The 72,089-nt window shown below is 35.7% G+C and overlaps 2 protein-coding genes and 2 pseudogenes across 3 annotated transcripts; 1 reads left to right on the top strand and 3 right to left on the bottom strand.

The window, feature by feature from the left end:
• Positions 1-32,426: 32,426 nt before the first annotated feature.
• On the bottom strand, positions 32,427-48,520 carry LOC145638078 (imidazole glycerol phosphate synthase hisHF, chloroplastic-like). Its single transcript, XM_081689037.1, has 20 exons — positions 48,387-48,520; positions 47,354-47,533; positions 47,169-47,251; positions 45,486-45,580; positions 44,254-44,357; positions 42,831-43,000; positions 42,616-42,730; positions 41,377-41,429; positions 41,244-41,282; positions 40,734-40,832; positions 39,765-39,827; positions 39,619-39,681; positions 39,355-39,437; positions 39,166-39,274; positions 39,028-39,081; positions 37,142-37,229; positions 36,365-36,402; positions 34,171-34,276; positions 33,344-33,510; positions 32,427-32,970 (listed from the first exon to the last, which is right to left on the bottom strand). The coding sequence occupies exons 2-20, from the start codon at positions 47,529-47,531 to the stop codon at positions 32,911-32,913; spliced, it is 1,767 nt and encodes a 588-aa protein (XP_081545163.1). The 5' UTR covers positions 47,532-47,533; positions 48,387-48,520; the 3' UTR covers positions 32,427-32,910.
• A 1,770-nt stretch (positions 48,521-50,290) lies between these two features.
• On the bottom strand, positions 50,291-54,939 carry LOC145638077 (FBD-associated F-box protein At5g60610-like; annotated as a pseudogene). Its single transcript, XR_014114612.1, has 5 exons — positions 54,812-54,939; positions 54,311-54,416; positions 53,316-54,209; positions 53,039-53,180; positions 50,291-52,123 (listed from the first exon to the last, which is right to left on the bottom strand). The product of XR_014114612.1 is annotated as an FBD-associated F-box protein At5g60610-like (transcript).
• A 3,216-nt stretch (positions 54,940-58,155) lies between these two features.
• On the bottom strand, positions 58,156-64,546 carry LOC145639170 (uncharacterized). The gene is made up of 10 exons (XM_081690338.1): positions 64,350-64,546; positions 62,266-62,357; positions 61,882-62,094; positions 61,481-61,702; positions 61,272-61,411; positions 60,575-60,871; positions 60,149-60,439; positions 59,728-59,991; positions 59,322-59,594; positions 58,156-59,149 (listed from the first exon to the last, which is right to left on the bottom strand). The coding sequence occupies exons 1-10, from the start codon at positions 64,350-64,352 to the stop codon at positions 58,353-58,355; spliced, it is 2,592 nt and encodes an 863-aa protein (XP_081546464.1). The 5' UTR covers positions 64,353-64,546; the 3' UTR covers positions 58,156-58,352.
• A 5,195-nt stretch (positions 64,547-69,741) lies between these two features.
• LOC145640473 (L-type lectin-domain containing receptor kinase S.6 pseudogene) lies at positions 69,742-71,739 on the top strand (annotated as a pseudogene).
• Positions 71,740-72,089: the final 350 nt, after the last annotated feature.

Below are 72,089 nucleotides of genomic sequence, written 5' to 3'. Positions count from 1 at the left end.
CTAATCGGACTAGGGAGGTCACTCGTGAGGAAGTTAGCTAGTCCCTCAGGAGTGGTGTCAGAATCTATCCCGATTTTATCCAAGGCATTCATCACAGCTAACCTATGTTCTCGAGATGTTGCCAGAAGCTTCCATACGTTCATCTCGACTTTTGTCTTCTTGAATTGTTTAACAATGTCATTGTCTTCGATGATAGGTATGGGAACTTGTTGTACAGTAGGCATAGGTTGTGTTGAAACGGGAGGTTGCATCCTCCCGAATCTTGTGAGGACGTCTATTGATGGATCTTCTTCAGCCTAAATGTCGTCCGTGGTGTATGATACAGAAGGTGAAGGTCCCACTATGTCTTTTAGATAGACATCTTCTTCATCACTGTCCCATACTCCACTAACATTTATGTCCTCTTCTTGTTGAACTTGGACTAATTCCTTTCTATCAATCATTTTCTGCACCAAATCTTTGAACTTGAAGCAGTTTTCTAGAGTATGTCCTCCTGACTGATGGTATTGACAGTAATATCTATCCGTCCTTTTTAATGATTCAAATGGTCTCGGTTCGAGAGGTTTGACCTTACCACTCTCGGAGAGCATTTCAAACATCTGTGCATACGGGATCCCAATTGGAGTATAAACTTTATTGCTCTTTTTAGGTCTTTCGGTGACTTGTAAGGGAAAGTATTTTGCCTCATAAGTCGTTTTTACTGGTGTGAATTCTCTCTTAGGTTCTTCATCGTATTCCTTGTGAAGTTCATTCAAAATTTGAGAGTTTCACGTAACAGTTGCGATGTCTCCCTCAGATACAGTGCGAGCACTCGTATCTCTACCTCATTTGCTGGTTCTGGAAGATTATCTTTGACATCGAAAAAGGTCTCTTCTTCTTCCTCTTCGACATTGGTTGCTTTGACAGGCTTAATGAGATATGAGGGGTTAACTTCGCTTTCTTCATCGGAGATAGCCAATGTGTGAGCTAGAGGTGCATTGTCAATACTCGGTTTCTTACTAGCAGGGGGCAACGGCAGCTTGTTACTGTCAATTAGGTCTTGGATAGCTTCCTTAAGCTTCCAACAACTTTCAGTAGAATGGCCCCTACCTTGATGATATTTACAATGTGCATTTGGGTTCCAATTAGACGACCTCTTCTCGACTGGTGGATCTCCAAATGGTCCAATGGGAGTTATAAGACCTTTTGCATTTAGTCGATCAAACGCGGTGTCATAACTCATGCCGATAGGAGTGAAGTTTCTCCTAAACAGTTTCTTTTGTCCTTGATTGTTCATGGCGAGGACTTCTCCTAGGTTAAAGGTGCTAACATTATTTGAGTGGGCGGTTTTGGAAGAAGAAGGATTGTCGTTCTTCTTTCCTTTCCAGCCACTGTTGGAGTTATTGTTGGCAGCTTTGGATTTAGCCAAGTCATCTTCAATATTAATCCCAATATCATAAACAGCCTTAAAGGTATGAAGGTTATTTTGATATTTAAGATGTTTTGAATATTTTTCTTGGAGGTTTTTAATGAACAGTCACACGGACTCTTTTTCACTTGGTACCTCAATCATTTTAGCTGAGGTTTCTCTCCACTTGTTAAAGAAAGATGTGAAGCCTTCATTCTCCTTCTGTTTGAGGGTTTCAAGTCCTCTATGGTCAGTTTCGACTTGAACGTTGCACTTGTACCTATCAACGAAAGCGTTTGCTATGGATTCCCAGGTAGAGGTCTTTTCGTTTTCAAGAGAAAAGAACCATTGTTGGCAAACGGTCTCGAGAGATAGCGAGAACAGAGAAGGGAAGACTTTCTTATCGATACCCTTGATACTCATTATTGTTTCAAACACTCTTAGATGGAAGTATGGGTTGTCGATTGCCCTAAACTTTGGGATGTCGTTGGCACTGAACTTCTGCGGAAAAAGATCTTTATCCACCGAGACCCCTTGGGATGTGAGTTCTTGAAACTTGTAGTCGCTGGACAACTTGCTTAGGCTCTCTTGCATGAGGTCCATTTGTTGTTGCTTCGCGGGATCCTCGATCTTAAGTGCGAGAAGCTTCAGTGCCTCAGTTACAGTAGCCAGTTGGTTCTTGAGATCGTTGACTTCTTCCTGAGTTGCCATTATGACTCTTGCTTTCCTCTTGCGGGCTATAGGTTTGTCGAAAAGTTGGACTTGTACGAAGAGGTTATCTTTGATTAATCGTCCTTCTTTTCTTGACCACGCGCTGTAAATTAAGCCAATTTGCGTTTTAATTACTTGACTCAAATCAATTTGACTTTATGGTTTTTTTTATTTTTTAGAAAAAAGTAAAAAAAAAAAAAAGAAAAAAAGTATGCATATTTTTAGGGAGCAATAATGTTTATGTGTTTAGGGAACTCAAGTATTATTATTTATTGGAGGATTAATATCCGACTTACCCCCTAAAAAAAATGACGAAAAAATGACGCGCCCACACAAGACTCTCTTAATCATGGTCAAAACATGTGTATTGGTGTGTGTATTGAGTGAAAGTGACATGCATGGACTCTTGTGTAAGACCATGGGACTTAGTGCCTAAACTCGAATATTAATTTAATTAAGCATTATAACAGCAAAATTAGTCGAGGTAAACAGAAAATTGACTAAATAGGCAGTAGGTGATGACTCGACAAATAATTCGAACTGTCGGCCAAGCGACAGAATTGGCGTCACAATATGGTGATTGGCGCCAGACTTTTTAGTAAATGTCTGGCGCTACGCACCATACAGTGGCGCTACAGCTCAGATTTTGGCACCAATATTGGAGCCTCGGTCTGGGACTATTTTCGATATTATTAGTCAGCTGGGGTATGCCTAAAGTCGTACTAGGTCAATTCCGATTAAAAGAAGAAAGAAAAGAAAAAACTTTATTGACTCAAATTAATTAACTAATTAATTAATTAGGCAAAGTTCTTTAAGTCATTAATTATATATGCACAACAAATAATGCACAACAAATAATGCACAATTAGTCAAGTAGGCACAACATGATGCAATGAGTTCGCAACCTAACCATGGCTCTAGTTCTCTAAAGTTCGGGATATGGTTTAGTCAAACAGGGTCCATGGTTAATTGTCCAGATGCACCGCGTAGAAGCCTAACCGTGAAGGGTTAACGCGTGTGGATAGAACACCGCGAGTTTTTTAGAAAAAACTCGCTTCCATGGTTTGGTGAATTCAACCTCTCAGATGTACCCTTTGTTGCCAGGAGCGTTCAATCGGGTAGAGAGAGCATGAATTCCCAGAGGGTTATGTCCATATGTATAACACATATGGGTTTCAAAAAACTAAGAAAAAATTCAATCAGGAAGTAGGATCGAGCAAACAACACGAAAACCGATCGAAATTAGAACGCATATTTCTGGCTTAGTATTGGGGGAAATTGGCGCCAGCAAACAGAGATTGGCGCCAACTTTTAATTGTAGCGCCTGGAGCCAATACTGGCGTCTGGCGCTACGGCTAAAAAATTGGTGCCAAGCTCTGGCCCCTGACGCTACTTCCCACATGCCTCAGCAGCTTTCTGTGCTCAATAAAATCATCCAGTTTCGCGCAGTGTGATTTCAATCCTAGTTTTGAAAGACATTTCTCAAATTTCCTACGTGTAAAATCCTATGTTTTTGACTCATTACGGATGGTCTTCTAATGAGAACCTTTTTATGCATATGACAATAATGTTAATCAAAATTACGCACATGAAATACTTAGAACTTTTCGAGATTCATCCACTCATTCTAAATCATTGCCGAAACAAATTCAGGAATTAAAATAGAAATCCTCCCTAGTGGAGTCGCCAAAAAACTGTAGGGAATAATTTCAAGCCTTTAAAATCCCACTAGCTTGAACCCCACTGTGATCATACACTAAAGTACGGTGGCGTCCAAAAGGGAAGAAGATAGAGCAAAAGAGTCGCCAACAAGTTTTTAAGGAACTTGTAAACCGTTCACGAGGTGAAGGCTACACCCCTTAACGATCCAAGAGATCGTCAACTCCATAAGGTCATGAACCAAATAAGGGTTCGGGGATGATGGTACAAATCCAACCGAAAAGAGATTGAACCTGCCCTAATAATAGGCCTCTACTTTATTCTGCTCGTATTCATGTGCGCTTTCTGATTAACATACAATCAATAGGTTAACCCTAAACCTGTTTAATCTATGTTGGTTGAATATTAATGCACACATAAACTATTATTGGCGATCACTTGAATTTATAATCACAATTAACCCTAACAAGATTATTAATTATCTTATTAAGCGTGATTGCAAGTACCAATTCCCTTTAAACATTCAATAAAGCTGATCAAGCAATAACAATAAATATAATATGTATCAAGCAACATAATAAATAATCAACATCATTAATAATAATAACATCAATCATAATTAATAATCATAATCATGTTAAAGCATAGCAAGATCCTAGGCATGATACTAACAAGATTAATAACAAACCCTAGCATGTCACTAAACAATAAAAATCAAAGCTTTAAGCTTTAACCCTAACATGATACTAACATCATAAATATTAGGAAGAATAAAAGGCATCATACTTTTTATCATACTTGATATTAAAGTTACCCTAGACATAATACTATGAATCAAAATAACAATCTAAGCATGATTTCTACATCATAATATCAATTAAACCATTAAAGTACTTACTTGGATGCCTCGTATCTCTTTCTAATAACAAAATACACGCGCTAGTAACTTCAAGGAAAATAATAATCAAAACAATTAAATTAAATAATTGAAAGAGAGATTTGGGACCAAACCCTCAGAAATTAAAACCTTTCACGTCTAGGGCGAAGGCAACTTCGAATATGGCTAGGTGTTTCTAGATCTTGTGAATGCAGAATTTTGTATTAAAAAGCAAGAAAGAATTGAAGAAAGAAAAGAATGCTATAGAATTAATATTATTGATGAATGAGAGAGATGAATGAATTGCGAATGAAGACTTGTGAATAAAGAGAGTTGATGAATGAAAACGGAGTTTTTAATACAATATTTATAGAGAAAATCATCCAAAAAAAATAATTTAACAAAACAGAGTCTGAAGATCGAAAAACAGCATTGGCGCCAGCCCTGGCTAGTTGGCGCCAGCACCAGTGGCTAGCGCCTGGCGCCAAACCTGGTTCTAGGCGCCAAGGCCTGGGGTTGGACGCCAAACTGATTTTCAACGTGTTTTCGAAAATCTGATAAATTTCCCGTACTGGAAGATAAAATAATATAATTCCATCGAAAATGCTATTTAATCTTGATTAAAACTCTGAAGAGTCCTAATTGAATTAGGAATTATAAGGACCTTCTAGAATGTTCTAGAAGACTAAAACCATTCCTAATTGCATTAGGAATGATAAATTATATTAGGCCCTCCCCTAGATCATTAGGCCGTACATAAAGCTCAAACCATGCCTAGTTTAGTAAATTGGCCATAACTTCCTCAATATTCATCGGAATTGGGCTTATAATATATCGTTGGAAAGGTCTTTGCAAGCCCCATCCAAATACACCACTATTGTACCCATATCATGGACCAACCAAACTGGATTGACTATTTTCTTAAAATAAAGTTTTCAAAAACAGGGAGGAGAGAAAATAAATAAAACTTTCCGCAACACTAGACCTTTCCACACTTCGTTTCATTCGATTATGATTCGACGTGAAAGGCATTCATCACCGGGTTTGATTTTGGGGAGACACAAATGGGTGTCTGCAGAAGCCCCCACTTTGACTGAGTTTAGAGAAACGCAAGTTTCGAAAACGAAAGTCAAAGTAACGATAGGGACGGAGAATGATTCAGAACGTTCTGCGATCCTAAATCAATCTTGTAACGCCGATACCTGTAAAACTAGCATTAGTTAAACAGATAAAAGAGTTAAGAAACGCGTATCTTGCACCGTCGAGCACACGTCTCTGAAAGTAACCGATTTGTTTTGATGACCTCCTGCAAGCTAGAGAATGCCATCCCGCTTGAAAATCGCTACGCCCGTAACTGCTTCCAAACTAGAAGATTGCTTCGCCCGAAACAATCCTCCCCGCTATGATAACATTCCACGTCCAAGGGAACATCATCGAAAATTATTTCTCTCGAAATAATTCTCATCCGCATTGATAATATTCCACGTCCAAGGGAATATTATCGAAAATTATTTCTCTCGAAATAATTCTCTTTGCATTATGATCATCTTCCATGCCTAAGGGATTATGATCGAAGACAACTTCGCCCGAAATTACGTTCAGTTGTTCATGACAACTTTCCGCAAGCTAGGGAATGATGCCGAAGATATCTTCTCTTGAAGTCATCCTCATTTGATACGATAATCTTCCAAAGGAAATTACCGAAGATCCACGCCCGTCGATCTTTAAAAGTTCGCCTGAACTTTGCCTTTGCTATTCCTGTACGTCGGCGTTCTTTTGCTTTGAACCTGTATGTCGGTGCCCTATGCTCTTGAACCTATATGTCGGTGCCTTTTGCTCTTGAACCTATATGTCGGTGCCTTTTTCTAATGAGCCAATGTTAGGCTTTAAGCTAAGTGAGACGATTTTTTCATCAGGTCGATCACTTTACGTAATCAAGCCGATTACTTAATCATGTCAAATTGCTTAGAGGGGCTAACTGGCGTACCAAGGAACCCAAAAATATGTTGCAGAAGGCTAGCACAACCCCAACAGGTGGCTGGCTGCTTTGGCGTCGCTGAAAATCTATCAGCGCCAGACTAATGGCATTAGCGCCAGGCGCTGGCATTGACGTCAGGCGCCAAGCACAGAAAGTGACGCCAATGCCTAGAGACTGGCGCCAGCACGGGAATCTCTTTAAATTCCTGTTTTCGTTCATTTCTTGCTCTGTTCGTCGCGAAACTGCTCGAGGGAAGTCCGAAAACTTCATTTGCTCATTGCTTGCTCATTTTTCAACCGAATTCGCTCAAATTTGTTGCAAATCAAAGCTCTTTTCATCTATATTCCCGATCTATGTAAGTTTCCCTCAAACTCACACCGGATTTTATGAATTCTTGGCATGTTTATTCACGAATTTCATGAAAATTCGAAATTTATAATGCTCAATTTGCTTTGTTTATCAAGTTTTATGCCATGAAATTGCTTGTTTATGTTTGTATATTGCCTTGGGAGTAATTTGAGACTTGTTTGACTTAATTTGGTGAAGAAATGAGCAATCTGTCATTGTTGGACCTCTTAAGGTCGTGAAGAAGAATGTGGCTTGTTCTTGATGTTTTTTGCTGGCAATTCTTGTTCAATTTGTCACAATAATCACTATAGTGTTGCAAGAAATTGTTTGATTGCTTGAAAAAATGTTGTCATGCTCAATTTGAATTTGTGCTCTGTTTTAATACTACGTACTCTGTATTCTGCGAACATAGTATCATGCGGCTAGGCGAACCTTAGATACTATAGAACCTTAATTTATGATGATTCTGCACAATGTAGCATGGCTAGACAACGAGGCTCGGGTTCACGGTCCCGAAACACTAGACGGGAGCTTGAGCCCGTGGAGGACGACACCACACCGTCCACTTCGCTTGGTCGGCTCCCAGAGTGGGATGAGCAGACTTTGTTCTTTGCCCCTGTCCACCACATTTCTGAGAGAGTGAGAAGGGGAACCAAGCCTGGGAGGAAACGACATCACGGCTCTGGCTATGATGGTCTAGGCTATTTGTACAGGATGCACATCGCCAGAGACCGCGAGACGAGACTCCTATGGGAGTCCTGCGGGCTAGTTGCTCTGTTCGAGACCTCCGAGGCTATGATCGCTTCTAGCGAGGGTCACCACGTAGTACGCGCTTTGGTGGAGTTCTTCTGGGACACCACCAACACCTTTCATTTTCCCTGGGGCGAGATGATGGTCACCCCTACAGACTTCAGTCTCATCACAGGACTGGAGTTTACTTCTGTGCCGCTGCCGTTCGACGGCGGGATCGACGTCTTTTCTCCAGAGGTCGAGGAGCTGTTGGGGCCGATTGCTGTTCGGGCCCGAGCTGAGGTCGAGACGACTCAGTTCAGTGCTAGAGGGATTCGCCGCTCGACGCTGGCAGCGGCTCTTGATGATGATACGACCACCTGAGAGCAACGGGTGCGAATCTTCGTGCTGATGTTGTTGTCAGGGACATTCTCCCCTGACAGGGGTAGTAGGGCGTTGCTTTACTACCTCCCTGCTGTTCGCGATCTCCAGCGGATCAGGACTTATGACTGGGCCAGCTTGGCCTACACTGATTTCGTTCGCGCGCTAAGGGACTCGTGTCGTCACCGGTCCTTTAGGACGAAAGTCGCTTTGTCTGCTTTCTGGAAGGTCGTAGAGGTAAACATTATTCCCTATAAAGTTTAGCCCTACATGTTAGTTAGCATTTACTCATGCTTTAACTTCTTGTAGATCTGGTTCTACGAGTACTTCCCTTCCGTTGCGCCGGCGAGACCATCGCCGAGGGGATATCCGGTGAGCGCCTCTTGGGGCGGCCACCATTTGGACCTGTCTACTGCACGTGTCCGGAGTCGGATCATCTCGATACGACTTTTAGTGTTCATCTTGCTCTTCTGCGATGTTTTAGACATGTTTTTACCTGATTGGTGCTTTTTATAGGGACCTGAGGTAGTATACCGACCGTGGGGTGGTTGGACAGTCCCTAGATTAGCCGCACAGTACTCTGCGGAGCGCCACTACTTTCTGGAGACCTACGGAGCAGTTGTATACTTAGGGGAGAGAGTTGCTAGACAACACTCTTCTGATGTTTTCGTCGTTCCTGCTCCTCCGCCATGTCATATGTTCGACGAGGGACAGCTGTCGAGCATGGCTGAGGGATCTGGTTCCCTATGACGGTCCCATGTGATCCTTGGGCGGAGTTATGTTGAGGAGCTACTTCCTTTGTTAGCTCCAGCTCCTGTACCGGCTGAGGATGTGAGGGTAAGATCCTTAGCTTTTTATTTTTTGCTAAGTAGCCCCCAAGTAACACCTTATTGATTTCTTTCTGTTTTATCAAGATGGTCCCACTGAGTTTGTGCCGCCCCGTATGTCCATCCACTACCAGGGGACCTACGGGCCGATCGAGGAGATGATTTCTCCGGTTCCTGAGGGCGAGCGCTTCGTGGAGCGGTCGATTCCTCGTCACCAGACCAGGGTAAGCCTAGTTTTAATTCAGAATCTTGTATTCAATTATCATGTATTTTCACTGATTTATTTTTTTGACAGTTCTCACGCGAGGTGGTTTCGGCTATGGCACGATGCATGGATGCCTTCCGGAGCCAGCTCGTCCGGATGAGGAACGCTGTTACCTGTCGTCGGGACAACGTTGTCCGAGAGGTAACTTTTCTTCACTTATTATTTCTGCATTATGGCTTAAGTTTTACCTTGTTTCTTATTGAATTGTTTTTGCAGGGTCAGCCAATCGCTTCTCACACCCGTACGAGACCTGAGGGGCGGAGAGATCAGGCGAGGTCTAGCTCGAGACGTCGTCGTACTTCGTCAGGAGGTAGAGGTGGTCGTTCCGAGGCTGCTCGAGCCGACGTTGCTGAGGGCTCAGGATCTTCTTCCGATGGTGCTCCTGCTGCACCGGTAGGAGAGGCTACCTCAGCTTTCAGAGGTGGTGGGATGTACGAGGTTGGCTCGTCATCGCAGCAGCCTCCGCGGTCTCAGCCTCAGGTTGATCTTGACTGGAGCGGTCCTGTCTTGAGTTTTTCTCCTCCTACGGAGACTGGAGGTGGTGGAGAGGTGACTCCTCGGACGGCGCAGTTTTATAACATGATGGGCCTACGTCCTCCGGCGCCGTTGTCTGTTTCTGTATATGTATTTTATTTTGACTTTTTTATAGAACTTTGCCTTTGACTCATTATTTAGACACTTTGTATTTTTATGTTATTTTAACTTTAATTAATTATTATATTAGTGTATGTTAGTGTGTGCAAAAGAAGTGTGATAACAATTTTGCGCAAAAATTCCGTCATTTTTATTATTGATGGAGGGTATTATCCGACTCTCTCCCCAAAAAGAAAAAATAAAAAGGAAAAATAAAACGGAAAAAATGCTGGTGTTTTGAAAATTAATATAAAATCCAAAAAAGAAATAAAATTAACTAAAAATAATTGCTATATTTAATTAATTAATTAAGAAAAGGATAGAAAAAAATATTTAGAAAAAATTAAAACGGGGCCATAAAGTCATTAACCGACTCAAGTTTAATATCAAAACGCAACTGAGCACGCGCGGCCTCCCTGCTGACTTGGCGCCAGCTGGCGCCAACCTGTGGCGCGTGGCGCCAAGCACTGATGGGTGGCGCCAATGTCGGGGCTGTGACGCCAATTGACGCTGACTCTGTATTTCAGTCAGATTGAAATTCCTCGCAATTTGTACATAAATAGCCCCCTGCTCAGCCGATTCTTCTCATAATTCCAGCGAAAAAAATTATTCTCCTCCTTAGAGAAAAATAATAACCATGTCTTTAGCCACTAAAACTTTCACCCAATATTCTCATGAATGGTGTCGATCTCTTAATGCTAGAGAAAGAAAAGAATTGGATTTATTTCACTTGGGGGGAATTTATGGCATCAAAGGGGTAGATTTAGACATAGACTTCATACATACCGCTTTAGAATTTTGAAACATCGATACACATTGTTTCAGAATAGGATATGATAAAATTAGCCCTTTGCTAGAGGAATTTGGTGCTATTTTAGGCTTCCTTGCAATAGACCTGGTAGTAATCCCTAGAGTAGATGCATATTACTATAGGATTTTGAGCGCTTCTTTAATTTGAAGGAAAGGGATTTATCAAAAATAGTAGATGGCAATGTAGTGAACTTGAAAGAATTCGCATGCTACTATTTTGATAAACCTCTTTCTGAATCTTTTCACATATATAGAAGAAGGGCGTTCTTATTCTGCATGCTTAATCAATATTGTCTTAGTAGTGGTAAAAGTAACGAGGGTCAATCAATTATAACCACTGTACTAGAACAAATTGAATCAGGGTGAAATCCAATGCCATTGATAGTTGGAGATACTATGATTAGTCTAGATGAATTGAAAAGGGACCCAAAAGCACCTCTTCGCGGCTCTCCAGTTTTATTACAGGTAGAAAAATAATATTTTTAATTACAGAAATCAAAAAATATATTTTTGTATTGTAATATTAATTTATTTGCATTGCAATTTTTTACAGATGTGGCTAATGGAGAGGCTAGGATTAATTAGCCCTCCGGACGACATTGAAAATTATACTCCCACCTGCTTCGTGATAAGGAAGAAGCGCATCCCTAAAATTGGGCGCCATGGGTGGAGGAAAGTCTTTGAATCACGTGATTTTACTATCAAGTGGGTCATCCCATGGTGGAAAATAAAAAGGATGGTTGGTGTCAACAAGCAACCTTTCTGCCGTCTCCCAAGCTTGTCTCGTGTAACATACTATAATCCCTGCAGGGTAAAAAGACAATATGGCTTGCTTCAAAATATTCCTTTCAGGGATCTTCGTCCTCCCTATGAGTACCCCGTATCTCAAGAAGTAGATAAATTTGACATTTACTGGAGCTCTAGACCTTTATGGGAAGTGATTACCCAAAAGGTTCCCCCTTCTTTACCTAATGATGTAAAGAAGTAGTTCTTGAAGAAATCTTCAATTGATCAGGGTAGAACCGATGTGAAGAATCGTCTAGGTGACAGGGTGACACTGGCCAAAGAACGCTTAGGTGCAAGAATTGAATTCAAAACACCTACAATGCCTAGGAAGAAGAATACTACTAAAGACAAGGGGAAAAGGAAAGCTACCAACACAGACAAAAAGGTTTGGGTGGAAAAGATGCATGGGGTGCTAGCTGAAGGGGAAACAATCTATTCCAAAATTAAATGTAGGTCCTCTAAAGGATGCCTACTAGCTAAAGTAATGGATGAAGAGGAGGAAACAGAAAAGATTTGGAAAAGAGCTAAAAAGGAGAAGAAAGATAAGAACATTGCTTAGCTTTAGATTTATTAGATTGTTAATTTTTATTTAAAGTTAATTTATTTCAGCCTTATTTAAATTCCATTAACAATGTAGTTTTATTTTATTAATGAAATTTCAGTTTTCAATTAAATTGTTACTTTAAATTTATTTTATTAAAGTAATGTCTCAACTTTGTTGTGGCCCATTCCAAAGCGAGGCACAATTTCTCGAGTGGTGTATAGCGTGTTTCGTATTCGAGCATTTTCTTACTTAAGTAATAGATTGCATTCTTTCTTTTTTTTTTCTACCTCTTGTGCTAGCATGGCTCCCATTGTCTCTTTGGTAACCGTCAAATATAACCTTAGAGGTATTCCAGGAAGTGCTGGCGCTAATACGGGAGGATTTGCGAGATAGGCTTTGATCCTGTCAAAGGCTTTTTGACACTCATCATCCCATATTACTGGTACGTTCTTCTTGAGCTTTTTGAAGATTGGTTCACATATCGTTGTCAGTTTTGATATGAACCTACTTATGTATTGCAACCGGCCAATGAATCCTCGAATCTGTTTCTCGGTCTTGGGCAGTGGCATCGACATGATTGCTTTAAGCTTGGTTGGATCTATCTCTATTCCTCTAGAGCTTACGACGTATCCCAAGAGCTTGCCTGAGGTGACTCCAAAAGCACATTTTGATGGATTCAACCTCATATTGTATTTTCTTAGCCTTTCGAAAAATTTCCTTAAGGCTACTTGATGGCCTGGACGGTCCTTTGATTTCACAATCATGTCTTCGACATATACTTCAACTTCTTTGTGCATCATGTCATGGAGTAAGGCAGTTGCTGCACGTTGATAAGTAGCACCTGCGTTTTTCAACCCAAATGGCATTACTGTGTAACAGTAAGTGCCCCATGGTGTGATAAAGGTTGTTTTCTCCATGTCTTCTTCTGCCATGAGAATCTGATTGTACCCTGCATATCCGTCCATGAATGAGAGAAGCGCGTGATTTGCCGTGTTGTCTACCAGAATATCGATGTGTGGCAAAGGGAAGTCGTCCTTTGGACTTGCCTTATTTAGATCTCGATAGTCGACACACATCCTTACCCTTCTGTCTTTCTTTGGAACTGGGACGACGTTGGCGACCCATTCGGGGTATTTGGATACCTTGATGAAACCTGCAGTTATTTGTTTTTGAACTTCTTCTTTTATTTTAAGTGCCACATCGGGTTTCATTCGACGCAACTTTTGTTTTACAGGTTTCATTCCTGGAATTAATGGTATAGTGTGTTGAGCTCTTTCTCTGTTAATGCCTGGCATATCTTCATATGACCAAGCAAATACATCGATAAATTCTTTAAGCAAGTTAATTAAATCGGTTCTTTCTTGTTTATTCAATGTTAGTCTGATTTTAACTTCTCTTTTATGAGTTGAATCATTTGAGATGTCAACTGTTTCAGTCTCATCAATTACTGGTGTTTTCTTGTCAAGTGTTTCCATTGCTTTAATAATTTCTTTATCTTTTTCATCGTTAGCTAAGCAATGTTCGTCATCTTGGGTTAGGGAAGAACACGAGAAGTAAGGAGAATGAGAGATATTATTATACTCTGAGATCATTACATCAAAGAGTGATATGTCCTCAGGGACTAGATCACTAACTATCCTAGGAAAAGAAATAGGAAAGGGAGGCATTATAGCTAAGGACTTAGAAGATTCTACAGGGAAAGACTCTGACTCAGACTCTGACTCTGACTCTGACGATTCTTCAAACATCGGCCCTTGCCCTGTCGTGATCAATATCTTCCTTCCACTCGGAGTAGTCACCTTGATAGTCTTGCGCCACCCTTACAGCGATCCTTCGGCTGGAGTAATTAGTTTTGAGGGGTCGAAGTTTTCGCTTTGTAGGACCGTTTGAATGAGTGAAGAGTTGTCTTCCTCATAAACTGACTCATTCTTTTCTCACCCAAACAGTAATCCCATGACGTTAAAGTCAAAGCATGGGGGTGCTTTCTCCTTATGGACGGGAGTTGGGATTTCGTCAGTGAAGTAGCAATCCAAGAAAATCTCGAATCCTTGTTGTCGTATGCCATTTACAACAAATGGTTTGGGAAATTCATGGCATGGATAGTTCTCTCCTTCTTTTATAAACTGATCATTAAGTGTAAGAGGGTACTGATCCATTGGAATTGCTTTCTTTTGAATGCGAGCGTCCCTACGTGCTTTCAATTTGTCCTGGGCTCGCTTGAGATCTTTTCGAGTCGGATCGAAACCAAGCCCGAAAGTATCTAGTTTAGGGAGGCCAAGTGACTCTATCGATTTTGCTATCTCCTTCTTCTTTCCTAAGGTCATCCCAGGGAAGTGTCCTTGTTTCTTCAGCATAGTGTTGATAATCATGTTGGAATGGGGGTCGTGGCAAAGAGATGTCCTTTCATCCCCTTGGATTAAGGAGACTTCTTCGTTAAAGCCCCATAGGTATTCATCATCTTCGTCGTGCTCTACATTGATGATTGGATTCTCTATTGATTTGATCCTCATTGGCGAAGCATCAATAGTGATGGGGATTCCTCCAACTACGGCTTTCACTTGTTGGTGGAGAGATGAAGGGACGGCCTTTAGATCATGGAGCCAAGGGCGTCCTAACAACAGATTGAATGAGGCTTTGATGTCTACCACTTGAAAAGTAGTAGCATGTTCTATTGCTCCTGCCGTCACATTTAGGGTTATTTTGCCAAGAGCTTGACGTCGAGTATTATCATAAGCTCTTATTCCTTGTGTGGACGGAGTTAAATCCTCATCCTTTATGCCAAGCATCCTTGCAGTCCTAAGGGGACAGACATTAATAGCCAATCCATTGTCTACAAGAGTCATGGGAACATTCATCCTTTTGCAAACTACCGTGAGGTTTAATGCCTTGTAGTGTTTGTCACCTTCCGGGGGTAAATCTTTATCAGTGAAAGTGATTAGATTAATCGGACTAGGGAGGTCACTCGTGAGGAAGTTAGCTAGTCCCTCAGGAGTGGTGTCAGAATCTATCCCGATTTTATCCAAGGCATTCATCACAGCTAACCTATGTTCTTGAGATGTTGCCAGAAGCTTCCATACGTTCATCTCGACTTTTGTCTTCTTGAATTGTTTAACGATGTCATTGTCTTCGATGATAGGTATGGGAACTTGTTGTACAGTAGGCATAGGTTGTGTTGAAACGGGAGGTTGCATCCTCCCGAATCTTGTGAGGACGTCTATTGATGGATCTTCTTCAGCCTAAATGTCGTCTGTGGTGTATGATACAGAAGGTGAAGGTCCCACTATGTCTTTTAGATAGACATCTTCTTCATCATTGTCCCATACTCCACTAACATTTATGTCCTCTTCTTGTTGAACTTGGACTAATTCCTTTCTATCAATCATTTTCTGCACCAAATCCTTGAACTTGAAGCAGTTTTCTAGAGTATGTCCTCCTGACTGATGGTATTGACAGTAATATCTATCCGTCCTTTTTAATGATTCAAATGGTCTCGGTTCGAGAGGTTTGACCTTACCACTCTCGGAGAGCATTTCAAACATCTGTGCATACGGGATCCCTATTGGAGTATAAACTCTATTGCTCTTCTTAGGTCTTTCGGTGACTTGTAAGGGAAAGTATTTTGCCTCATAAGTCGTTTTCACTGGTGTGGATTCTCTTTTAGGTTCTTCTTTTGGACATGGAAGTTCATCATATTTCTTGTGAAGTTCGTTCATAATTTTGAGAGTTTCACGTAACAGTTGCGATGTCTCCCTCATAAACAGTGTGAGTAATCGTATGTCTTCCTCGTTTGCTGATTCTGGAAGGTTATCTTTGACATCGAAAAAGATCTCTTCTTCTCCTTCTTCGACATTGGTTGCTTTGACAGGCTTAATGAGAGATGAGGGGTCAACTTCGCTTTCTTCATCGGAGATAGTCAAAGTATGAGCTAGAGGTGCATTGTCAATACTCGGCTTCTTACTGGCAGGGGGCAACGGCAGCTTGTTACTGTCAATTAGGTCTTGGATAGCTTCCTTAAGCTTCCAACAGCTTTCAGTAGAATGGCCCCTACCTTGGTGATATTTGCAATGTGCGTTGGGGTTCCAGTTAGGCGACCTCTTCTCAACTGGTGGATCTCCAAATGGTCCAATGGGAGTTATAAGACCTTTTGCATTTAATCGATCAAATGCGGTGTCATAACTCATGCCAATAGGAGTGAAGTTTCTCCTAAATGGTTTCTTTTGTCCTTGGTTATTCATGGCGAGGACTTCTCCTAGATTAAAGGTGCTAATATTATTTGAGTGGGCGGTTTTGGAAGAAGAAGGATTGTCGCTCTTCTTTTCTTTCCAGCCACTGTTGGAGCTATTGTTGGCAGCTTTAGATTTAGCCAAGTCATCTTCAATATTAATCCCAATATCATAAACAACCTTAAAGGTATGAAGGTTATTTTGATATTAAGATGTTTTGAATATTTTTCTTGAAGGTTTTTAATGAACAGTCTCACGGACTCTTTTTCACTTGGTACCTCGATCATTTTAGCTGAGGTTTCTCTCCACTTGTTAAAGAAAGCAGTGAAGCCTTCATTCTCCTTCTGTTTAAGGATTTCAAGTTCTCTATGGTCAGTTTCGACTTGAATGTTGCATTTGTACCTATCAACGAAAGCGTTTGCTATGGATTCCCAGGTAGAGGTCTTTTCTTTTTCAAGAGAAAAGAACCATTGTTGGCAAACGGTCTCGAGAGATAGTGAGAACAGAGAAGGGAAGACTTTCTTATCGATACCCTTGATACTCATTATTGTTTCAAATGCTCTTAAGTGGAAGTAAGGGTTGTCGATTGCCCTAAATTTTGGGATGTCGTTGGCACTGAACTTCTATGGAAGAAGATCTTTATCCACCGAGACCCCTTGGGATGTGAGTTATTGAAACTTGTAGTCGTTGGACAACTTGCTTAGGCTCTCTTGCATGAGGTCCATTTGTTGTTGCTTCACGGGATCATCAATCTTAAGTGCGAGAAGCTTCAGTGTCTCAGTTACAGTAGCCAGTTGGTTCTTGAGATCATTGACTTCTTCTTGAGTTGCCATTATGACTCTTGCTTTCCTCTTGCGGGTTATAGGTTTGTCGAAAAGTTGGACTTGTACGAAGAGGTTATCTTTGATTAATCGTCCTTCCTTTCTTGACCACGCGCTGTAAATTAAGCCAATTTGCGTTTTAATTACTTGACTCAAATCAACTTGACTTTATGGTTTTTATTTTTTTTTTAAAAAAAGTATGCATATTTTTAGGGAACAATAATGTACATGTGTTTAGGGAACTAAGTATTATTATTTATTGGAAGATTAATATCCGACTTACCCCCCTAAAAAAAATGACGAAAAAAGGCGCGCACACAAGACTCTCTTAATCATGGTCAAAACATGTGTATTGGTGTGTGTATTGAGTGTAAGTGACATGCTTGGACTCTTGTGTAAGACCATGGGACTCAGTGCCTAAACTCGAATATTAGTTTAATTAAGCATCATTGTCGGCAAAATTAACCGAATTAAACAGAAAACTGACTAATTAGACAGTAGGTGATGACTCGAAAAATAATCTGAACTGTCGGCCAAGCGACAGGACTGGCGTCACAATATAGTGATTGGCGCCAGACGTTTTAGTTAATGTCTGGCGCTACACACCATCCAGTGGCGCTACAGCTCAGACCTTGGCGCCAATATTGGAGCTTTGGTTTGGGACTGTTTTCGGTATTATTAGTCAACTGGGGTATGCCTAAAGTCGTACTAGGTCAATTCTGATTAAAAAAAACTTTATTGACTCAAATTAATTAATTAATTAATTAGGCAAAGTTCTTTAAGTCATTAATTTTAGTCTCAACACAAATCAATAAATGGTTAGGAGAGACATAGAATATATTTGGATACCTTGATGAAACCTGCAGTTATTTGTTTTTGAACTTCTTCTTTTATTTTAAGTGCCACATCGGGTTTCATTCGACGCAACTTTTGTTTTACAGGTTTCATTCCTGGAATTAATGGTATAGTGTGTTGAGCTCTTTCTCTGTTAATGCCTGGCATATCTTCATATGACCAAGCAAATACATCGATAAATTCTTTAAGCAAGTTAATTAAATCGGTTCTTTCTTGTTTATTCAATGTTAGTCTGATTTTAACTTCTCTTTTATGAGTTGAATCATTTGAGATGTCAACTGTTTCAGTCTCTTCAATTACTGGTGTTTTCTTGTCAAGTGTTTCCATTGCTTTAATAATTTCTTTATCTTTTTCATCGTTAGCTAAGCAATGTTCGTCATCTTGGGTTAGGGAAGAACACGAGAAGTAAGGAGAATGAGAGATATTATTATACTCTGAGATCATTACATCAAAGAGTGATATGTCCTCAGGGACTAGATCACTAACTATCCTAGGAAAAGAAATAGGAAAGGGAGGCATTATAGCTAAGGACTTAGAAGATTCTACAGGGAAAGACTCTGACTCTGACTCTGACGATTCTTCAAACATCGGCCCTTGCCCTGTCGTGATCAATATCTTCCTTCCACTCGGAGTAGTCACCTTGATAGTCTTGCGCCACCCTTACAGCGATCCTTCGGCTGGAGTAATTAGTTTTGAGGGGTCGAAGTTTTCGCTTTGTAGGACCGTTTGAATGAGTGAAGAGTTGTCTTCCTCATAAACTGACTCATTCTTTTCTCACCCAAACAGTAATCCCATGACGTTAAAGTCAAAGCATGGGGGTGCTTTCTCCTTATGGACGGGAGTTGGGATTTCGTCAGTGAAGTAGCAATCCAAGAAAATCTCGAATCCTTGTTGTCGTATGCCATTTACAACAAATGGTTTGGGAAATTCATGGCATGGATAGTTCTCTCCTTCTTTTATAAACTGATCATTAAGTGTAAGAGGGTACTGATCCATTGGAATTGCTTTCTTTTGAATGCGAGCGTCCCTACGTGCTTTCAATTTGTCCTGGGCTCGCTTGAGATCTTTTCGAGTCGGATCGAAACCAAGCCCGAAAGTATCTAGTTTAGGGAGGCCAAGTGACTCTATCGATTTTGCTATCTCCTTCTTCTTTCCTAAGGTCATCCCAGGGAAGTGTCCTTGTTTCTTCAGCATAGTGTTGATAATCATGTTGGAATGGGGGTCGTGGCAAAGAGATGTCCTTTCATCCCCTTGGATTAAGGAGACTTCTTCGTTAAAGCCCCATAGGTATTCATCATCTTCGTCGTGCTCTACATTGATGATTGGATTCTCTATTGATTTGATCCTCATTGGCGAAGCATCAATAGTGATGGGGATTCCTCCAACTACGGCTTTCACTTGTTGGTGGAGAGATGAAGGGACGGCCTTTAGATCATGGAGCCAAGGGCGTCCTAACAACAGATTGAATGAGGCTTTGATGTCTACCACTTGAAAAGTAGTAGCATGTTCTATTGCTCCTGCCGTCACATTTAGGGTTATTTTGCCAAGAGCTTGACGTCGAGTATTATCATAAGCTCTTATTCCTTGTGTGGACGGAGTTAAATCCTCATCCTTTATGCCAAGCATCCTTGCAGTCCTAAGGGGACAGACATTAATAGCCAATCCATTGTCTACAAGAGTCATGGGAACATTCATCCTTTTGCAAACTACCGTGAGGTTTAATGCCTTGTAGTGTTTGTCACCTTCCGGGGGTAAATCTTTATCAGTGAAAGTGATTAGATTAATCGGACTAGGGAGGTCACTCGTGAGGAAGTTAGCTAGTCCCTCAGGAGTGGTGTCAGAATCTATCCCGATTTTATCCAAGGCATTCATCACAGCTAACCTATGTTCTTGAGATGTTGCCAGAAGCTTCCATACGTTCATCTCGACTTTTGTCTTCTTGAATTGTTTAACGATGTCATTGTCTTCGATGATAGGTATGGGAACTTGTTGTACAGTAGGCATAGGTTGTGTTGAAACGGGAGGTTGCATCCTCCCGAATCTTGTGAGGACGTCTATTGATGGATCTTCTTCAGCCTAAATGTCGTCTGTGGTGTATGATACAGAAGGTGAAGGTCCCACTATGTCTTTTAGATAGACATCTTCTTCATCATTGTCCCATACTCCACTAACATTTATGTCCTCTTCTTGTTGAACTTGGACTAATTCCTTTCTATCAATCATTTTCTGCACCAAATCCTTGAACTTGAAGCAGTTTTCTAGAGTATGTCCTCCTGACTGATGGTATTGACAGTAATATCTATCCGTCCTTTTTAATGATTCAAATGGTCTCGGTTCGAGAGGTTTGACCTTACCACTCTCGGAGAGCATTTCAAACATCTGTGCATACGGGATCCCTATTGGAGTATAAACTCTATTGCTCTTCTTAGGTCTTTCGGTGACTTGTAAGGGAAAGTATTTTGCCTCATAAGTCGTTTTCACTGGTGTGGATTCTCTTTTAGGTTCTTCTTTTGGACATGGAAGTTCATCATATTTCTTGTGAAGTTCGTTCATAATTTTGAGAGTTTCACGTAACAGTTGCGATGTCTCCCTCATAAACAGTGTGAGTAATCGTATGTCTTCCTCGTTTGCTGATTCTGGAAGGTTATCTTTGACATCGAAAAAGATCTCTTCTTCTCCTTCTTCGACATTGGTTGCTTTGACAGGCTTAATGAGAGATGAGGGGTCAACTTCGCTTTCTTCATCGGAGATAGTCAAAGTATGAGCTAGAGGTGCATTGTCAATACTCGGCTTCTTACTGGCAGGGGGCAACGGCAGCTTGTTACTGTCAATTAGGTCTTGGATAGCTTCCTTAAGCTTCCAACAGCTTTCAGTAGAATGGCCCCTACCTTGGTGATATTTGCAATGTGCGTTGGGGTTCCAGTTAGGCGACCTCTTCTCAACTGGTGGATCTCCAAATGGTCCAATGGGAGTTATAAGACCTTTTGCATTTAATCGATCAAATGCGGTGTCATAACTCATGCCAATAGGAGTGAAGTTTCTCCTAAATGGTTTCTTTTGTCCTTGGTTATTCATGGCGAGGACTTCTCCTAGATTAAAGGTGCTAATATTATTTGAGTGGGCGGTTTTGGAAGAAGAAGGATTGTCGCTCTTCTTTTCTTTCCAGCCACTGTTGGAGCTATTGTTGGCAGCTTTAGATTTAGCCAAGTCATCTTCAATATTAATCCCAATATCATAAACAACCTTAAAGGTATGAAGGTTATTTTGATATTAAGATGTTTTGAATATTTTTCTTGAAGGTTTTTAATGAACAGTCTCACGGACTCTTTTTCACTTGGTACCTCGATCATTTTAGCTGAGGTTTCTCTCCACTTGTTAAAGAAAGCAGTGAAGCCTTCATTCTCCTTCTGTTTAAGGATTTCAAGTTCTCTATGGTCAGTTTCGACTTGAATGTTGCATTTGTACCTATCAACGAAAGCGTTTGCTATGGATTCCCAGGTAGAGGTCTTTTCTTTTTCAAGAGAAAAGAACCATTGTTGGCAAACGGTCTCGAGAGATAGTGAGAACAGAGAAGGGAAGACTTTCTTATCGATACCCTTGATACTCATTATTGTTTCAAATGCTCTTAAGTGGAAGTAAGGGTTGTCGATTGCCCTAAATTTTGGGATGTCGTTGGCACTGAACTTCTATGGAAGAAGATCTTTATCCACCGAGACCCCTTGGGATGTGAGTTATTGAAACTTGTAGTCGTTGGACAACTTGCTTAGGCTCTCTTGCATGAGGTCCATTTGTTGTTGCTTCACGGGATCATCAATCTTAAGTGCGAGAAGCTTCAGTGTCTCAGTTACAGTAGCCAGTTGGTTCTTGAGATCATTGACTTCTTCTTGAGTTGCCATTATGACTCTTGCTTTCCTCTTGCGGGTTATAGGTTTGTCGAAAAGTTGGACTTGTACGAAGAGGTTATCTTTGATTAATCGTCCTTCCTTTCTTGACCACGCGCTGTAAATTAAGCCAATTTGCGTTTTAATTACTTGACTCAAATCAACTTGACTTTATGGTTTTTATTTTTTTTTTAAAAAAAGTATGCATATTTTTAGGGAACAATAATGTACATGTGTTTAGGGAACTAAGTATTATTATTTATTGGAAGATTAATATCCGACTTACCCCCCTAAAAAAAATGACGAAAAAAGGCGCGCACACAAGACTCTCTTAATCATGGTCAAAACATGTGTATTGGTGTGTGTATTGAGTGTAAGTGACATGCTTGGACTCTTGTGTAAGACCATGGGACTCAGTGCCTAAACTCGAATATTAGTTTAATTAAGCATCATTGTCGGCAAAATTAACCGAATTAAACAGAAAACTGACTAATTAGACAGTAGGTGATGACTCGAAAAATAATCTGAACTGTCGGCCAAGCGACAGGACTGGCGTCACAATATAGTGATTGGCGCCAGACGTTTTAGTTAATGTCTGGCGCTACACACCATCCAGTGGCGCTACAGCTCAGACCTTGGCGCCAATATTGGAGCTTTGGTTTGGGACTGTTTTCGGTATTATTAGTCAACTGGGGTATGCCTAAAGTCGTACTAGGTCAATTCTGATTAAAAAAAACTTTATTGACTCAAATTAATTAATTAATTAATTAGGCAAAGTTCTTTAAGTCATTAATTTTAGTCTCAACACAAATCAATAAATGGTTAGGAGAGACATAGAATATATATGCACAACATATAATGCACAATTAGTCAAGTAGGCACAATATGATGTAATGAGTTCGCAACCTAACCATGGCTCTAGTTCTCTAAAGTTCGGGATATGGTTTAGTCAAATAGGGTCCATGGTTAATTGTCCGGATGCACCGCGCAGAAGCCTAACCTTAAAGGGTTAGCGCGTGTGGATGGGACACCGCGAGTTTTTAGAAAAAACTCACTTCCATGGTTTGGTGAATTCAACCTCTCAGATGTACCCTTTGTTGCCAGGAGCGTTCAATCGGGTACTGTAGACACCCATTTGTGTCTCCCCAAAACCAAACCCAGTGATGAATACCTTTCACGTATAACCATAATCGAATGAGGTGAAAGTGTGAAAAGTCTAGTGTTGCGGTTAGTTTTTGTTAAAATTCTTTCTTTCTGTTTTCGAAAACCCACTCTATTTTATGAAAACGTCCATTCCAGTTTAGTTTGGTCAACGATAAGGGTCCAATAATGGTGTAGTTGGATGGATTTTGAAAATACCTTTCCAACGATATATTATAAGCTTAATTCTGATGGATAATGAGGAAGTTATGGCCAAAATACTAAACTGAGTCCAAACCGGATTTTACCTACGACCCAATGATCATGAGGAGGGTCCAAAGGTTTAATCCTATTCCTAAACTAATTAGGATTGATTAGAATCTTCTATAAGTTTATAAAATATCTTAATTATCCTTTTTTGAAAAGATAAGATTAAGGAATTTGATTTAAATATAAACTTTCCTTTTTTATAAAACTTTCTTTTTAAAAGTCCTAATTCTATTCGGATTTAAACATGTTCAAAGACAGTCAGATATTATTTTCGTGCCTCATATTTTTTATCCAAATTTTATATGGTTGGATAGATCTTTAAATTATCTTTCCAATGATATATTATAATAATAATTCCGAGCTATAACGGAAAAGATATGAATAAGATATCAAACTCTATCCAAAACTGATACCGTCTCACTATTTCGTTCATATCTTTTATTCTACAACATATTTTAATCTGATTTTAATTTAATTAGAAAGTAGACTTCAAGATATTTCCAACGACATCTTATTCATCTTATTCCGATTTTTGGATCAAAAGATATGATAAAAACAAAATCCGCAAAAACTGTTGTCTACGAGTTTTATTTCGATTCGAATTTGGATTCTTTTCTTAATTCTTCGACCCTCTTTTTTCCTATAAATAGAGGTCATATCTCCCCTTTTTCAATCACCAACTCTCATCAATATTTTCTTGATTATTCTCTCTCTCTCTCTTTTTTTAAACTAGCCTTTTCTCAAATACAAAATTCCGCATTCACAAGATCTATAAACACCTAGCCATATTCGAAGTTGCCTTCGCCCTAGACGTGAAAGGTTTTAATTTCTGAGGGTTTGGTCCCAAATCTCTATTTCAATTATTTAATTTAATTGCTTTGATTATTATTTTCCTTGAAGTTACTAACGTGTGTATTTTGTTATTAGAAAGAGGTACGAGGCATCCAAGTAAGTACTTTAATTGATTTATTGATATTATGATGTAGAAATCATGTTTAGATTGTTATTTTGATTCCTAGTGTCATGTTAGGATGCTTTCCTTAATTTGATGTTTAGGGTGACAACAATAAATTCCTAGTATCATGTCTAGGGTATTTTTAATATCAAATATGATTGTTGCGATGCCTCCTATGTTCTTTCTAATATTTATGATTGTTAGTATCATGTTAGGGTTAAAGATTTGATTTTTATTGCTTAATGACATGCTAGGGTTTGTTATTAATCTTGTTAGTATCATGCCTAGGATCTTGCAATTATTATGATTTAATATTAACATGAACATGATTATGATTATAATCGTTATAATTTATGATTATGAATATTATTATTATTATTTTGATGATAATTATTTTATTTATGATTTATTATTATTATAATTATTATTCATGATATTGATTATTTATTATGTTTCTTGATATTTATTTTATTGCTTGATCACCTTTTATGCATGTTTAAAGGGAATTTGTACTTGTAATCACGCTTAATAAGATATTAATAATCTTGTTAGGGTTAATATGATTATAATTCAAGTGATCGCCAATAATAGTTTATTTGTGCATTAATATTCAACCAACATAGATTAAACAGGTTTAGGGTTAACCTATTGATCGTATGTTAATCAGAAAGCGCACATGAATACGAGCAGAATAAAGTAGAGGCCTATTATTATGGCAGGTTCAATCTCTTTTAGGTTGGATTTGTACCATCATCCCCGAACCCTTATTTGGTTCATGACCTTATGGAGTTGACGATCTCTTGGATCGTTAAGGGGTGTAACCTTCATCCTATGAACGGTTTACAAGTTCCTTAAAAACTTGTTGGCGACTCTTTTGCTCTATCTTCTTCCCTTTTGGACGCCACCGTACTTTAGTGTATGATCACATTGGGGTTCAAGCTAGTGGGATTTTAAAGGCTTGAAACTATTCCCTACAGGTAGATAGAGCATGAATTCCCAGAGGGTTATGTCCATATGTAGAACACATATGGGTTTCAGAAAAGTGAGAAAAAATTCAATCAGGAAGCAGGATCGAGCAAACAATACGAAAAACCGATCGAAATTAGAACGCATATTTCTGGCTCGGTATTAGGGGAAATTGGCGCCAGCAAACAGAGACTGGCACCAACTTTTAACTGTAGCATCTGGCGCCAATACTGGCGTCTGGCGCTACGGCTAAAAAATTGGCGCCAAGCTCTGGCCCCTGACGCTACTTCCCACATGCCTCAGCAGCTTTCTATGCTCAATAAAATCATCCAGTTTCGCGCGGTGTTATTTCAGTCCTAGTTGTGAAAGACATTTCTCAAATTTCCTACGTGTAAAATCCTACGTTTTTTACTCATTACGGATGGTCTTCCAATGAGAACCTTTTTATGCATATGACAATAATGTTAATCAAAATTACGCACATGAAATACTTAGAACTTTTCGAGTCTCATCCACTCATTCTAAATCATTGCCGAAACAAATTCAGGAATTAAAATAGAAATCCTCCCCAGTGGAGTCGCCAAAAAACTGTAGGGAATAATTTCAAGCCTTTAAAATCCCACTAGCTTGAACCCCACTGTGATCATACACTAAAGTACGGTGGCATCCAAAAGGGAAGAAGATAGAGCAAAAGAGTCGCCAACAAGTTTTTAAGGAACTTGTAAACCGTTCACGAGGTGAAGGCTACACCCCTTAACGATCCAAGAGATCGTCAACTCCATAAGGTCATGAACCAAATAAGGGTTCGGGGATGATGGTACAAATCCAACCGAAAAGAGATTGAACCTGCCCTAATAATAGGCCTCTACTTTATTCTGCTCGTATTCATGTGCGCTTTCTGATTAACATACAATCAATAGGTTAACCCTAAACCTGTTTAATCTATGTTGGTTGAATATTAATGCACACATAAACTATTATTGACGATCACTTGAATTTATGATCACAATTAACCCTAACAAGATTATTAATTATCTTATTAAGCGTGATTGCAAGTACCAATTCCCTTTAAACATTCAATAAAGCTGATCAAGCAATAACAATAAATATAATATGTATCAAGCAACATAATAAATAATCAACATCATTAATAATAATAACATCAATCATAATTAATAATCATAATCATGTTAAAGCATAGCAAGATCCTAGGCATGATACTAACAAGATTAATAACAAACCCTAGCATGTCACTAAACAATAAAAATCAAAGCTTTAAGCTTTAACCCTAACATGATACTGACATCATAAATATTAGGAAGAATAAAAGGCATCATACTTTTAATCATACTTGATATTAAAGTTACCCTAGACATAATACTATGAATCAAAATAACAATCTAAGCATGATTTCTACATCATAATATCAATTAAACCATTAAAGTACTTACTTGGATGCCTCGTATCTCTTTCTAATAACAAAATACACGCGCTAGTAAATTCAAGGAAAATAATAATCAAAACAATTAAATTAAATAATTGAAAGAGAGATTTGGGACCAAACCCTCAGAAATTAAAACCTTTCACGTCTAGGGCGAAGGCAACTTCGAATATGGCTAGGTGTTTCTAGATCTTGTGAATGCGGAATTTTGTATTAAAAAGCAAGAAAGAATTGAAGAAAGAAAAGAATGCTATAGAATTAATATTATTGATGAATGAGAGAGATGAATGAATTGCAAATGAAGACTTGTGAATAAAGAGGGTTGATGAATGAAAACGGAGTTTTTAATACAATATTTATAGAGAAAATCATCCAAAAAAGATAATTTAACAAAACAGAGTCTGAAGATCAAAAAACAGCATTGGCGCCAGCCCTGGCTAGTTGGCGCCAGCACCAGTGGCTAGCGCCTGGCGCCAAACCTGGTTCTAGGCGCCAAGGCCTGGGGTTGGACGCCAAACTGATTTTCAACGCGTTTTCGAAAATCTGATAAATTTCCCGTACTGGAAGATAAAATAATATAATTCCATCGAAAATGCTATTTAATCTTGATTAAAACTCTGAAGAGTCCTAATTGAATTAGGAATGATAAGGACCTTCTAGAATGTTCTAGAAGACTAAAACCATTCCTAATTGCATTAGGAATGATAAATTATATTAGGCCCTCCCCTAGATCATTAGGCCGTACATAAAGCTCAAACCATGCCCAGTTTAGTAAATTGGCCATAACTTCCTCAATATTCATCGGAATTGGGCTTATAATATATCTTTGGAAAGGTCTTTGCAAGCCCCATCCAAATACACCTCTATTGGACCCATATCATGGACCAACCAAACTGGATTGACTGTTTTCTTAAAATAAAGTTTACAAAAACAGGGTGGAGAGAAAAGAAATAAAACTTTCCGCATTACTAAACCTTTCCACACTTCGTTTCATTCGATTATTATTCGACGTGAAAGGCACTTATCACCGGGTTTGGTTTTGGGGAGACACAAATGGGTGTCTACATGTATAAAGAAGTATTAAACATCGTAAATTATATATGTATGTAGTTTTGTTATAACATTTATTTAGTAACTATTAGCAATGTTTGTTTTAGTGTAATTTCGGAGCTATACTATTATATATATATATATATATATATATATATATATATATATATATATATATATATATATATATTAGATTTTTTTTTTGTCACGTTAATGCTTCCATTTTACTTTATTAAAGATTTATTTCATCATCTATACTATTTATATAACCTTTATACATGTGCGAGGTTGGATCAATGATGACATATTATGTAAATTATTTTTTATGCCCACTTCAATGATGTTAAAATGTAGGAAATGAACACAAGATACACAACCATGTTGTTGTATTACCCTTACGACATTGAATGTGAATATGAGAGTGCGTTTATTATGGATGATCACTGAACAAAGTAGAGCTAGAGGTACAAATTACGTCCATCTTTCATGGAGTATGGTATTCATTGACTCGGAGGTTTGAACTATATTTTTACTTAGTGCTTACTTTTTTTTTCGATTTATTCATTTATTTCACACTCATGTATAAATTTTAAATTTCTAGGGGGACAAAGTTCAAATTACATTATTTAATACTGACATTGATAAATATTAGGAGATCTTGAAACAAGGAAAGGTTTATTCAATTGCTCGGCTAGAGCTTATGCCTCTAGATACATCTTACAAATATGCCAATAACCAAATGAGGTTGAAATTTGGCAACAAGACCATGATAATAGAAATTCTTGATAATTGTGATGATATCCCAAGGTACAATTTCAAGTTTATTGAATTTTGCCCCATTCCACAATACCTTCACATGCGCAATTCTCCTCTCATCGGTATGTGTATTTTAGTATTTAAAATAAATAGTATGAATATTGTTTGCATTTTTAACATTAATTATTGAGTTTTAATGTCATATCCGATCTTTTTTTTTTTTTTTTTTTTTGATGATGAATGTACACAGATGTTATTGGATTGGTTATATATGTGTCTGAATCATATAGAGTCTCGGGTGGGAGACAACAATTCAAAAGAGATGTGTTACTCTGCAACACAAAGTAAGAGCATATTACATAAGTTACAATATATTTATATAATTATAACAACTTATGCAATGTTAAGGTTTTTTTTTTTTTTTTAATTTTTATTTACAAATAAAATGACATATTTTGATTTACAACATGGAAACAATGAGGCTAACTTTATGGGAAGGGTTTGCTCATGATCAAGGTCGTTTCTTATTCTATGAGCTTAATCAGGATCATGTGTTGGGTGCATCCATAGTATCAGTTGGCTTCTATTATGGTAAAATAAGGTTTTTAAAATTAGATAACCATAGAAAGACGATGGTGTCATTTTCATTATTATCATTGCTTTGAATATTTTTACTAACCTTCCAATAGGTGCATGTCTTCCGACTGTTGGACTTACCAGACTTTTTATTGATCCTGATATTGATGAAACTGATGATCTACATGGCTGGTAAGTGATGCATATCTAGAGGATATGTAGAAGAGCCATTAAAATGATATCTTTTGTTAATAATAGTTATCCTTTGGGTGGTTATTATAGATAATATTTAGCAGTTATCTATCTTTTATTATGATAGATTTAGTTGTAAAATTAGTTTATCTTTTGTTTTTAGAAAGTTCCATAGTTTATTTTGCCTATATAAAGGGCTTTAGGTTGTAACGTTTTCAAGAGAGATTTGAGTTTTGATTATCATATGAAAACCGTGAGCTTAGCTTGTGTTTATGGTTTGTTAAACCTTGTCGTTGTGCTAAACTTTGATTCTTGAACCGAGCCTTCAAGTATCGCCTCTCAACCGAGCCTTGGGAGTTCTATCATTGTGTCACAAATATTCTTTAACTTTTTTTTTCCTCAAGAAAGACGAATACATACAACTATAAATCTATAATCGTATAATAAACATATTAAATCCAAGAAAGGTTTAAAGATTGTTTCTTTTATTCAAGAAACTCAAAATAGCTGCGTAATTACGCATCAAATTGGTGTGACTGCTGGGATACTTATGTAAGTTTATGTTGCATACTTATGTACTTATATAACTCATATAGGTATGCAGATGATAGATATGTCCAAAAACATATCAGCTGGAGTCAGATATTAGCCAATAGTATCTCTGAAATGGAAATGGTGTTTAATGCTAAAAGGATCAAGTTAAATCAGTTTTCAGCTGCTCATAATGTATGTATATCAACAATTATTTTTTTCATTTTCTTATACATGAGATATTAATACTTCCTCCGTTCTTTTTTTATTGCACCATGAGGGATTTCAAGCTTACCAACGCATTTTTTTAGCTATGAATATCTTCAATTATACTTTTGTAAAAATTATAAAAAAAAAAAAAAAAAAAAAAAAAAAAAAAAAAAAAATTGATATTTGAAAAGAAGATTTCGAGACGAATCTAACTAGATCCCACAAAACTATATTTTTCCGAATGGATAAATCACAAATGATGGTCAAAGAAGATTAAGTGAATAGTGTGAAAGTTTTAATGGTGCAATAAAATAAAAACGGATGAAGTATTTGATGTGTGTTTGCAGGTAAAATATTTTCAAATACTAGCAAAAGTGTTATCCATAGATTCTTCTATGCCTATTTGGTATGAATCATGTGCTCGGCACTTAAGGAGAACTGATATATGCGTGGAGTGTGACCCCTCCTTCAGTATGCCAAGGTATTTTCACTTTTTTATTTTAGGAAAATTTGTAAATAATAATCCCAACTTTGCTCCATTTTTTTTTAATAATTCCAACTTTGGATTATTCTGGAATAATTCCAACTTTGGGGGTTATTTATTTTCTTCAATCCCAAACCGGTCAACAAAAGTCAATGACTTATTATATTAGGTAACTTGACCCTGATTGGTCCAAAAAATAAAAAATAAAAAATATTTAAAAAAATAAAAAAAATCCCAGCTCCTCCCCTTTCCTCCAAATGACCACCATAGCCCATTAGCCCACATCTCTACCGCCCATCCCAACCCCCTACCTCGTCGGCCTGACACCCCTCCCCCACCCCTGGCGCCGCCCCTCCCCATTCCCTCTAAATCACTATTCTGCCTCCCCGAAACCCCCTCCCATTCCCCACACAAACACCAAGTAAACCGTCACCACCATCACCATACTACAACAACACCACCAAAGTCGAACATCACCAACAACTACTCCATCTCTTCCTTACCATTAACAACATCACAGCAGCCCGCAAAAGTCCCAACTTTAGCCCATTTCAGAATAATCCAAACAAATTTTAAATTTTTTTAAAAAACATTGGTGTTTTAAGGGAAGGGGGTTACGGGAATTGGTGGAGGTGGTTCAACGGGGAAGGGGGAGGGGCTACGGGATAGGAGGAGGGGAGTGGGTTTTCCGGTGCGGGAGAAGATTATTAAGGTAGCTAGGGTTCCGGTAGCGGTGGGGCTGGGTTTCTGATTTGTTTATAATTTTTTTTTGTTTTAGTTTTTTTTTTTTTTGGCTAATTGGCACTTGACATGTGGCATTTAAAGAAAAAAAAAAATTTAACTTGTTCAACAGGTAACCGGTAATTGGGATTGAAGAAAATAAACAACCCCTAAAGTTGGGATTATTCCAGAATAATCCGAAATTGGGATTATTAAAAGAAAATGGAGCAAAGTTGGGATTATTATTTATAAATTTTCCTTATTTTATTAAAAAATATAATTATAACGTGCTTTACATATCACTATACCCAATTATTTCATATCAATAATAACAGATATAGAATCAATGTAAAAATTGGTGACGCTACAAATACCTTGTCTATTACACTCTTTGGCCAATATGTTGAGATGATTATCGGTTGTCCAATATCAAGTATTTAAGTGATGACAAATGATGTAAGTATATCCTTTAATCATATATATTAAGGAATTACTCACCTGCATAATGGCTACATTTGTTATTTAGAACAGGAATTTGGAGACTAGAGACTACTTTCTAGAAGAGTATCTGAGTGAACGATTGATGAATACATTCACTTTCATACTACATGTTCCTGTCTTCCTGAGATAGGACATGATGATATCATAGTTGCATCTGTTTTACAAGTAAGATGGGAGGAAGAATTCTATTATCTGAAACGAGAGATGTGTGGATAATCTAATTGAAGACTTAGATTTATTTAGCATAATATTTCAAGACTTAAATTTTTATTTATTTATTATTTTTTTTTTTAATATGAACTCAACACTTGTTTTTTTTTTTTTTTTTTTTCTTTCTTATTTGTAATTAATTTGTTTTTTGTTTTTTTCATTATTTTGGTTTTTGTTGTTATTATTTTTGAGTTTATTTATATACTTTATATTTTTTTTAATCCTATCCTATAAACCGTGCATTAGTACAGGCACATTCTAGTTAAATTAAATTGTAAGCATGTAGCTTACCATTGGAGTGACAATATTTGATGTAGCTACATCAAGCTTTGCTTGATTTTTCAAAGAACACTTCATCCACTTATATTATAATATGTGTATAATTAAAATCATTTAATTTATTTACTTATTTTTTTCAAGCTACAACATTCTATTGCTCACCATTAAAGCACCTTGTAGCTTAATAATATATACTAGCTCAAAATTTTGATGTGTCAAGGTAAGCAACAAGCTCTTGTAGCTTACCATTGGATATGCTCTTAGGTATTGTTTGATTACACTAATTTACCGACACCCAAAATTCCTAGGAAATGCAAATGTGGTAAGTTGATTAGTTCACCAAAAAAGTGCAAAATGGAGAAAGTAATTGGAATTTAAAGTTAAAATTCCTAGGTCATTCAAGATTCCCATAATACAAAATTAGGGGAATGGTAAGTGAACATTCATTGCTCATAAGTTAGGCAAAATGTATGCCAAATCAACATTTATTGCTCATAAATTAGGCAAAATGTATGTATTACAAAATTAGGGGAATGGTATGTGAATCAAGCATTAGAGCTGCAAAAAAGAATCCAATAAATTCACGCAATTGCCCTGACAATAGAAACTCTCGAGGTTAGTTGATTATGAAAGATTATCAACTTGATCCTCTGTCCCTAAAAAATTGCGCTCTCTATCTCTTTCATCATCACTAAAATTGCCCACCCGTGATCACAGATTTGGCTTTGCCTTAAACAAGTGAAGAAAAGGGTTATAGACAATCTGTTGGGGCCAGAGCGAGTACTAGGCAGAAGACCATTATAAGTACAACATACAACACCAAAACAGAACTATCAATCTGACTTCCACCCAAAAAAATAGACGACTTTCCCTTTCAACCAGGCTAAGGTTCACCCCATATCAGTAGGATTACTTCACATTCTGACTTCAACGCCTTCCTTCAATAAATGCTCCTTCACAGATTGAACAGGTACCTGCCCACAAATAACATGTTTCAATATGCCTATGTGACAGATTATGGAAATTAAATCAGATTTAGGATGTAAATGTTCAAAAAGAAAAACTTCAACAAGTTGTCATATACTCTTATTACACCACCAATACTACTTTTATTAACAGGCAGAGGATGTACTTTATATTTCAAGGAAATAGGCACAGAATTGCTTATGATTTCTGAATTCTGATAGCCAGTAGGGTTGTAAACTTATAAGCATTTTTCAAGCAGAAGAGGGGAAACAACAGGAAAATCCCAACTACTACATGAGATATAATACACAAATCATCCTTCTGAAGTGTCATTTAGAAGCTTGAAAGCTATTAAAAGAGGAATCCATGGGTAAAATTTACCTCCTTGCGATGGAATATCCCAGCAGCAAGAGCAGCAGAAGCATTTGTCTTCTTGAAAACTTCTGAAAAGTGTTCAACAGAACCAGCACCACTACTTGCAATTACAGGGATGCTAACAGCATCAGAGATGAGGTTTACAAGATCTATATCAAATCCTTTTCCTTGACCTGGCATAATGAAACATATCACAAGAAAGGAGGTAATGAGAATCATAATTCACGCGATGCAATTTTAATTTTCTGGTCAGGAAACAAATTGATGTCAATATTATCATGTAAAACTGCCAAATCAGAATCCAAACTTTTACCCTAGTGAAACGAGAGGGAAAAAAAACTAAATAAACAAAGAAATCCTACTGTGTAATCTTGAATACAAAAATAACACCCAACTGCAAAAGTTACACAAGATGACTAAAGAACCCAGTCAAGGATCATTTGAATGCATAATATGACCTCTAAGACTGGAAATGTGAAGTAAAAAGCAAATTGACATTGACAAATGGCTAAAACATGAGTATTAGGGGTTCTTCAATGACAGAAGATCATAATCAATAATTGTTTTCCGTTAATGATCATGAAACAACACTTATTAGAGAAGAATAACAGAGCACATTCATGCAACTACTACTGATCTAGAAGGAACAGTACAATAGACCAAATCCAAACAGGAAAAACATACAAGCAGGGTTTTTAAGTCAAAAACATGTCCATAATACATGCAGCACTACTCTTAATTCAAAGTATACATGTTTCTCTCAGCTATGTCACGCCAAGCATAGTATTCAGAGTCTTAGGACATTCAATTCTATGTCAAGCAGGAACGCCTACCATCACAATCTATGCAGTTCAGCAATATTTCACCAGCTCCTAACTCCTGCACAGCTTTTGCAAGCTCATACGCTCCAATTGGGCGGCCTTCTCTCCCACCATTGACCTTAAGAAAGAAAAAGCATGTGCACCATTGTATTAATAAAATTTTAGACACCAACATAGCACCATGCAAAGCTTAGAAAGACAATTCAGAAACATTATTCAACTGACTTTTATGAACTCCTGCTTGATAAAGGAGCATAAACATGTTTGTTGCCAATCAACATAAGAAAGTGCAATATCTCATTGACTAGTTATCACGTAGCATTTGGAACAACATTGAATTGTGTTTAACGATGAGTAGACCAACATACAAGTCTAAACATATCAATTGATGAAAAAAGTAATTAGTACGGAGTATTTCATATTCTATATAAACTAGATGAAAAGCTAATTTTAATACTCTTTTTTTTTAGTTCAGTTAGATAGATAAGAAAGTTAATATTTTGAACATTATATGTTACATAAACACTTCTACCATGGAAAATCACTATACACCAAACTATTTGTTGATTTCCCTCATAATCACATTAATGGAGTTGACCATACAACATTTAAGAGAAAGGGAATTCGATTTATCTAATCCTTGTGTAAAGTCATATAGGGACCAAACTCCTTCATACAACATCTTCATCCCAATGACCCAATGGACTGAAGGTGTATACCACCACCTCATGAAGGTGCAAGTAATAGGCAATTTAACAAGTGGCACCTAGGTAAAAATTCTTAAACAGGATGATACATGAAGCAAAAGAATGGTGCCATAATTAAGTGTGAATTATGATTCATGTCAAGAAAATGATGATTCATAATTAAGCCTATATTATGATTCATGTCAGGAAAGTGATGATTCATTGAGTCTAAAAGATAAAAAAAAAATTAAATAAATAAATAAATTTGGTGAGAATCGGATTTTTTTCTTTTGTAAAATCTCTTTTGTTTTTCATTTTATAATATACTTCCTCTGTTCCCCAATATTGCAACAATTAACATGTTAGGAAATTTCACAAGTATTGCAACATTTCCTTATTTGTGCATGCTTTCTCTTTATATCTCTCTCATCACATGGGTCTCTAATTCTATGTCTCTTTATCTCTCTCGTCATCTTAAAATCCGTGCACTATCCCCATGTTGCAATATTATGGGAACAGAGGAAATATGGTTTTGCATCATAGTCGTAGTGGTTGGTTGCTTAGTTCCCTGGATTTTAAAAGGAAATCACCAAGATGACTTAGTTGGTTCAATTCACCAAACACATTACAAAATTGCCAGAAAGCAATGCACCACCACATCATATCCTTGTCCTTACCTAACCCTGCAAAACAAATGTGTAGCCAACAATCCATAATTTTGAATACTAGGCACTCTCCAGTCTCCACCTAAGGTAGTATGCAATTTCACAATGAAGGAAAACTGTGAACAAGATACTAGCACTAGAGAAACATCAGGTGAAGGAACTAGTCAGCCTATGCCTTTGAAGAATGTCATTAGTATTAATTCTACGATTCCTACTGCCAATGTTAGAAAAAAGCTTCACCTTTGAAGGAACTTTTGCCTTCCGTCTCAAATTTGCAACCAGGAAAAATAGAAAAACTTAGGGGGCTGAGTCAAGCAACAGAGAAACTGTTAACATGAAAATGTTCCTTAAGAGTCTCTCATCCAAACCTTTGAATACACTACTGCAATCAATGGGAAGTACAACAGCTTCTCTAACTCTTCATGTGGAGCAACAATGGGAAGTACAACAGCCCTCATTCATGCATTGTCTACAACTCATACCCTCTTATATTCAAATTAGATGTTCGGTCAAAAGATTCAAAATAACTTCAAAAGGACCTACTATGATCACATGTATAATAAAACATAGCAAAGCCTAGAATAAAAATCATTGCTAATTCCTTAGAGAGCTCAAGCTTAGGGTAGGTGACATCAAACTAAAAAGGTTAGGAGTCATAATATACGTAATATGTAGTTCTATTTGCATCTAAAATTAATAGTGATAGAGAATAGCTATTATCCATGATTATTTGAATGTGAGGAAAACATAAATATATTCAGCAATTACAAGGGACATAAAACAGTCTTCCAAGAGGCAATTACATTAAGCTTTGAATTAAAAGTAATCACATAGCAGGTCAGAGAATTTACTTACAGTGCACTGATACCAAGCATATGTTTCTCCATTTGGACCTGAAAACCATCATGGCATTTAGAAAAATAATAATAATAAAATGAATACATTATCTGAACATGAGATGATCGAAGATAGAGAAAAATAATAAAAAAAAATTATACATTAACAAATACAATGTTAAACCTCAAACTAAAACAAGTACTAGTCCAACAGTTTTTTTTATAGCCGATTGACAAATTAGTACAACAACTATTAATACAAGGTACAAAAGACATATTAAATCTGAATTTGATGTAAAGGATGATCCCAATCAAGATATTGTCAAACAGGACCATAGTTCTTAAATTGGAGTTAGAATGAAGATATTGATCAAGATTTCACCCAAAATGCTGACAACTTATTGTGAGTTGTGATCATTAAAAAGCCAAACACCAAATTTCTGTATTTTATTATATTTTTGATATGTAAATATTCAAAACAATTGAAAATCATAAAAACATCATGAACTACAGTATATAAGCGCAATAAGTCCTATACTTGAATACTAAGGCAATCATGATATAAATTAGGCACAAAAGAGCCGTGTAAAAACCAAATGATTCAAGATTCAACATATTTGGTTCCAACAACAAATAAAAAATTGACAATCACTATTTGTCATAAAATCATACTTGAGTTTAATTTTAACTAAACTGACATTGAAAATCATTAAGTTCAAATTAGGTATTCTTGCCAGCAATTCGGCATGTAATAGATGTAAAATCAAACTAGCATACACCATGAAAGGTAATCTACCTGGATTAGTAACCTTAACAGACTTGAATGGCACATCATTAGGAGTATTTATGTATACTCGACGGGGATCAATGCTTACCACAACTGCCTGCAAAACAATGCATTAATCTCTTAAATACAGCATTGCTAAATGAAATTATTATGTGATTCAAAATGAAATGTTTTTTTTTTACAGCACAACAGTACCACTAGCTGGATCATCTGCATGCATACAACAATAGTGAAAATATATCACAAGTATACAAAAGATTCTATAATAAGATGGCTACAATTTTCTACATCCTTTGGCCAAAAGCATCATGAAAATAGGCTTGTCCATTTCATTTTAAGTAGAGAAATATGTAATACTTACTTTCTTTTTTTAATTGCGCCATTTAGATTTTTACACTATTCACACAATATCCTTGACCATCTTTTGTGACTTATTCATAAGGAAAACATAGTCATGTGGGATCTAATTAAATTCGTCTCAACATCTAGTTTTTCAATATCAATTTTTTTTTTTTTAATGATTTTTACTCAAGTATAATTGAAGAAATTAATCTCCAAAGAAATGCATTGGCAAGCGTGAAATCCCAAATGGTACAATTTAAAAAAAGGAAGTACATATTAACCCCTTCACTAAAGAGCGCTAAAGGCAAACACCATTACAATCGTAATAGAAAACAGTATTGTGCATATGGCAAAAGTACACGAGTATCTCATGAAATCTCCCTAAATTTGAATTTGTTTTATTTCAATCACAAATATTACATGCACACCTACAACAATAATAAATAAGTAGATACTGCTAAAAAAATTTGACAGTACCATGCCAAACGGATAAAAAGCAGGCAAACTAAAATGGCCTAAATCACAAAATAATAAATACTAGTATACTTTACAAGAAAGATGGGCCAGTAAATAGAGAAAAATGCATGGAACACACCTATCAGAAGACAAAATCCCCCCCCCCCCTCTTTTTCCACATACAGACAAAAACACCACATTTTTTGTGTGAGGATGCAAATTTGGCGCTGAAAACCACCAAAGATTGCTCACTGGCAATCTCTATTGTAGTAACAACCACCAAATTCCCTAATTGGTTTAGCCACCCATGAATTCACATTCAATCAATAGAGGGCTTCTGCTAGAATTAACACTTTAAATATGGGGTTATATTCAATTTGAAAAAAAAAATTAAAAAAAAAAAAAGGCCATTCGAATATTTCCTTGTCATATAAGGTGGCAACTTGGTTTTAAAAAGCGCGCCTCGGCCCAGGCTATGGGAAATGGGCTTTACCTCAGACACCTACGGAAGGCGCGCGCCTCGTGAGCCTCAAAGCGCCTTGGGTAAGGTGCGCCTTTGCGCCTCAAGGAAAATGTTTAAGTTATACTTTGAAGAATGGTGGACATTTTTACAAATTCAGACTACCTGAGAAGCTTAGATTTACATATATCATTATTTAATTAATTATGAATCTTTTCAATTGGTATTCAATCAAAGTAAAATATAATTTGAAATAAATATATAAATACATGCGCCTTCGCCTTGCACCTCACGCCTAGGCTGCAAGGACCATTTGCGCCTTGGTGCGTCTTGCGCCTTTTAAAACTAAGGGTGGCAAGGTTACACTTTACACCTAGGCACATTTTGGGCATACTTTATAAACTAAGAAGGGCGTATTTGGGTGGGTGAAAGTTTGAAGCTAACTAGAGTGTTGCAATTTTTCAAAACTTCCCAAAATGGAAAGTGTTCTAAAATTTTTGAAACGGAGAAAGTACAAACATAAATATCAGATACTGCCTCCTTTATCATTGATTATCATGGTACTAAGAGTATCTAGAAATATGGCAGCTAAGATGAACCGTAAAAGAAAAAATGCACAAGTAACTACAGGATATACCTGATTGCCATAAACTTGTGAAATCTGTTCCAAGCTGCTTCTTCCACTTTTCACCTACATAATTCAGTCAAAAACTACTCTAAAACCGACAACGAAGAAGCAAACAAAATATCAAAAAATTGTCTTAAAAAGACATACTCCAGTTAGCAAGTACTCTTCAGCAGCATAAACAGCATCACTACCGATAGAAATTTTATCAGCACCTGACCTAAAATATTCTGAAGCAACTTCCAAACTAGTGTAGTGCCTGACAGGGAAACAAAAGCAAAATCAAATTTAGTCAGCTGTCTTTTATGGTACTTCATGCGAACAAAGTGGTGTATTTACCTTCCATTTGCATCAGTAAAATCCCTAATGCCACCTCCCACAGTCAATGGAACAAAAACATTCTCCGAAGCAAATCTCAGAACCTAAATTTAATAAGAGAACAACAGAAATGGAATATTAGTAAATAAAAAACAAACACACACACACACACAATGGGTAGTGGAGAAAAAGCTAAACTTTAAAGATTAACATGCAGAGGAAAAAAAAAAAGAAAAAAAAAATAAGTAAAAGAGCAATGCAGCCAAAGAAGCTTGATAAAAAAACCTGCAACATTGGCAAGTCACCCAATGGAAAGTCCCTAAAACCTGTGATGTTGAGAAAACTGATCTACAAAAGAAGGGATAACTTCAGCTTCAACCTCTTAAAGTACAATATCACTATAGTATACATTCAACCAGAGAAACACATACCTCATCAGCTCCATCTTCATAGTATTGCCCAGCAAGTTCCACTGGCTTTCCAAGATTTCTTACCTAAAAAATAAAAAATAAAAAAATAATAAAAAAATAAAAAAAAACTCCATCAACAATCAGCAATTGCTAAAGTAAACTAGGGAGAAAAGCAAAAGAAAAAAGAAAAGTAAAACAACCTATTGTACAATTTGTTTGTCAGTCAATGATGAGAGTTTAATGCAAAGAGTTTGAAGAGGAAGATACAAAATACCTAATTCAAGATTTTCAATACCAAGTCTAAGCATTTCAGGCAAAATCAAATCTACTATTTAAAGTAGAAGGGGTGTGAGGCAAAAGGGACAATTATGGTATTCTTAAGGAGAGAGAAACTTATGAAAGAAAAGGCTTGAATAAAAAAAAAATTAAATAAAAGACTCATGTTTGGTTATTCCCCCTTACTAGACTCATGATTCAAGGGAGTGGAAACAGAGTAAGAGAAATGAAGTAAAAGGAGAGCATGAGTAAGAAAATAGTGGATAAAGTAAAGAGAGAGTTGGCAGAAATGTGTAGATATTATGGGGTAAGAGGGTAAAATGGCCAAACATAGAATAAAGTAGAAGGCTACCATCATTGACAAAGATATCAGGATAGCATAAAACTAGAAAGCAGCAAAGACCATGCTGACTTTCTCAACAAGGCCAAATCGTTTCAGTTGGGCTGTATAATTAGGGATTTTCAATTGATAGAACCGATATTGTTAATAATTTGTGTTTAATTATCTTGCAAAACCGTGAGAAATTATGCATCATAAATCATATATATTAGTAATATTACGTGTAACAAATGGAAACATAAGATATTATGTCACTTTCATCGCGGACACACATTGAGTTGCATCATAAATTGCAATAAAGAAACTTATGTGGTACCTCATTTTCATCAGTTTGTTCTCTAACATCATATTGATCTCCTTTTGTAACAACATACCTCATTTTCACCTGTTTGTTCTCGAACATCATATTGATCTCCTTTTGTAACAACAAGATCTCCTTTGTCATTTGCCCTAACATCAAGACAAGCAATCACCTAGAAAACATGTTCACCAACTTAGCATGTCCAATGGAAGCAAAGTTATACATTCAATAAAATATAAAGCACAGAAACTTCAATATCTAGCACTCTAGCAGTACAGAAACTGTTCTTTGAACGAATATACAATTTGGACTAAAAAATGACTTTCCAGGAGAACCATAGTTGAGTTCTTAACATGGTCCGGATTCTCCGGAATATAGTGAAATATAATATGCAACTTAAAATATAATATGCCAAGTTACCTCAATAAATGAACATATTGAGGATCTAGTTAAACTAGTAATTATGGAGGCACTGGAGCTCCAAACAGTAAATCAGAGAGACAAAAATTTCACAAGTGACCTTGACCTGTAAACTTTGATGAAATGAAATAATGAAACAAAGTAACAGTTTTTAAGAACATACCCTCTTTGCCAATTTAGATGCTTTTCCTTCAATTGGTTTCTGTTAAGCAACAAGCTTTAAGTTCTTAGATTGAAAATTAGCAAGCGTATACAAGATAAAATTGTATTTATGTTTCAAAATCACTACAAACTACCTTTGATATGGACTCCGGGTGTAAGAAACATCTTAATATAGAAAGACCAACATCTGTTAGATTCAATCAGAGACAGATAAGCATACGAAGTTGCCTCGGTAAATAATTTGCTTTGCTCATAAGCAATATAGTACGTCAATTAAAAGATTACCAATCCATCATATAAAAAAATTCGTACAAATACAAAGACATCTAATATATTACCAAACCTGAAGAGCATCCAAGTAAAATAAGTTGCAACTACATTTAAGCAAGAATGTCATCACGCTAGTGGAAGATAATGATTAAAAGACTAAGGCCTTGTTTAGTAGATGTAGGAAGTAAATTTCCATGGGAAATTCTAATTCATGGGAAATTACTTCCTTTATAAAAATTACTAGGAATTACATAAATGTGTTTGGTTGTCGTGTGGGAATTGGAAATCCTAACAATTGTGAATGACCAAGGGTGGGGTGGGTTAGCAACTTCCCATATTTTGTGGGAAGTGGAAATTCCCATGAATTGTGACTTCCCCCATTTTTAATTTTTATTGTCAACCAAACAACATACCCAAAAGGAAATTCATGGGAATTTTGAGTGCCTATGGAAACTAAAGGTAACCAAACAACACCTAAGCATGTTGCACTTGTAGCAAATTAAAGATATGTTGAAAGAACTGAAATTGATAGAATAACTACAGATCATGGTTTATAAATGTTTTTTGTGCAAATGTATGGGTGTTCAAAAACCCACGATCCCATCCAAAGCAAACATTCCAACACTGAATTACCCTGCATTGAACATTACAACCCATGTTTCACTCAAAAGTTACTTGCTATTCAGTGAAGGATTCCCCACGTTTTACAAGTAATGGCTCTAAGCCCCTAAGAAGCTACTTTAACTACTGTAATAGCATAAAATAATTGTAAGATCCTAGAAAGTGTTAGAAATCAAAAACATATCCCTATTACTATAAGTTCACGATCAAGCAACATTTCAGTTCCCGCAGCATCACCCCGTGATAGCGAGCAAAGCCATAAGTATGGTAAGCGTAATCATCTACTCGAATATCACTAAATACCCACAAAAATTAAGATAGAGTTCTTATGTCATGACCAATAGTTCTAATCATATAGGTTAGTTCCAAACAGCTCTGAAAATTAAAAAAAACGCTAACTATTCTCAGTCAAACATAGGAGGAAGGATAAATCATGATATGAAACCCATAACAATAGTTAAAATACAAGGAAAACGTCTTGCCTCCACTCTTCTCTGGGTGAAACTGAACAGCATTCACATTTCCCCTTCGGACAGAAGCAATGAATTTGTCTCCATAGTCGCAAGTTGCAGTCACCCACTCTTCATTACTATGGGACTGAAAAAACAATACAGTTAGCTACAACATAACAGGAGGGCGCTTAAGGAAAGTGTAAGCACTTGACTTGTGATCGGTAATTAACAGAATGAAACCATACAGGCATGGCACGATAAGAATGAACAAAGTAGACATGACGGCTTGCTACATCTTCCAAAATTCCAGCATCCTTCTCAATTTGCAAGGAATTCCAGCCAATATGCGGTACTCTCAATCCTTTACTGGAATCAAAGCGTCCAACAACACCGGGTATCAAACCTAAGCCCTTCACTAAGGAAAAACAACTAATGATGGACAAGTCGAAGCCTTTTATTCATAAAATTAAAAAAAAGGAAAAAAAAAAAAAAAAAAAAAAAAAAAAAAAAAAAAAAAAAAAAAAAAACAATTGATCATAACATATCAATCAAATTTCATACAATGAAATAAAGCCAGCCTTATGTTGATGGAATACTATGCCATCAAACTGATGAAGGCATCGGATACAGACGTAATTTTAGATTGAGATGATCAATAAACAAATAAAAAATGTAAGGCTATTTTAAATTTTTAATCACCTAGCTTAAATTTAATAACGTAGCTTACGTCATGAAACAAAATGGCACTAACATTTATCGTGGCAATTAAGCTCAGATCGAAAGATATAATAAATCATACATATAGTATCATTTTTCCATATTTAATACTGATTGCAGCCTCAATCTCCAAGAATTTAATCGATTGAAGGTTATGTTACAATTATTGCAAGAAGGCATCACCTAGTCAAATACAGGGGACAAGCTATTTGATGGCTATTCAGGTGATGCCATGATGATAAAAACAATAAGCCAGATAAAATTAATGCTTCTGCACCAATGTTTACATCCTGCTAGAAAGCATATGGCCATGAGAGTCGGCATGCCATATAAAGTAAAAAGGTGAGGACACATAAAAAGGTGAATAAAATAAGAGAGGTATGTACAGTGGTGAAAAGGTGTAAGAAAAAGGTAGATAATGCTATAAGTGTGTGAGTTGGAAGGTATACATATAATACATTGTGGGGTAAGAGAGGTAAAGTAGTCGATGAGATTTGGCAAAATTGAAATAAATTTAAAATGTTTAGACTTTCTTCAATTTTCAAAAATTGAAAGTGTTGAGAGCTTTATGATTCGGAGGTCGCACATTTTTAACCAAACATATTGTTCTCATCTAATTGTGAGAATAATTACAATTTTCGTCAAATAAGATAAAATACCACATTTTCTGCCTTTCCCACTTATATATAACAGACCTTTTTCAGTCCTATTCATCATACTATTGAGGAATTTTATAACGTTGGAATATCATTAGTTTAGTGCTAAATTTAAAATTGATCCCCCCCCCCCCCCCCTCTAAAAAAACAAAACAAAACAAATATATGAAAAAATCATACTTTTACCATTGCTACCATACTTTGAGCCAAAATCATCACAACCTTTTAGTCAAAAGTTTCATCTCAATGCTTCAACAAGAACAAGAAAGTCATAAATGAAGGATAAAACATTTACCAAATCCATTTTCTTCACTAGATTCAAAAAGCAGTTGGAGGCCCAAACAAATGCCTAAGAAAGGGCGATCATTCTTGATGTAATCACATAGAGCATCAGCCATCCTATGGATAATTGAAAAACAAACAAGATATTATTAATATTGAGAGAAAAAGGCGCAAGTTAAAGAAAAACAAACAAAAAAAAAAGCATTGTACAACTACAAGATTTGACTTTCATACAAAGCTAAGACAACAGAAATAAGGTTTGATCTTGGAGTGAATCAACCAAACATATAAAGATTGATATAACACAAATAGGAGAGCAATAAACAACAACAACAACAACAACAAGAAGTGTAGATGACAGTTATGAAACCTGATAGTATCAGGACATCAACTATGGTTCACATAAGATGTGCCTTCAAAACGCCCATTAACAATCTAGCCCAGACCGTCCAATAAAAACAGGAATTTAGAATTACTAACCAATAAGTTGAAACAATCTTATAATGATTGATATAATACCAGAACCTTTTTTTTTTAAAAAAAAAAAAAAAAAAAAAAAAAAAAAAGCCAGCAAGTACAGTAAAGTGAGAAAGGCAGTCAGTCATGATTTAGCATAAGATATTCTTAATGATGCTAACTAAAAGCTTATTTGTTAGATCAGGATTTGCTACCCATTGATTATACTTTGGCATCTGTTCACTTACAAAAAACGTCAATTCATCTGTAAGTTGTAGTTTTTGTTCAGCTATTATAAAATAACCATTGAGATGCATCTACAAGCAAATATGTTTAGCACCATCGTGAACTGGACATAAACAATAAATTATATAACTCGAAATGCAATAAAAATGCTAAGCAGAATAAGAAGCCTAAACAAAGAGATGTACACATAGTTCATCAACAACATTCAACACTCCACACAGATACCAGGAGATAAAGAAAAACTTATATTTATGATAACAAAAAAGGCTTGACGAGAGTCTAGAGCTTAGAAACTCTCAATTTAAACCTCTAATTGTATAGAAAGGCTTTTCTATCCACATCGGTAATCAGTCATTGAAATAAAGGAGCATCTATTCTAGTAGAACTATACAACTTATTCAATAATTACAGGGAAAGATCAATACATAATCTACCAAATACGATGGAACTGACAAAATAATAGCAAGAAAAAAAAAAAAGGTGAATGGATTGTTAAAAGCCTTTTGAGAATAACACAATTTGCAAGACAATTAGACAACTCACCCCTTTTCATTTAGAACATTCATTGCTGCAGCAAATGCTCCAACACCAGGAAATATAAGACGATTTGCATTCACAATATCATCGGGTGTTTGGACCTGAATATTTGATAGTAAATGTTAGTATCAAACAAGTGATATTTGTTATCAAAGAGGAGTATAAGATATCTGATACATATCCACTATCCTCATAAAACATGCACAAACAACTTTGAGCAAGCCAAATTATTTGCAACAAATGTTTTCTTCCTTTTTTACTTTTCATTCTTTCTATCTCTCCTCATCAAATGCAACTTTATTTTTCCATATACCACTCACAAACAAATTTCACCTAAATGTTGGTGATTTTCACAACATTGCAAATAAATTGAAACGGAGGTAATATAAACTTAGAAGGAACATTAATCTTCCAAAATCACTAACAAAGGCAAATTAGTTATTTCAATGATGAATGATGTAATAGAATAAAAAATTGATTAAGTAACAAATTATATTCCATGACCAAATATATGAGCTACAATCCAGATTTAAAACTTTAAAAGGTTTAAATTGCTTTATAATATAGAAGAGCACATATCGAATGAGTTGGTATCTGACGTCAATTAGTGTTTTCAATGCTTAAGTCATCACATAATCCAAATCTGGTGTCTCATGCCTTAGATGACGATTAGAACATGCGAGAGTGGCTTGTGAATATTTTTTAAATAACCTCTATCAAAGCTTAAAAAATTAAAAAAAAAAAAAAAAATTTAAAATTAAAAAAAAAAAACTTGTTAGCAAGCAGAGTTCAAGACAGTGTATAAAAAGGGCGTTAAGGCACTAGGCGATTAGGATGGAACACTATGCTCTAGCCCTAGGCAAGGCGCATTCAAAAAGGCGCATTGAGGCTCATGTGCACCTTAGGCCCACATAAGCAAATTTCTCATAAAATTATGTTTTGAGGATCCTCAATTACTCATCAACAAAGATAAAGCTCCATAACAAGTGTAACCAGAATTCTCTAATTTCTAATCTACTCCAAGTGATATTTTTTAATGCCCTTAAATATTGTTTTTTATTTTCCATTTCAGCTCTCATAAATCAAGAAGTAACTTCTTAAAACTTTCAATGGGCAAATCAAATTAACATCCTTTTAGGGATTTTGTTTCACATGTTGCAATTGCAAACACCAAGAGAATACACACTGCAAAAAATAAATCGTATATACTAGAGACAAAGCAAATAGTTAACTCTATACTCTAATACTCCCCCTTTCTTAAATAATTGCATCACTTGCCTTATTCAACCGTTCATACATAAATGCATCGCTACTATATTAGGTAACCTTCTCTAAATTTTTTAAATTTCTCTCTCCTAAGCCATGATCCCCACTCATCATTTATATTTGTTTATCTCCCCCTTTAATATTGGCTTTCAAATTTTTTTTTTATTTCTTCTCTTTCTTACAAACCTCTTTTGTTGACATAGAGAATCGACATCAGTGTTTTTATCCATAGAATTACATTTTGAGGATCCTCAATTACTCATTAACACAGATAGTTGATACATCATCATATTTTGAACACAGACCTAAAAGCAAAGTGATTACAAGAATGCTAAGCAAATACATAATGAAAAAACAAAGAATGCAAGGAAAATAAATACTTCGTATGATAATTAAAAGCATGCAAGGAAATAAATTACCCACATCTCTGATATCGAAACCAAGGCGGCGAATGGCATTCCTCAAACTCCTTACATTTCCGGCACCGTAATCCAGCAATGTCACAGCTGTTTGCTCCAGCAACAATGTGCAAACAACTTTAAGTCAGACTATTGAAAAGATGTGCTTCACGTATAGCTGAAGAGTGAGGAGAGAGAGAGAAGGGTAACCATTATCTCCGCCACCAGCGACCGCATGAATAGAGAAGGTTGTCGGTGACTTGACTCTGACATTTTTCTTTGGTAAGTGGACACGTTGCTGAAGAAAGAGTCCACCATAGCCAGAAACTGGAGAGGTGGTTGATGATGAAGATAACCCAATTATGGTGTGAGAAGCTGCCACCTCCATACCTTTATGAGTCAAAGTTGCTAGTTAAACTAACAAATAATAGTAAGAAGGTTTTGTTTAGTTCACTTTAATTCTCCTGATATGATTTGATATGGTCTATCTTTTTTTTTCTAATTTGATCTTACTTAATTTTCCTATTTGGAGCCAATATAAACTTTTTTCTGGCTTTGATTTGTTCTGTTCTGTTTTTAGGAGTAAAACTCATATAAATATTGATCATTATTAATAGGATAAGGGGTATTTGGTTCACTACTTGGAGAGGAAAGTAGCCTAAACAGCGCCATTTGGTCACCCTCCATCCTTCATTATGTCTCTCAGCCTAACGGTCTAACCGAGCTATAAGAAACTTCATCTGCAATCTGTAACACCCACCACACAAATTACACCAATTCATATCCCCACCATTATCTTCCCTTGACATCCATCATGCCAAATACCATTGTCCCGAACCGCCTTCTCCCCGTAAACAGGAGAGTTCTACAATCTAATTAGACCATGAAAACTATAGAGGTCCTAATGTCATAGTTCAATCCTAACATAAAAGGATTCTGCAACATATTAGCAACCAAATTTGATTCAATTATCAATTAGGCTCAAAAATTACATAAATTTAGGAAGAAAAGGTCCAATTTCATAGTTACATTCTAACATTGAAGGCACATTTGATTCAATAATCAAATTAGGTCACATAATTTTCTTCGCTAGCTACAAAATCGAGTTTAGTAATTACTTGTATAACAATAGTAGAATAATTGAGCTTAGAAGAAAATTTGAGTAAACTGAGAATTAATTCAAGATTAACCCTAGACTTTGAGACTGAAATTCGAAGATTACAAAAAGAAACAAACATCTTACCTCAGAAACTGCTTCAATGGAAGGAAAAAGTTGCTTCAATGGAGTGCGCTTCAATGGGAAACTGATATAGAGTGAGAACTGAGAAAGAGAACAGCTCTAGGTTTTTGGGTTTTTTTTAATCAAGGGTCATTTGGTTTAACATATTGGAATTGATTAAGGCTTTGATCACTAAAATTAATTTCAGTTCAATAAAAATAAGTTTTGTTCAGTAAAATTCAAAAAATTTCAGTTCAGCAAAAAATAATTTCAATTCAGTAAAATTAATTTAAGTTCAGTAAAAATAATTTAAGTTCAGCAAAAAATAATTTCAATTCAGTAAAATTAATTTAATTTCAGTAAAAAATAATTTAAGTTCGGCAAATATAATTTTGTTTCAGTAAAAATAATTTTAGTTCAGCAAAAATAAGGTAAAGTGAACGGGGCCTAAGAACTCATGCTATTTCTTTTTTCGTGTTTAAAGAGCCACAAGGGCGACTAGGCGGTGGTGAAAATTTCATAGTTTCACCTTAACCACTTGAGCTATATTGTGGTTGTATGGATTGAGAACCCCATACCTTGTTAAACTTATTTAGTGTGAAATTAAAATGGATTTGTAGGTCATTGGCGGATTCGATATGAGTTTAGTGGATTCAGCTAAACCAATAATAGAATTGGAGAAAATTCGTAATTTGGAAAGAAAAAAAAAAAAAAAAAAACATAAATCTAAATCTATATCTATATCTATACTTCTATACTTAGTATTTAAAAACACAAACCACAAATCTATACTAAGCTACATGTCACCATAATCAATCATATGCCACATGTCACCTCTCTTAATCCTTTTTAAATTTTCATTTTAAAATAAAAACAAAATATATAAATAATGTTTGAGTCTTTAATCTTTAGGCATTCTAAAACTTACAAATTTAAGTAAGAACATTAAGTGTTTCATATTTAATATAGTAAATTAAAGTTAAACTAATTAGCGTTCATTATATTAACAATAAAATAGTTTTTTCATCTCCTTAACTTAAATATAACTTAAACCAATGTGTCATTTCATGCCCTACAATATCTATATGTATTTATACCTAGCTAAATTCCACAACAACACCGACACTTTTCAAGAAAAACAACCTAAGTAACAACCCGTGCATCGAACGGGTCGTAAGGCTAGTTAAATACAAATGCTACATTGTTGCAAAATTTATCAAAAATCCACAACAAAATGTGAATTGTAATGCTATGTTAGTGTTTTATTATTTGCTCCACTTTCTTGTTGCAGCTGTATTTTACAAATTGCTCCATTTATTTTTTGGAAATTTTTAACAATAATTTACTACGGAGTACTTGTATTTTTTCCCCCACTTACGGTCTCCTCATATCATATTTTAATATTTTTCATATCCTTTTTACTCCCCAATCCCAACATATATTCATTTTTGCTTTTTCGGATTTTTTTATTATTAACCAACCCCAATTTCCATTATACTATTTTCTACTACTCATTCTAAACCTCTGTGTCCGGAAAAACCGAACAAGTATAAAGATACAGAGGGAGTACGAAATACAAAAATTTGCATAACCTGAACTTTTGCAAGGACGTACAGACGTACTATTTCTATCAGAAGCTTTGTTACAATAGCTAATTAGTAATTAGCTATTCACCCGGATTAATACGAGTAGTTTCCAAAAAAGAAGTTTGCCCCTTGAACAATCCAGCTATTAAGTAATAAAGTAATTAAAAACAAAAAAAAAACAAAAAAAGGTACATACGGAGTATTCAATTATTCATAGTCCAAAGGATGAAAAAATCCACAGGAAATAATAGCAGAAGAAACCATATAAGGAGAAACCTTTATTTTTTTTTTTTTGAGAGAAACATATAAGGAGAAACCTAATACATTATAGTTACAAATTAATGAAAATAACCATTAAATACATAATAATTAAATTACAATGAAGATCATAAATTACAACAATACACGAGTTCAAGCAACTCAAAATAAAATTTAAAAAAATCTGGTATATGTAATTCAGAAAAACCAAATAATTTACAACAAACTCGAAGATCAAAACCAGACATGGTGGCCAACACCTCAATCCATCACCATGAATGTGCACAACAGACATGGGCAACATCTGTCAAATCAGACGCACAAAGGACTCAGGGAAGTCCTACACAGGAGGACATCAAATGCTAGTACTAGTGTTAAAAGCACATTTTCACAAACTCATAATCATCCTGAAACAGGAAGACACATAAGTCAAAAGTTCTGAATAAACAGAATGAAAGCAATGAAAAATAAAACTCCGCCAGTGGGTTTTCCGCTGTCAGTCCCAAGCCTGGATAAAGGAGGAGGGTTACAGTAAGCCAGTGACAGCCAGTGTAAAACTTTGTCACATCCCTTGGTGTGAGCCACAATGATTGAGAGTAGTACTATGATGGGTGACCTCCTGAGAAGTCCTCATGTTGGTTCATGTAGCCGGCCCCACTAATGGGATAAACTATTAAGGTGTTCAAGGCGAAGAAGAAGAAGAAGAAAGCAATGAAAAAACAACTAAGAATAAAAAGTGAGAATTGGTATATTGAAAGAAGAGATAGATAAATTTGAGATTTACATGTAAAAAATTGGACTGATTTATTTGAGGGATAATAGGCAGACATGGGAGGAACCCATGTTAGGGTTTCGTATTCTCTTTCAAAGTTTCTTTCACTAGAAACTTCATAAGTTGGAAACACGCTATATCTTGACTTTAACAGTATACCATGGTCCAGTGTACTCACAGCAGCAATGGAGTGCATTATAGTTTAACTTGCAATAATATGATATAGCTTAGAAACAGATTTATGTAATGCTCAAGAAGATGCAATTCCATAACTTCATCAGTAGTTCTATGGTTTGTATCTACTAATTTCAGTTAGCGCTTGCAACCATATGTTTATTACTGTTTATTTGTTCATACATGTTTGGGTTCATAGGTATTGTTCAAACTTTTATAAACAAGTTTTTAGTTGTTCAGACTTTTGTAAACATGTTTGGATTCATAGGGTATTTGTTCAGACTTTTATAAACAAATCATAAATAAATAAAAGGCATGTATACAAAACTAATTCCACTGTTTGGCGAGGAAATACTTCAAAGGACAGAGCAAGTTAACTGAAATCTGCAATGCCAGTGATAGAGATGGTGAAGATAGGGGTGGATCTTGGTCATAGCCGGCAGCCCCATTCCCCCCTAAGTTTTTCTGAGTTGTTGGTTATAAGTAGTAATGTAGTATGATGTCTAATAAATGCATATAAAAAGAAAATTGATGGATGTAGAATTTTTGAAGAAACATGTTAGAATCATCATACTAAACATCAAAATTTCAAACAAATTATGTGAACAGAATGGTACTCACCAAGCAAAGATCTAAAAATAAGGATATGTTGAAATTGGACAGCAATGGTTTGCAGGTTTGCCAAATTTGAATGCAACTTCTTGAGGAAGTGTCTTTATGAATTCCAAAACACGATCTTTTGCGTAACTGTTGGTAGGGTCACGATATATGATGATTCGTGGATGGGTAAAGATTACATCTTTCAGCTTGATGGAATTCTCAACCACATAGGTAGCAAACTCAATGTCAATTGGCAGTCCCAAAAAACCAAAGTGCTCCAAGGTCTTCAAGTTTTTCAGGGGACGCCCTTTGTGTTTGACTATATTCCTTTGAGGTACATTAGCCTTATAAACCCAAGGATGCCTTGAGAACTGCAACATGAGAAAAACAAGATCAGTATAAAAAACTAACGACCCGTATGGTAGTTGGTTATAACTGGTGATAAAGGAAATTGCTTCCCCATGGTAATTAAAATGCAAGCTTAGGAGAAAGATTGCTTCCCTACGGAGGAAAAACCACAAACTTTACTCTTAAGTTAAATCAAGTCTACCCTTTAAGATAGTTACTAAATTTGCAAACATCTACCAATATAAAGCCTATACACTTAAGCTAACAACTACTGCATTCACTCTTTAATGTGCTTGACAATTACCCGTTAGCCCAAAAAATCAAAGAAAGAGGAAAAAGAGTGAAAAGGCAGGGGTTGTCAGTAAGCATATGGACAAAATGCAGGTCCTTTGGTGGGGGTAAGAGCATATACAATGGGCATATATTTGGTTTCCCAAATTGAGGAGGCTCCCCAAATCTACAAACAGCTCACATATGAGTTGAAGTGTTGTCCGACATTTCTATTACAAATTTTGTTTAGGATGGAAAATGGCAAACTTCGCTCATTAACTAACAGGTGCAACCAACCTTTTAGACTATTCATGAAACATACCAAATGGTGAATAAAAGAAGAGGATAGTGGGTTTGGCTAATCAAAGATGGATAAAAAATAAGGTAGTCCATAAATGAGAGTTTAAAATAGGACATGTTAACAATACAAATTCAAGGTGATGTTCAAGCTCTCAGCTCTAGCTCAGTCTACACAACTGCTTACAGCTTGCTTAGTTATGATGGTTACTTGGTTAGAAGACTTAGAACCCTGAGCTTAAAATGGAATTTGTGATGGGACTTTATTAAATTATTTCAGGATAAGACTTTGTAATGAAATGAGATACAAATATAAAGTTAATCAACAGTATATCAAGTTTATATGTGAGGGTGTGTACGGGGAGATCTACCTTCAAAGTGAGCTTCTCCAGAACCGGAGATTCGCCAATTAAGTAAGCCCACCCAAGTAGGCTTTCATCACCCTTTGCTTGGACATGGAGTTCTAAATGCTTAAGGTTTGACATGATTGGTGGTTTAGATCCCTGTATTCCACTGCATAAGACGGTGATAGTTGATTATGAATATGACAAAGAAGAAGAAAAAAAGCAAGTACATATATAGGTGGGATTGATATTTATTCATAATAGGAATAAGAGTCATTCACAAAGGCATTAATATCATGCATACCTGGATAGGGTAGGCAGTTTTTAAGAACAAGTGCCAACTCAAATACTCCAAGTTGGACAAGTATTGTGAAAGGGATCTATAAGCATAGGCCACAACCTCTCCTCTATAATTTCCACTTCCGATTGATACCTTAGAAAGCAATGAAGCTCTAATATTCAGTGCTATAGGATGCCCATGCAGAGTGAATGACACAAGTTTTGGGGCCATAATGTCAATGCACGACAGATAATAACAGCATGATAACTCCAGATGTTTGAGTTGTAGGGATGTTTGAGGCATGTTTATACACTTCAAACCGCTTGACCCATCAACAATGCACAAATTCTCCAGGGCATGGCAAGAAAGCAGAACGCACTCTATGTCTTTGTCAGTTACATTGACATATTTAAGACACAAAGATGTTAGGGAAACCAAATTACAATGCAAACCAAGAGACAACAAACGACATTCAAGGGGCCAAGTGTAGCAATTTATCAACGAAAAAGCTCTACCAATATGTGGTGTGAAGTCCAATTCAAGCCTTTTGACATGTTTTTCTATAGCAAAGGCCAGCCACCTATCGATATCAGACTCATAACTTACGTCCAGGTCAAAAACCACGCTTAGCTCGTCTATAGCCACACCAAGATGAGACTCCAAAACACTTTTCACCATCGTCACAAAATTCGATCTTTCTTGGGGAAGTAACAGATGATTTCGTGCAACCCAATGCACAATAGGGTAATCATCTTTAAAGATTAAGATGGGAAAACATCGCCAAATGTAATTCCACCCGTGCGAAAGAACACTAGTTTGTGCAGCTTCCTTGATTGTGAGGAGGGACATGATCGACATCAGAATATCATGCGGCAACTGACTCAGTCGATCATTATCACTGCCTTTTCCTTGATAAGGCTAAGCTTATTATAATCATGACATACAGTGCAGACGAAACACAAATCAGCATGACTCATAAGTCTGATATAAGTAATGTTAAGGAAACAAATATAATGCACCTGATGCTTGCAAGATTTGAGTGCAGGCCATGTCCGTTTCTCCATAATCAAACAAGACAAAGACAATCAAAGCTTCACAGTAACCTAACCTAAGCTTAACTTAGCTCTGCAAGATTCAACAGCACTAAAAAACTATCAAAGTTGTCAAAATCCAGTTACAGAAAAGCTTAACTGTTAATAATAGTAAACCAAACAATTAACAAGTCCAAATTGAACACTATGATTATGAAGAATATCATCAAAAAATTCGGAATTAGTAAAGATGGGAACTTTAAGACCAAATTGGATTTTTAGGCACATAATTAAAGGGTTTTGCATTACATTAACAACGGAATTTGGTTTAGTTATCAAATTAGGCTCATAATTTTCTTCTCTAACAACATAATCACAAGTTGTGATCTTTTTAATTAAATTAAATTAGATCAACCATAAACCCTGACATTGATATTCGATTATTACAAAAAAAGAAAAGAAAAAAAAAAAAAAAAAAAAACCATTTACCTCGGATTCTGCTTCAATGGAGGATAGTAATATCAATAATGGAGAATGAGGAGAGCGTAGAGGTTGGAAGATGAGCAACAGAGGAGGACAGGTTTGGCTTTTATTTTTTATTTTTATTTTATTTTTATTTTTTAAAATTATGCAAGAGAGTGGCAAAAGCGCAAAACCCCCAAGCCTTGTTGGGTTCACAATAAGGAATTATCTCCAACGATTTCCCACAATTTTTTTTTTTTTTTTTTTTTTTTTTTTTTTTTTTTTTTGTCAGGATATTTATCTATATACTACCTCCGTTTTTTTAGTTGACACGTATTTCTTTTCAGAAATTTTGTTTTAGTTGACACGTTTTCTTTTAGGGTAATTTTTTACCAAACGTGTCAACTATATAGAAACGAAGGAAGTATATATATCTACAATAAATTAATAACCCTTCTATAGAAAAGGTGGAAAATAAAACATTGAAACAGAGAAAAAAGATTAGCTATTTTTTTATATGCAGTATACCCATTAAAATTTACAAATTAACTGTATATTTATGACTTTCACAAAAATATCATCATAGTAATTCCAATGGCAAGCTAATTGTCAAATTAGCTTGTCATGCCACATAAGCTTTTAAACTAATTGTCAATTTAGCCCCAATGGCTAACTAATACTTTCTCCATTCTTTTTTACTTGACCCGCTTTGACTTTTCCACTATTCACCACCCCTCCTTTGACCGTGTTTTATGAATAATATGTAAGGAAAAACATATTTATGTTGGATCATTTTGAATTCGTCTCAATAAGTACTATCATAATACATAACTTTTATATTTTTTAATTATGGAGAATTAAAGTTATTGGCCGTTAAAGTTTTGCATTGGCAAGCGTGATAAAAGAAACAGGTCAAGTAAAAAAGAACAGAGGAAGTAGCTTTGCTATTTAAATGGACTTCAATTGCTTGACCAAACTAATTGCATTTCCATGCTCCAATGGTTAAGCTAGTGGCTAGAGATTATTTAATATTGCAAGCAAGTCCTAGTTACCACCATTAGAGTTGATCTCAAATACCCAAATGACTAACAAACTAAACGTCAAGGAGCGTCGCGGCGTAGTAGGGGTCTAGGCTGCCAGCAAAGTAGTTTCAAGGTGGTGGCCCGGGGTTTCGACGACGGTGGAAAGGCGGAAAGCGGTTTACGGGTCAAGCTTAGGTAGAGAGGGAGGGGGTAAGGTAGTTTAGTGGAAAGAGTGGGCACTGGCGCGGGGTAGGTGGGAGGGGTGGCCTGATGCGAGGCTGGTGGGAGGTGGGTGGCGGTTGTGGCGAGATGGCTAGGCGTGCAAGGTTGTTCCATTGCCGGCGAAAGGTGAGTGGCTGGTGGTTATAGTGGTGGTTTTTTATTAAAAAAAAGAATTCTAAGTTTTTTTTATTAATAATTAATCAAATAATTAAAAAAAAACAATAAAATGCAGCCACGTGAAAAATATTAGCCCTAATGACTAACGGAGTTAATGTCTATTAGTCATTTGGGCATTTAATGACATTTTCATTAAACTCAAGGGCATATGGTGAATTTTGAATTTTCATGGGTATATGATAAATAAAAAATTTAACCCAGGAGCATTTGGTGAAAAAGCCGTTAAAAAAATAGTAACATAATCCCAATATTTATCTTTCACAATATATATATATATATATATATATATATATATATATATATATATATATATATATATATATATATATATATATATATATATATATATATATATATATATATAAAGAGAGAGAGAGCGCAACACTAGTCTTATGGCGGTCCCGTAAAATAGAATAACCTTTCAAGGGAATACTTCGGTCACATAATACACCGTGGCCGCTCTCCACTTAAGCCACCCCGACTTAATCATGTAGGCCACGTCTTGATCAATGTCACCATTCTTCTGGATGATCGACCCAAGATATTTAAAACATTCGCTATGGTTAAGTCCTTTTCATCCAAACTCACCACCTCATTGTTTGTCCCCCTTTAAGTACCAAAGCAGCATACCAAATATTCAGTTTTGCTCCGACTTAGCTTAACCCTGTAGATTCCAACCTTTTCGAATTAACCCATCTGTTTCATCCACCAAAACGATATCATCTGCAAATAGGATACTCCATGGGATTTCATCTCGAATTAGCCTAGTTACTTCATGCAGAACTGTTGCAAAAATGAGTTATGAATATATTTATTAATTGTATATTTGAAGTACATCAACCTTCGTTTACCCACGATTTTTGTGTCTTGGAATTTCAGATTTCTTTTCTCATTGATTCATTTTTCGTAATCGATTACTATTGTCATAATTATTTGCTGTCATAAGTTTATAACTATTGTATACATTAACCTATTTGCTGTCATAACTAGAGGTGGTTATTGGACAGGGCACCTCAATGATAATAGGGTCAGGACCAAGCTTATAGGGCTTTTAATGGACAGGGCCCTTATTGGGTAGGGTCAATATAGGGCCAACATGTTTTTTCCAATTTAGTTGATAAAGAAAATACATAATGTAAAAATAATTATATAGATTAATTTGTATTCATATGTATTTAATAATGGCTTTGTCCAATATTTATTTTAATTGGTATTTTAAAGGCCCGCCCATTATCGACCCGCATTGGCCCGACCCTATATTGACCCTATAAAATGTGACCCTCTTTGACCCTGACCCGCAACCGACCCGCACCGATCCTGACCCGACCCGCCCAATAACCAGGTCTAGTCATAACTATTGTACAGAATTAGTTCTCTCCAAAATCTGAGCTGTTAATGTGTTTACACTATCGGAGGTGTTGTAGTATCAACGAGAAAATTTGACATAAAAAATGAGTAAGATTACCAATGTATCAGAGTTCGACTGCTTGTTGATCAGTACAGCATTCAACATATAATGCATAGTCAGAAATCAATCAATCAATCAATCAATCAATCAAAGCCTTAATCCCAAAAGTGGGGTCGGCTAACATGAACCAAATTTGATTATTCCGTGTAGTCATCAACATAAATCTTTCTCCTCCATCCCTTACGATCCAAAACTTCATCCTCACGTAAATCCATGCACTTCATATCCTTCATAGTCAGAAATCCCAACCAAATATATGTACAATGTAGATGTGGACAAGAAATGAATACCAGATTGACTACCAAGACATAACATTAAAAAACCAGTAAGCGCCTAACACATGAAACAAATCTAATGTTAGAGATTCAAACCACAGTTGCTGCAATACTGATTCTGATTACAGGTACCATGTGTGTAACAATGTAAGAAAGGAGATAGGTTTACAGCATGTACAGGAGTACAATATGATTACTGAAGGGTGGTTCACTTGAAAGTTATTAAATTAACTGTCACAAGATAGTGCAAAAGTTTGAAGATTCAAAGAGATACTGACTTCAGGATTAGCCTTTAAAACAGCAGGCAGAATATACATTCATGTTAATATCGTGAAAATCATGTATATGTTTGTGACTATTGTGAGAAATAGTTGTTAGCAAAATGTACCTACCAACCTGGGTTTCTAAAGTAGTCCAACCACCAAGGACTTATCATGGAAGGTTCTAAAAATCGAAGTAATGTACTGCAAGGCAGAATCTAACTTCTCTTTGTATTCCTTCAGCGGCTCCAATTCTGCTTCCAGTGACTTGATTTCTGGTAGCAGGTTTGCCTCCATGGTTCTTTTCGAACTCAGCATCTCTTCTCTATGCTGAATATCCTTTTTGGTATGAGCCAGTTCACTCCTTAGAGTAGGGTACTGACTAAGATAAGAAGCAAGCTTCTCAAGATAGTTACATCGCTTGCAGAGCCATTTCACATTGATCCCTACAGCTTCACCAAGTTGCAGCACACTTCTTAGGTGGTTCACATGATGGGAGCGTAGGCCGCTTAAGCAGACTGATTCAAGGTCCTGAACAGCTTTGCATATGTTCTCCAATGGAACCTTGGGATCAATTTTGCAATTTAAAGCAATATCTCCATGCACTTCAAGAATTTTGGTAAGAGTAGGGGCCAAGTCAGATTTGACGTTGTACCGGCCAACTTGTGTGCCAACACAATTTGAGTTGATGTCATGGTAATTACCTGCCATTTCTAAAATGGAGGCTGGTATTGTCATAAAACTTGACTCTCTAAAGCTTTCAGACCCACTTTTGGGAGATTCTTCACCATCAAAATCCAAGATTACAATAGGAGCAACAGATGAAGGGATAAATGCTTCGGGCTTTTCTTCTTCAAGATCAACAATAACGGGAGTCGCACTTAAACCTTTATCAAGAGGTATCTCATGCTGATCTTCTAGGGGAGGAAATTGTGGTAGACCTGAAAACATACCCCAAAAAAAGGGTAAATAAGGTGTAGAAAGGAGATAAAATATCTAATACAGGAGCAGGAGGGTGTTAATAGTATAGAACGTTGAAAGTTGAAAATAATTATTAAAAAAAAAAAAAAAAAAAAAAAAAAAAAAACATTTGTAATTATCCTGTTCACATACCATCATCAGCTGGGGAATTAACTTCATGAAAAACTTTTTTGTCAACAGTATATTGATGATCAGCTAAGGGTTCATCTTTAGAGCAAGGATTGCTTTGTCCATTGCTTGAAGGATTCGGCTCTTTTACCTCAGAATCTTCTTGATTACCAACCAAAGGGACTAAAAAGGCTTTATTCATGGGATTAGAGGCTAGATAGACACTGCTGTCTTGTAATTGAAGCTGTGAGGATTCCAAAAGTTCATTCGGAAGCAATGCACCATGCAGCTTAATACCTAAACATACACAAGATATAAAAAAGAGAAGGCCTATATTTCTTAGTATTATAATAATTAACAACGAAGGAAATATATCACTCAAAATGAATAATATTGATGAAAAGCAACTTTGATTTGGCAAACTTTATACCATCTTCACAGTTCAGCTGCTCTGCCTCAGCTGATTTTCCTTCAATGATTCTGCTCTCCCTAACTGTTGCAGACCAATTAGATCCCTGCTGCTGGGAATTGAAACCTTTGATTGGCTTAACTGAAATGGTCTCCTCACCACAGACTTTTGAATCAAAAGGGTTTCCAAGACTAGAGCGGGAAACATCACATATATTCAAGGTCTCGTTATTTTGAGATCTTTCTTTTGTAAGTGTGGTCAAAGAAGGAACAAGCTCTTTTGGATCTTCACCAATGAAACAAACAGGACAAAAAAAAAAGGGAGAGAGAGAAAACTAATAAACTCATTTTTACAAACTAGAGCATATGATAACCAAAAATTTGTTATATAAACAAGAAACATTTGAGTGAATTGACTATGACCAATGATGGAAAAGATATACCTTGGCCAGCTGACCTATCATCTACTTTTGAGGATTTCAGTTTTATAATGTTCTCTGAAGAATCAATCATATCATTCGGCAGACCAGCGCTCACTTGTTTCCCTGAAGTAATGACAGAAGACTCATCAACAGTTGTGGTTTTAGGTATCTTTATCTTAACTCGCGGTAGACATTCTTCTGGATGAGGGGCTTCTACAATTGGGCAGGTTTCAGCTAGGCTTTGTTTGTTGGATGTCTGAAATAGCATAGTGGCTTTCTGGTCATTGCCTGATACCACTTTCCTTTCTTTACCTGTGTTAATGCCCACATATATAGAGGTCAAACATGTAACCGCAAAATCTAGTTGTACCTCATTGAAAGTGAATCTAGTAGTTTTAGACCCGTCATAAATCTTTGCACCTCCTCACTTAAAGAGCAATATCTTACCTCTTTTACTCCTAGCTCTCTTGCATTCAGGCCTTAATGGTGGTATGCATTCGCGCCTTAGATGAGACCTTATTTTTCTAGTCTTCTTGAGTGTTTTCCACTGCTTGGATATAGCACCAGTTTTGGTTGATAAAGGGGTACTAAGACTGGCTGTTTTTTCTCCTGGGCAGCCCACTGCTCTTACACCTTTGCCGGTCCCATTTTTTACAGCACTTGGTCGGTAGCATGTAGATGGACTTTCTTGTCGAAATTCTTTTTCTTTAAATGTCCCCCAAAGATAGTATTTTCCTTGAATTTCTGAACAAAATCAACTGTCAATATCATTAAGTATTATCTATCAATATCAATGGAAGTAAAGGATATAATTTCCAATCAACCCTTTGATTACATCCATCAAACGGAAGAAAAATTATAAAGTACTCCCTCCGTTTCTTTTGTTCATGTTTCACTATTTGCTAAGTTTTCAAAGCTTGCATCTAAGCTTAAAAATATTGAAAACATATTATATAAATTATAAAATTCTGATGTTTGGGAACTACACATTCAAGACAGATCAAACTAGATCCCACGTGATTATTTTATCAACAAGATCTAAAATTAAACTTGCAATAGAATATTTGAATTCGAAAAAAGTACACCAAAAATAGACGGAGGGAGTATTAAGTTTCCATATATGAAGTATAAAGTTGTAAATTACTGCGTTTCTCTGGAGCCAATATCTCAAAGGAAGTAAAAACGAACAACTCTAAGTTCTTAATCTTGGCTGTCATGGCTAGGTCATTTGATTTCATGTACTCCATCAAAACGTTGTAATCAGCCTCATTCCTGTCACAAAAGCTTAACAAAAAAGTGGTATTATTTTCCAACTCTTTTATTAACAAATGAAAAACTTATTAAAAATGATACCTCAAAAATTCAGGAAAGATGTAAAGTCCAATATTGCAGTCAGCAGCCCCCAATTCATCAAAATCCTTAGGCCAAACCTCGCACCTCTTTTTCATGCTGAAAAAAATAGAGGGTGGCATTGATCGTACAATATTGACAACTTTTGAATATGAAGTCTTTGGCATAAAGGCCTCGAGCCCTTTCAAACTTGTATATAAACTTCCAACGGTATTGAAAACTCCCCTATCAAGAAGAAAACAAACCATGTGCACGATGAAGGGGGCCGAAGCCAAAAAAAAAAAAAAAAAAAAAAAAAAAAGGAAGAAAGAAAGGAAAGAGAGAAGCAAACTAAATTATCTGCCTCCCAATCAAAATATGAACAAAATGTAGGAAGAACACATGAGATATGTTAAACACCACACCTCCAAATTGGCCCTACTACCGGGATTGCACTAGCATCAGGCAGAGCAAAATCTAAAATTCTCAATGGACCACTACCAGCAAATTCAACCTTTTCATCTTGTTTATCCCCATATTTTATCACTTTTGCCAGTAATTCAACTGTTGATGGGCATGAATCGCATTTCCAACTGAAATCTTCATTAATATCATCAGCTGATAAGCCAAGACAATATCTGAAAATAAAAAACATAGTTGATTTTATACAGTCCTGATTGCCAGAGATATCAGCAGAAAATTAACCAAGTTTTCTAGCCATTAACTGACTTTCTGCAGAAATCAAATAATCAAACTCCACACATTCACTCCTGAAGAATTCCTTGAATAAGAATGATTGTCCAACTTACATGTGCTCAACCGTGTCCCAACATTCGGTACAATAAATTAAATATCTAGAGAAATCTTTCTCTCCATATCCACATGTTTGACAGATTTTGTCCTACAGGAAAAAGAAACAGCATTATCTATCAAATACATGAATGGCTTGTTAGTTGGAGACTCTGTGCATGACAAACTTAAAAAGGGAGCTTTCGAGGAAAGTCTTAATTCTGACCATGCTAACAAACTGAGTCTGCTAAGAAGAGTATGTATATAAGGATGATGGTATGCATTGCAGTTTACACATATTATGAAAAATATCAAGTTACGGACCATGATTTTTGTGGTAAAATTTATTAACTAGCATAAATTTAAATTGAATGAAACTTCAAGTCGTAAACAGTATTCAAACATGCAGAATCAATCAAAATCAATCAACGCCTTAATCCCATCAGTTGGCATGTGGTTTAAGCAGCATGTGGTTTAAACAGTATGCAAACATGCAGAATAAGTCGTAATTTTATAAGTTGGCATGTGGTTTAAGAAGCACGTGATTAAAGCATCCATTTCAACATTAAGCGAACACCAACACAATGGAATTGAGTTGCACAATTTGTTATCATAACTCGCATGCCTTTTGTTGTTTCATAAAATTAATTTATAATCATTACACTTATAAAAATTACTTTTTCAATTAACATATAGCTACAAACAAGACAATTTATGAATTACACCAAAGAGCAACCCACTAATCCAGCAATGTCAAACAAATTTGAAGGGTATTTCAGGGGTATCTGAAATCATACTTTTAGATGATAGAGGGTAATTCGAGGCTGTCGACCCACATTATACTGATCGGATCAGGGTAAATCAACGGTGACAACCCACATATATTTCTAGGTAATTTGGGTAATTCAAGTGTGACAATCCACATTGTACATCTAGATTATATGGGGACAATGGGGTTTACTACTAATCTAAGAAAGTAAGCTGGCAATCTGGCATACATCCTCTATGTTTTAAAAAGAAAAGAGGCCCCCAAGATTTTCCAATAACATAGATTGTGAAACCAATATTGACTATAACCATTTTATGTAAATTAAGAACTAGTTGCATTTCCTGTGCAGTCTTAAGATAATTCTTACAGAACCAACCAGTTGGATCAAAAACAATCCTGCAACTTTCAAATACTAAGCTCTAATATCTTGCAGGCTTGCATCCATATTAACCAGATAACTCGAGGACGACCCACATTATGCTTCTAACTTCTAAGTGTATAGAGTGTTTATTTAGGACAAGATCATCATCATCATAAAAGATTAATTTGAACAGTAAAAAATAAACCTTCATTTAAGAAGGTAAGCGCACAGATTTACCCTTACATCTTACAAAGTAAAAGGTCCAAAATCATAAATTACAAAGGCTGGATTATTAACAAGGAAAATGACATTATAAAAAAACCATCATACATTCTGCTCATCTCTGGTTTATCTTCCTTTAATCACAAAGATAATACTCCAGCAACTTAATACGGAGTAATATATTTAATGCTTATATGGCGCCCTTAGGGTTGCATATATCAATTAACAAATTTCTAAACCCGAAATACACTAAAATTTGTTGTTCATTCTTACCAAACTTCTTAGAATAACCAATTGAACAAGCAAATGATTAGACAAATATAGCAATTACCAATTTGTCACTCTAGGATTCATTAAACAACTAAAAGCTCCAATTCTAAAACAATAAGTTACAACAAACCCATAAAAGCAGAAACCCCATTTCATGAAAAACTTAAAAATTATCTCAAAAAGAAAACCCACAACCTTTTTTTTTTTTTTTTTTTTTTTTTTTCACAAAACCCACAACTTAAGAGACTTACACATTCCAAATATAGTAAAAAATTATAAAATAATAATAATTAATGTAATAAAAATAAATACAATTTTACAGAAAGAAGCAAAAATGACGACATAACATGCAAAAAGGAAGATCAAGGAGAGATTAATTGAGGATATGATCACAGAAAATATGATAGAACAACTTTCAGTGCTCGACTTTATTAAAATAGGCAATTTATATTAACAGGAAAAAGAAAAAAAAAAACACTCACCATTTTTTGCAGAGGAATTAATCTAGAGATGAAGAGCTGATTTTTGGGTTTTCAGGGTGTAAATACAAAAAATTCGCCATTTTTGCCACTTCTCAAGTTGGATTCCCACCAAAATACCAAATGTGTGATAATGTGTGATATTTTTTCCTGAAGGAACTAAACATTTGATTTTTCACTTTTCAACCCAAAAGAGAAGAATTTATTGAAGGTGTAAAATGGAGAAAATACAAGTTATATGAATCTGAGAAACTTATCTTTGTATATCTATTATCTAGGGGCAAGCTCGTCTCTTTCATTAATTAGTTGGGGATAATAGTGTAATTTGTGAGATAAGTGCTTTGAATGGCAAATTGGCAATGTCTACCTTCGTTACTCCCCTCCGTGTTTTAATAAGTGTTGCAATTTAACTTTTTTTACTATTTGATTTTGACTTGATTAATACTCCCTCCGTCCCCTTTTGATAGTCCCTTATAAGCATTTTTCACGGGAAATAATAAACACAATAATAATAGTTAAAGTACATTGAAAAGGTAAATTGATATTGAGTATGCAAAAAAGTAGAGACAGAAATAACAAAAGTACATGGGAAAACAAAATTTACATGGGAAAACAAAATTTACATGGGAAATTTAAATTTGCACAAATATTATTGCAAATAGGAAGAAATTTTGATAAAAAATTTATATTGATGGTTGTTGGAAAAGGCAAATTGGGTGAACATTTTGGGACAAAAATTTGCACATAAGGAACTATCAAAAGGGGACGGAGGGAGTATTATATACATTAAAAACAAATGTTGTTGTATAATTCATTGTTAGATTTGTTATAATATATACTTTCATAATATCAATTTTCTTATAATTTTACTAACATATAATTAGATAAATTAATGGTCAAAGTTAAATCTCGACATGCGTGATCGATCAAACTGTATCACTTATTAAACATAAAGGGAGTACTCGATTTTCATATTGTTTGGTACTCCATCTGTTTCGTAATAATCACAACACTTTTTATTTATTTTTTCTTACATATACTTGGTGTTTTATGATAAATTAATACTCCTTAGTAGTAATTGCTACACATCTTTTTTACTCCCTCATTTCCTTATTGATAGTCTCTTATAGACAATTTTCACGAGAATTAATAAACATAAATAGAAGTAGGAAAAGTACATTGGAAAGATAAATTTACATTGGGTATGCAAAAAAGGAGGAAGAGAAAGTAATAAAAGTACATGGAAAAACAAAAATAATCAATCAATCAATCTATCAATTAACCTATATTAAAAGCGAACCTAAAGTGACACTTGTCACGATGTTATAAAAAAATTTCCAGCCTTTTCATCTTTCCTTTTTTTTTTTTTTTTTTTTTTTTTTTTTTTTTTGCCAAATTTTAATGACTTCCATTTTATAACCTACTATAATACTTATTTCCATTTTGACAACACATTTAATCCAATCATACTCAATTTAAATTTTTTTAATTATTTTTCAACATATATTTTATATACTATAAATCTTTTAGTTACAAATATACTAACATAGTTTAAAATTAAGGTATTGACATATATCATCATCCAAGATTTTTCCTCCGACTTAAAATTTATTTTAATTAAAAATAGGAATAATAATTTTGGTAGGATACTTTGTATAAATCTTACAAATATACATAATGTTTATAAGAACAACTGAACAAAATCATTTTATTATATTATGCTCCTCCGTTTTTTTATAAGTTATAGTTGAATTTGCACATTTGTTGAGACACAACTTTGACCATCATATCTTTAATTAGAGACTATTATTTTGTTACAAATATTTTTTTTTTGGATAAATTTGTTGAATTAACACCATTCTTTATAAATTTTGTTGTAAAATTTAATTATGACCGTGCATGGCACGAGATTTAACCTAGTTTTAAGACTAAAATTTAGTCAAAATGGACTATCAATAAAGGACGTGAGTTGTTTGGTACTTCCTCCATTTTGTAGTAATTGCTACACATCTTTATTAGTTTATTTCATTATCATCAATATACCTATACTAAAGGCGAAACCAGAAATGACACTTGTCATAACCTGGTTAAAAAATTTCCCTCCAAAAGGTGTTTTTTTTTGTTTATTTTTATTTTTTATTTTTTTTATTTATTTTTTTCCCAAAGCTTCTTAAAGAAGTATTTAATTTAATACTTACTTTACAATAATATTTCTTTTTTATTTGGCAAGTATATTCATTTTTACACATTAAACAAAGATTAATTTGTTTATTTTATGACGGGAACAAAGTCATATAATACAATAATGTAATCTTATCTATAAATTTGTAATGTAATCCATAGTTATTTTCATTAGTCGTGCATACATTTCTTCCTCTGTTTTCTTTAATGATTTAAAAAAAACTGTGATTACAGAACTTTCATCCTATTTTGTAATTTAATATTATGTTTTTCAGTAAAATAATTGTATTAAACTAATGATAAATATTGAAATTATCGTGCATGGCACGGGATCTAACCTAGTTTGGTATAAACCCAATTACTTCCTTTGTCCCTATTTGATAGTCAATTATTCCATTTTTGTTGCCTTAAAATGTTAGTTATATTTGCTTTTTTTTCAAGTACCATTAATATTAATTTTTTTTTTTTACCAAAATTCTCTCCAATTTGCAAAAATACTTGTGCAAATTTAACTTTCGCATGTAAATTTTGCTTTACCATGTATTTTAATTACTTTCTCTATCTATTTTTTTGCATATCCAATATAGATTTATTTTTTTAATATACTTTTCCTACTTGTTATTTATGTTTATTAATTCCCTTGAAAATTGTCCAAGAGTAACTATCAAATAGGGATGGTGTTCTCTTCTATCAACCTCATTGACATTACTTTATTATTATTTCACTCTCCTAGTAACAATTAAATATACCCCTTCCAACTATACATTATTTAACTTTGTATTAAATTCATCTTTTGACCTCACCTTATAATTTTTCTACAACTATGTGTCACGCCTAATATTGCAATTTTTGTAAGGAAAATGCTAATGAACGCCCCGATGACGTTGGATAAGCTAGTTAAAAGTAGAAATATTAAATTAAAACTAACATTAATTACACCGATCGACGCGTGATTTTGTCATGCTTTTCCAAAGTAATACTACTGATTTAAAAATGTTTATCCAACGCCGCGGGGGCGTTTGTTAGCAAGATTTTTTGTAAAATGGAGAAAGTTTCAATTTTCTTTGTTACTAAGTCTCCCTTAACTTTGTTATTGTACTGTAGTTGGCACAGCCTAAGCCCTATTCTTCACCTTCAACTTACAACTTGTGCTTCGTAGCTGGTGAAAATGGAGGAATTATATGTAAAACTATAAAGTATGTAAGTTAAATTCTGAAATTACCAAGAATGGACTTCGTCAATTTTTAAATGCCTTAAAGATATGTGAGTTTTCATTCCTCCACTGATTTCGGCTTAGCACTATCATTTTTTGCAGTGAAATCTAGAATATCAAAGGGAGAAATAAAGGGTACGAATAACTCTAAAGGTCAGATTTCGTCTACCTCAATGTTTTGTTAAAATGAACATTTACAATCACTAAAATTGATGGTTGAAGGAGGAAAGAGAAAATGAGGGGAGAGGGGGAAAGCAACTAATGATAATTAACACCTGTTAGTTGTTAATTACTCCGTACATAAGGAAAATGTTATACATATTCTATAAGGCTACTTACATAAAAGGTTTTGCGTAGAACAGACTCACGTGAGACTGGGAAACTCGATCAAAGCCCCGCACCAACATTTTACAAATCGATAATATTGTCTTATTCCTCACTAAAATGGTCTTATTATTCCTGATAATAATTATCTTATTCCTTACTAAAATTATCTTATTACGGACTAAAATAATCTTATTCTTGACTAAAATTTTCTAATTCCTGACAAATATAAACAATATTAATATTAATCTAATACTGACAATACTAATCTAATACTTTTTTTTTTTTTTTTTTTTTTAATGGGGACAATACTAATCTAATACTTGACAATACTACTCTAATACCTGACAATAAACATTTAATACCAAATAATAAACATCTAATACCTGACATTATTTTCTCCTTCACCACTGGCCCTCTTCTTCCACGGCTACAATATTTTCTCTCCTCATTACATCAATGGAAACCCCTCCAAATTGGGATTTCCCACATTACATCAAATTGGAAGTGGGTAACGAGAAGATTCTAGAATACAACATTGGAGTATAAGCAGCCTGAGCTCCATACTTGCGGCAAAGCACCCTAAACGGAAGCTCAGAGCAATCAACTATGGGAGCAACTATCAATTTAGGTCGACCCAACTTCTTCCAATGGGCCCAAGCCCTCTATGGATGTAGCGTGTGGTTAGAGAAGCCATGAATGAGAGCTTTGGAAGTTGAACAAGGTGATGGTTATGGCGGAGAAGAGAGAATCTCATTACCAGATCATTGCCGGCAGTTTCTAGTTGTGGGGGAAAGCAGCGGTGGTGGAGGAAGAAGGTGAAGGTGGAAGTGGGTAACGAGGTGGTGATGGTTGGATTTGGATTTTAGCGAGAGTTGGTGAATGAATGGTGTTGTGACTCGTGAGTACGTGTTGGCGGCGGACTCACAGTGAGTCCGTCCCGCCCAAAACTTTACCTTACATATAAGTACTACCTCTAGTCGAAATCGCAACTTTGGAATATTTTAAATCTCACAAATAATACCCCAAAGTTGCGAGTAATTTGGACCGGATGTAGTATTAAATTACACTTAAAAATCGTAAAAAGTTTAAAAAATCATAAAAATATAAACACTGATTTACGCGTGTTATTGTCATGAATTTCTAATTTATACAATTTCTAATAGAATATTTAATGTTAATATATATAACCTTAGGGCTACATATATCATTACCTATTACATTTTTTTTTTTTTTGAAGAAATCATTACTCATTACATAAATACCTTTACATAGATATGAATTGTTATCAAGATTATAACCTTTGTATTTTCTATCTTTGTAAAAAAAAAAAAAAAAAAAAAAAAAAACCCAAATTTTCTTGTAAAAATCCATTTCCACTAAATAATTAAGTTAACCAAATCAAGAATTATAAAAAAAAAAAAAAAAAAAAAAAAAAAGATAATTTATTATAAAATGAAATTAAAATTAAAAAATCAGAAAAAAGAAATGGTGCTCTGTTTTCCCTCCCTTCCTCCCAACGTCTTCCTCCCTTCTTTCTACTCTATCCTCTTCTCAAACCAGAAGCTACTACTAGTACTTCACTAAAACTTCAAAATTTACAGAGAAAACCAAGATTAAATCCACCCAAAACCTCAAAATTCTCAAATTCCAAGATTCAAACTTCCAAATTCAACCATGTTTCAAAAATTCATCATAATCTTCACTATAATCTTCACATTCAACATCCCCTGTTCATCCTCCATCTCCTTCATCCCTGCAAACAACATCACCTTCTTCGGCGATGCGAACTTAATCATCGATTCTGCAACAAACCTTTCTTCCATTAGTTTAACCCAACAAAACCCTTCTTCTTCAGGCAGAGCATTCTACTTTTACCCACTTCAATTTCTTGATCATTCAACTAATTCCTCTGTTTCTTTCTTTTCTCGGTTCTCCTTCATTATTACGCCTTCTTCTCCCTCAAACCCTGGTGATGGAATCGCTTTCTTGATCACCTCTGATTTGGGGTTGTTTAGTTCTAAATTTGGGCATTTGGGTTTGCCTGAATTCAGCTTGAACTCTCAAGAATCGTTTTTCGCAGTCGAATTCGATACGAAATTTGATGCATTAGTTGGCGATGTTAATGATAATCATGTGGGTATTGATGTGAATTCTGACATTTCTTTGGTTTCTGTTGATGGGTTTTTGGGTGGAGTTGATTTAAGTAGTGGAAAGAAGATTAGTGCTTGGATTGAGTACAGAAATTCAGTAAAAACTATCAGAATTTGGGTTAGTTACCTCCCAATTAAACCCTTGAATCCTGTTCTTTCTGCTAAAATTGATCTTTCTAAGCATTTGAAGGAGTCAATGTATGTGGGATTCTCTGCTTCTAATAGAGATGGGTCTGCATTACATGTTATCAATGGATGGGAGTTCAAGACTTTCGAGTTCGATTTTTCGACTGTTGATAGAGATGAGGAGGGAGGTGATTGTGTGAATTGTACTCCGGGTGAAGATTCTGATGATGATAACAAGAAAGATGAGATTGCATTGACTGGAATTATTTCTGCATTGAGTTTTTTGGCAGTTGTTGTTGTGATTTATTTTGTCTGGTTGTCAAGGAAAAGTGTGATCTCAGATAGGGAGAAAAACAGGAGGAATGAGTTGAAGAAAGGGCCTATGAAGTTGCATCTGTCGGAGATCGAAATGGCTACTGATGGTTTCAGTAGGAGTAGGATCATAGGCCAAGGAACATCAGCAACAGTTTATAAGGGAATTCTTTTCCATGAACAAGTAGTTGCTGTTAAAAGATTCAATGATGCTAGTGATGGTAATCTCATTAGAACCTTTACCAATGAATGTTCTTCTATGACTCGAAAATTGAAGCACAAAAACCTTGTTCAATTGTTGGGATGGTGCTGTGAAAAAAATGAACTTATCTTGGTGTATGAGTTTCTGCCTAATGGTAACCTTGATCAGAATCTGCATACAGATTCGGATGCTTTTCGTGTTCTAACTTGTGAACAAAGGCTGAACATTGTGCTTGGTATAGCTTCTGGTCTCACATACTTGCATGAAGAATGCAACAGGCAGATCATTCATAGGGATGTTAAGACTAGTAATGTGATGCTTGATTCGGATTTTAACCCTAAACTTGGTGATTTTGGGTTGGTTGAGGTGTATGACCGAGATTCTAGATTGAGGAAACCTACTATTCCAGCTGGGACAATAGGGTACATAGCCCCGGAGTATCTTCACTTGGGTGTTCCTACTATTAAGTCTGATGTTTACAGTTTCGGAGTGGTGGTTTTGGAGGTGGTGACTGGAAGAAGGCCAACCGAGAACAAACAAGGTTATCTCATTGATTGGATATGGAACCTGTGGGAGAGGGGTAAGCTGATTGAGGCCGTTGATTGGAGGATGATGGGGCGGTATAGTAAGGAAGACATGGAAAGGATGCTCAAGGTTGGTCTGTGCTGTGTGCACTTAGATAACAAGAAAAGGCCTACTATTAAGGAAGCACATATGATGTTAAAAGGGGAACTGCAGGTGCCTGATTTACCAGCTAAGAGGCCTGATGTGAAGTTTCGAGCAGCCAATCATGGGGCTTCGAGAAAGATACTGAAAGTTGGAGGTGATGATGTTGAGGAGTGTCCTTGGTCAACTCCAAGAACTCATTTCAGTGAGTACTGATGATTAGGTGCAGGTTTCTACAGGAGATTAGCTCTTGAGCCGTGGATTCAGATGTCAGTTTATCGTAGTCTTAGATTTTGATTTTTACTTGTAAGCATGCTGGTAAGAAAAATAACTGTATAGCAGAAAATCAAGTTTACTAATTTCATTCTCAAGTTTTACTACATGAATTCTAGTCTAGGGGATAAAAACCCTTTTTTTTGTTTGAGAACAATAGTGTCAAACTGTCAATAATTCAGCTCAAAAGCTGCTCAGTTCCTCAGTCTATGTAGTCATTGTAAAAAAAGATAATCGTTTACAAAAAACTCTGAATCTTCTCGATTTCTACTAGAACCTCTATTTGATTGCAT

The sequence above is a fragment of the Chenopodium album genome, chromosome 7 (assembly GCF_948465745.1).
Source record: "Chenopodium album chromosome 7, dcCheAlbu1.1, whole genome shotgun sequence".
Classification (NCBI taxonomy): domain Eukaryota; kingdom Viridiplantae; phylum Streptophyta; class Magnoliopsida; order Caryophyllales; family Amaranthaceae; genus Chenopodium; species Chenopodium album.
This window is presented reverse-complemented; position numbering and strand designations above follow the sequence as displayed.

Excerpts from the sequence above, each read along its gene's own strand:
- LOC145639170 (XM_081690338.1), bottom strand. Across the intron at positions 59,595-59,727 it reads GCAGCTGAACTGTGAAGATG|GTATTAAGCTGCATGGTGCA; the intron begins GTATAAAGTTTG and ends GTGTATGTTTAG. Across the intron at positions 59,150-59,321 it reads TAATTCCCCAGCTGATGATG|GTCTACCACAATTTCCTCCC; the intron begins GTATGTGAACAG and ends GTATGTTTTCAG.
- LOC145638078 (XM_081689037.1), bottom strand. The coding sequence starts at position 47,531 with ATGGAGGTGGCAGCTTCTCACACCATAATTGGGTTATCTTCATCATCA. Across the intron at positions 45,581-47,168 it reads TTGGTTTCGATATCAGAGAT|GTCCAAACACCCGATGATAT; the intron begins GTGGGTAATTTA and ends TCAAATATTCAG. Across the intron at positions 32,971-33,343 it reads GGATATTCCATCGCAAGGAG|GTACCTGTTCAATCTGTGAA; the intron begins GTAAATTTTACC and ends ATTTGTGGGCAG.